Source organism: Mastacembelus armatus, unplaced genomic scaffold, assembly GCF_900324485.2.
Source record: "Mastacembelus armatus unplaced genomic scaffold, fMasArm1.2, whole genome shotgun sequence".
NCBI lineage: Eukaryota > Metazoa > Chordata > Actinopteri > Synbranchiformes > Mastacembelidae > Mastacembelus > Mastacembelus armatus.
The window spans coordinates 29011-91310 of record NW_022872888.1 but is presented as its reverse complement, the minus strand read 5'-3'; the positions used below and the strand labels follow the sequence as shown (position 1 = coordinate 91310).

At 38.3% G+C, this 62300-nt stretch overlaps 1 protein-coding gene across 3 annotated transcripts; it reads left to right on the top strand.

Moving 5' to 3' along the window:
* Window positions 1–2730: 2730 nt before the first annotated feature.
* On the top strand, window positions 2731–45637 carry LOC113124117 (cilia- and flagella-associated protein 46-like). Of its 3 annotated transcripts, none has more exons than XM_026296569.2 (52): window positions 2731–2799; window positions 2977–3076; window positions 3501–3599; window positions 3877–4067; window positions 4570–4795; window positions 5137–5254; window positions 6670–6799; window positions 7213–7337; window positions 7549–7667; window positions 8959–9071; window positions 9826–10038; window positions 10813–11014; window positions 12147–12296; window positions 13892–14002; window positions 14925–15106; window positions 15493–15624; window positions 15727–15892; window positions 20667–20733; window positions 20983–21115; window positions 21231–21414; window positions 22268–22421; window positions 23315–23538; window positions 23640–23762; window positions 23911–24072; window positions 24208–24356; window positions 24740–24847; window positions 24921–24969; window positions 25720–25857; window positions 26762–26962; window positions 27047–27153; window positions 28416–28598; window positions 28884–29022; window positions 30037–30234; window positions 30818–31006; window positions 31285–31407; window positions 32019–32201; window positions 32534–32707; window positions 33394–33491; window positions 33849–33925; window positions 34325–34461; window positions 34710–34816; window positions 35530–35591; window positions 35807–35968; window positions 39658–39737; window positions 40064–40124; window positions 40262–40294; window positions 40782–40884; window positions 41027–41139; window positions 43885–43966; window positions 44191–44327; window positions 44476–44574; window positions 44799–45637. In XM_026296569.2, the coding sequence occupies exons 1-52, from the start codon at window positions 2753–2755 to the stop codon at window positions 44903–44905; spliced, it is 6870 nt and encodes a 2289-aa protein (XP_026152354.1). In that variant the 5' UTR covers window positions 2731–2752; the 3' UTR covers window positions 44906–45637. The 3 variants fall into 3 exon arrangements, with proteins under 3 accessions (XP_026152354.1, XP_026152353.1, XP_026152355.1); XM_026296568.2 differs by having other exon boundaries at window positions 35807–35974; XM_026296570.2 differs by lacking the exons at window positions 2731–2799; window positions 2977–3076; window positions 3501–3599; ... (3 more) ...; window positions 6670–6799; window positions 7213–7337 and having other exon boundaries at window positions 9828–10038; window positions 35807–35974.
* Window positions 45638–62300: the final 16663 nt, after the last annotated feature.

Here is a 62300-nt window from a genome sequence, read left to right as displayed (position 1 = left end):
GCTATGAGAGGTTATAAAGGTTCAGTCTGCTGCACACAAATGTTCTGGGATGTGAAGGCTTGATTTTCAAAGAACAGCTAAAATTTAACATGATTCTTCATGCTTTGCTCTGACCTCTTATTCACAAGTGGTTTATATTCAGCATATATTCTTATGACTTTTAAAAGCTGACTGAAACTGTCTGTGAGTGGTGTAATAGGAGTCATAGGAATAGCTGTAATAATAAAAGTTGTAAATGATATATGTAAGTTTCCCTGTTCATTGCCCTGAAAGTTGTATTTAGAGATACTAATTTAGCCTTTGCCAGCAATCGGCACTGAATCTTTTTACCAGTGAACTCATACCTTGTCAATAAACACGCTGAATAAGCCATCCCAATTAATGACAAGGGGAATAAGTGCAATTATTAAGTGCAAAATTAAAGATTAATTAAAAATTAAGTGCGGACTAATGCACAACATTGGTGACTAAACTAGCAGAACATAAACAGTCTGTTCTCACTCTTTTATGTTAAAAAATTCCTTGAATTCCATATATTTCACATAGAAAGGCTTTTCTGTTGTAGCTCTTTGGGCGATAGTTAACACACATACATTTGCAATTCACAGGATTCTTCCATACCAAGTTGGCAATTGGTCTGAATTGAATTCTAGTAAGAGATGAAATTACTTGTATCTGAATCATACAAATAATTCAATGTTACATGTTTATTTTTCCTGCATGTCGTTCTGTGTCTTGCAGATACAACTTCATGGTGTTCAATGCCTCAGTACTATATTTCCAGACAGTGCGCCCTCTCTTGCAGCCAGGACGATGCCATCACCTGGTTCCTTCTCTGAGGCAGGTGGTCCAAAGTCTAGAGGATGTGGCAGACCAAGATCACAGCTGGAGGGCTGAGCTCATGTTGTAAGTAACCCCAAGTCCAGTCCTGATTCTGTCCATTTGGGACTTACAATTTGAAATTTATAGCTGATTATCATCTATATAAAATAGGATATCTACCATACATGGCTTCTTTTCACAACGCACTGTGACCCTATGACAGTTAATTACATGGTCTTTGAAATATTTTGTTCAGACTGCCCAATACAAATAAGGCAATATAAACAATATATTAGAAATACTGTTCAACTGAATGCAATGTGGTCTTATATCATCACAAATCTGAAAATAACTATAGAGACACAGCATCATTAAAAACATAAGCTTTATAAAGGTAGGACCAGTGTATATTCAAATGGGTATAAATTAGTTAGTTGAACTGTATGGGCAGTAATAAGTCAGCAATTTGGTGTATATCCCAGTGAGAATGCTATAGTGAAACCCACATCATGACAGATGCCTATACTCTGTATGTGGAAAGATCCCAGCTGTATCCCCTTGTAAAACCCCTTGTTTTCTTTGACACTGAAATGTTATTGTTGTGCTCTGCTTCTGTAAAGGCACCTGATCGAATGCCTTGTGGACTCTGGGAATATGGAAGATGCTGCAAGTTTTGCCAAAGTTACAGAAGAATTCATCAAATCACATAGCCCACATCTTTATCCAAGACTTTTTTGTTACTGGTAACAGCATTTCTTGACAGACATCTTTTGGCTGACCTTTGTTACTACAAGGCTTTTAACCAGACCTAAGTCTTTTTTAGCCCAACAATATAGCCTAAAATACAGGAAAATTCTCTGAATCCCAAAAGAGCAAATAATCTTTTAGTGCAACTAACTACTTATAAGTTATCAAACATGGAAATTCATCTTTAATAAAAATGTATCTTTTTACCCAGACTCTTGATTTAACCCACTCTTAAACTCTTTAATCCTCTCTTCTTAGGTACAAGAGAAGCTGTCAGAGGGTGAAGTCCTAAGTGAAAGTAGCAGTCAGTGTACCATCTTAACAGTCCATTTACAAAATACAGGATTTTAAAAAGTAAGAAGTTATATTAAATTATATTTAAGCACTTTGCTCTAGTAATTTTTTGCAGGAAACAATGTTTTTATGCCGTCATAATTAAAGCAGATATCTTATATCTGTAGCTAAGATACAGTAACAAGTTGTACTGTGACTGTAATTGTCCACGAAAAGAAGCCATTTTTAATGTTTGCTTTTTAGCTGTAGTGAAACTGTGTTTAGAAGAGCGCACTTTATTGACTGATTGCATGTCTACCATTCAAAGTGTATTAATTGTATATGGTACATTTTACAAAGGGATATAGATACATTTTTTTATCCTAAAGCTTTTATACCTTCAGCTAACTTGGAAGCTCTGCAAACATTAACTCAGGTCAGAAGTCTATGGGCGCTCAGCTTAGCCAATGGTAACCTGTGGGTAGATTTATATGGCATCCTACCTACATTAATAGTTCAGCATAGTGGCTGCTGCTGTGGCGTACTGACATACAAACCCAGTGCCCCACCCCTTTTTCTGAAGCCATGTACTCAAGCATGTCAGAGCTCCTCATGGCTTTTCAGATCATCTATGTCGACAGCATGACACAGTCTGATGCAGCCATCTTCAGCATCATTTAGGCTATTTTTCTTAAAGTTTATGCAATTTTTGGTTTGAGAGGGTAAAGAAAATACAGATGCATGCATATGTTTGGATCCATAATTGCATGTGCATTCATAGACAAGTTTTTTGGTTGTTTTTGTAGCAGGTTGGAAGAAATAAAACAGGATAAGCTGACAAAGAAGATTCTGCCAAGCTTGAGGAGATTTTCCATGCCTGGTTGATTGTAATAAAGCATCTGCTACCACAATGAACTCAAACCCTCTTCAGAGCCCAGTCCTCCAACCAGCTGACAGGTCTGTGACCCAGTGGTGTCCTGACCAAATCTTCTCCCAATAAGCGCACGTTTCCTTTCCTCCTAAACCTCACAACACCATAAACCCACATATGTATATCCCATGGGCCAGCACGTGATTCGGATTACTGTTCAGAAGTGTGTGAATTGTATGAAATGTTTTATCTTGGATTTGCAGAGTTTCCTTCCTCCTGGAGTTGGCTCTGGTGGCCTTGCAAGTGAAGCATCAGAAATTAGCTATCGACTGTCTGAAAGAGCTAAAGTCAGCAGGAGAGGCTGTGAGTGTCCGATATTCTTTTAAGACCTCAGGCCGTAGCATGGTACCATGCTGTAATGATGTATATTATAGGAATATATCAATTTATGTATGACATTTAATATCTCCCTTTAGTATATGCTGTTAAGACAATAGACTATAGATGAGATTAATTTTCTGAACTCATGCCCAGAAGTAGAGGTTGTTGTATTTTACTCAGCAATGCTGAATTTATTTTATAGAAAGTGAGCAGTTTTTGCAAGAAATATGTTTCCTTTTTGTTCTTACATACTTTTGAATTAATGGAATAATTATGTAATAGCAGCAATGAATATGCTAGATCATTTTACATAAAATAAAATAAATAGTTTGTAGATTTGTCATCTTCTCTTTAATGCACTGCTGAAGACTGGCATCTAATACCACATGTGTATTTGTCTTTTTAGAGTACTGGCCAGCGGATAATAATGGAATGCATCAACTGTGAAATCAGCCTTCTGAAGAAAGAGGCAAAGATGAATGAATATTCCAAAGCCAGCGTGGAGGTGCTCAATTATACAACTGTATAATAATAATTCTAATTAAGTGTGATAGAAGTATAATAATTTCATTATATATTAATATATTTTCAAGACCCTTTCCTTTCTGACTAAAAAAAATCATGTGGCATGTAGGATCATGTAACCTGATATTTTGTTGTGAAACTGTTTAACAATTGGCATATTGAATCTGACTCATGTCACGAATACTTGCCAAGTGAATGAAGTGTCATACTCTCATCACCACAGGAGAGATTCTAAATCTGTAATTGTTATCCCACAGGCCCGGTTAAAGGAGATCAGCAAGCTGGATCAGTGGCTGCAGACTGCAGTGAGAGAGAGGGACCCTCAGGCTGTGCAGGCAGTGTGTGCTACCCAGTGGAACATCTGCCTACCCCTCTTGCAACACAACCTCAGAAAGCACATCAAGACACCTCTGCTCAGGGTGGTTCAAGTCCTGGAAGACATGCAAAGGTTTCCGGCTCCTTCAAATCTATCATGATACAGTGTTATTTGTATGTAGATCAGGGCTTTTCACATGGTTTTTTATTGTTCTTTCTTGAAGCTTGGTGTTCCAAAAAACTGATATACAAAAAGGCTGTGATATACAAAAAGGCTGTGGCCTAATTCAAGTCTAAAGGAGTTTTAAATAGATTACACAACATGTTATCATGGGTGTGTTATATTAGAATTCAAAATTTCTTTTAATGTATGAATGTATAGTTTTATTAATGATTTCTTTCTTTTTGTGGTCGTAAATACTAACATTTTCTTTGTGTGCTTTACTTTGGCCACATTTAAACTTTTATGATACTGACTTTTAAGCATTGAGAAAGACACTTTCAAAAAGTGTATTTGCAGTATATTTCTGTTTTACAACTGAGATGTCATTAATATCTTGTAGTTTTTCAGACCTACAGATTTTTGTACTTATGTGTGTTAGCTTATGTTTTCACAGTACAGTTTATTTTTACAGTATGTTGCTGGTGATGCGCTGTCAGGTCCACTCAGAACTGGCAGTGATCGAAGAGGAAGAGGGCCACCTTGAGGCTTCTTTGACTCACCTTAAGAAAGCCATGCTCCTTGATAACGGGACACAGCGAGAACGCCTGTCATCAGCTTTCCGCCTCCTGCAGCTCAAAGGGACCCTCTATCAAACACCCTCTCGGGCCGAGGATAAGGCTGTCGTGCTTATGCAGCAGGTTTTCAGTCTGTCTGCATCAAATAACTACATCAAATAACTACATCTAACACTACTAACTACTAACTGTACTCAGTGTTCTTCAAAAGTGCACAAGGCAATCAAAGATTCAGTAACGAGAAGTTTTTGGGTGCTAGGAAGGTGTTAGAAGGTGTTAAAAATTTAAATATTTGAGAGCAGTGTGTAGATTTAGAATTAGTGTAATTAGTATGCCTAATTAGATAACTTTAAATGTATTCTCCTTGGCCTGGAGCCACAGATGAAAGAAAGGGTGCTTAGAGAGCTGTTAACTCTGTTGCTACAAGTTAATTTTGACATCCAACTTTCCTCTCTGTTTTTCAGGCCAGGGACATGCAGCACCAAGATAAGACGGACAGTCGTACCATTTTGGTCTCTGTGGGTCTTCTTTTGGCCCCTGATGATTTCCAGATGGTGCTGGATGCAGATGACACCTCTAAAAGTACAGAATTTTCTGCTACTTTCTCTTTCACAATGACACAGTGACATTTTCTCTTACAGAACACTTTGACTGTTATTGGCACCTGGAATCACTCCTTTGCAGTTTCAGAAATGGGCAGTTTATTAATAAAATAGAATGTAAGAATATACCCCAGATACCTGTTATCTAGAGTATCTTCTTCCAGGCAAGTAAAGATTAATTCTTTTCCTTTATACTAAATTTATGGAAGAGACTATATCTACATCGTTGGTATCTGGCTGTTTTATAACATCAAATACTCTGTGTCGACAGAGTTTCGTGGTTTTTGACTTTGTTATACATAAACTTTACATTCATTCTACTAGAAAATGACCTTAGGTCGGTCAATTTGTTCTTTTCATAAGGCATTCATCAGTGCACATTTTCTCCAACCTCTACCTGCTTGGTACTCTCTCTCTCTCTCTCTTCTCCCTACACTAGTGATGGCACTGGCACACTGTCTGCAGGTGCTTAGTGTAGCTCCTAGTGATCATGGAGCAGAAGGGTCTGAGCTTGGGGAAAACCTTTGATCGTAGACTCATTCCAGGCTCCTTGGTCCACATCACCGAACATTCAGTCCTAATGACCCAGCGAGGAACTTGCCTGTGACAGCTAGTCAAAGTGATTCTACTCCAGGCATTGGTTAAAAGCCTTTGTCCCTAGAGCCACTTGTGTTTTTGTCTACATTCTTCAAGTATCTCCTACATGATGACACTTAATTATTGTGTTCTTAGCTTCAAAGCCAGCACACCACAACCCTTATGATTAGAAGTAATTATTTGCAGCATAATATGATGACACCATTTTTATTGTTCTTCAGACATCCCTCAGTGAATGGTGTGAGCATAGGAGTGTGTGCATATTTTTACTCTGAGTGAGCAGACATGCACAAGAGAATTTTTCCTTCTTTAAAACACTCCAGTCAAAGTCAGAGACCTGCATTCATAATTCAGTCCATGAAACAAATGCTTGAATACCCCTGTTGCTCTAGATGCATCTGAAAACCTGGAATATGCTCCCTTGTTTTATTTTTAGTTCTACATGTCTAATCTGATGATTGTAATCAGTAACATCCCTGTTGTACTGCAGTATTAGGAATGGACCATTTACTCTTGCATCCCTGTAGCTGTGTTTCTTTTTGCTTGCATGGAAATGGTATAATAAGGATAATTATGTAACATCCTGAAAAAGATAACATGCCCACTATGCATATGAGTAACCTATATATTTATTTCATGTTTTGTGAATTAGAGACGTTAATTTACTGTAAGTATAAGAAGTTGTGTAAATGAACAACTAGACATTTGGTATGTATAATAGCCAGCTACTTGTATTGATTTATTACTCATGCAGAAGCTAATAAAGTTTACTTACTCACTATTTCAACAATCATCTAGTTCCCGTAGGCAGTCTTGGGTCTGGAACTGTGGCTCAGCTCTCTGCCAAGGCTCAGCATCACTCTGCCTCTGTACAGAAGGTGGATGGACACCTGGCAAGACAAAGCGATGACACTAACCACTCAGAGAGGTGTGTGTGTATACAGGTGGAGATTTGCATGGATTATTGTGGTTACATGTACGCCTATTCATTTTATTTCTTGCTTCAATCTGATCAGTTGACACTAATGAATGTTTGATATATTGATGTATTTATCTTTTATTAAAGTTGTGTGACTATAGGAGTCTGCAACCATCTCTCACATCTTATTTAGTGTACTCAAGTTCCCATTATCTGCTTACATTATTACAGGTAAACAAAATATGCATCAAAATGTGCATCAAAAATGGCAGGAGAGGGCTGAGCCATCGAGAGTTAAAGGATCCACCATGGAAAAGTTTATTCATGACATTGCAAACAAACAACCTTTGTGCTCTTGGCCTGACTTCCACCTTTGAAAAAGGAATTGGCTCTAAGCTTTTTTTTTTAATTGTCTATTCCAGGGTGAAACTATGGGCAACACTGGTGAAGACAGCCAGGAAACAGGAAGTTTGGGATGTGTGCCGAGCTTCCTGTCGATTTTGTTTGCTTTATGATGATGGGAGATGGAGTATTTCGAAGACTGACAGTAAGATGATAAATTAACCTAAAACTGATAGGAAAATAACAGAAATATTCTAAAACTAAGGAAGTGGGTATTACATTATTAGAATGATTTAAAGTTTGTAGAAAATCTAAAATAAAATTCATAATTCCTAATAATATAATGGATCTGAATTACTTGAGGTGCAATATGGTAATTAAAGAGTTCATATTACAAATTTGTCAATTCTCTCCAGAATGTAAATGCAAGGAGGAAGAGAGCTGTGCAGAATGTGTTCACAGCTGCAGTGAAAGCCAAACGTCTGTGAAGGAGTTGCTGCGCCTTTTAGCTGAAATCCACTTCATTAGTGCTGAGGTGTGTGCTTCTTAACTCACTTCCTAACACATACATGCACACCTTTATTATGCCCTTACAGTAGTAATCCACAAAACCAGATGTACTAGGCAGGGTACAGCAGAGTTTGTCACCTTGCTGAGGGAGGTGTGCAGCTCCTCACCTGTAGCTCTTCATTGAGTTGATATTAAAAGCAACTGAAAAAAGTACAAATGTCAGGTCATGTCAAAACTTGTCCAGGGCCCCGAAACATCCTCAGACGCCTCTAACTATACATTTCTATTTGCATTAACAGAAGCCTTATATAATCCTAATACATTTCAAAGACAGAGAGCAGTAAGCCAAGGCTGTTATCAATAATATAAAGAAATGCTGAGTAACATGCTTGTATTGTTTCTTGTGAAGTCAATCTGAAACCAGTCCAAGAATGGCATACTCCCCCACTAAATATACTACTTTGATTTTGAAGTTGAAAAACTATACAGATTATGGAATTGATAACTTTAATGGGGGAATGGCTGCCCATGGCTTGGTGGAATTTTTTTCTTTTTTTCTGGATATGATAATGGAAGAGAGTTACAGTTGTTGACATTACTGTCTTTACTTGTGAAATGTGAAACAACTGGATTCACTTTTTCTGCTCTACCAGTGTCTATTTCAGGCCTGTTTGCAATTAGATGTCTTGAGTGAGATGTTCAAGTACTTTAGACTTGAACTCTTTGTTATTATAAGAATATTTTTTATTTTTGCCTTACCTATGAAACAAAGACCGCTTGCAGTAGTAAACTTGCATTATAAGGATATTTTAACAAACCCATGAGGTAGATGTGTTGTAATTGGAGTCAGAGATTGTTATGCTCATTTTATTAACTTGTGTTTTGTGTAACCTCACTTTCCCCAAGTCTTTATTAAGTCCACGGAGACAGCACTTTAAACAAAATGAACATAGTACTCCACAGCAAATACCTGACCTTACTAAAATACTCCTCTCATGTATCTCTCTCTTTGTTTGCTGACATATGGGTATGATTTTTTAACAATTGGATTATAATTCATTAAATTAAAAACTTTCTACCTCTCAAACTGACAGTGGAAACAGGTCCTACTTAGTTTAACTGAATTATCCATCACTGGAGTATAACGTTTACCAGTTACCTTTTTTCTTTGACCTGCTACAGCTGAACGTTTAACAGCTGTCATTCACATAGTGGATGGTCTTCTCCGCTCTGTTTATTATTAAGTTTCAAAACAAGATGTCACCTATGATATTGTCTTTTGAAGCTAAGAAATGACTAAATTCTGTCTTGCTCAGGCCACCATACACAAGCTGCTAACAGAGGGAGTGCAGCTTAACAGCCCTGCTGTTCCCCCACAGGAGAGAGGGCTTTACGTACATGAAGAGGATCTACACTGGGTTATCTATAGGTGAAAAAACAACATGCACACACACGTTGACATCGTAAAGCTAGAATATTTTGTCTTTTTCTATGTGTTTCTTTCAATGTACCAAACATTTTTGCTTTATTTGTACATTACAGAATTCATACATCCGTATATTATTTATTTTATATACATTTTGTAATATTACATGCATGAATCCAAACTATGTTTTTACCAAACTACCACTATTACCACTACCACAAACTACCACTAAACTACCACTACTACCAAATGTTTTACTACCAAACTATGTTTTAATTTAGTATTATTATTCTATTATTATTGTTAATAGAGCATAATAAGACTTTGGGAAAATGGTGTGCTACAACATACTTAATGGATAGATTTGGGATTTTTCAAAAATTACTGTGCATGTAAGAATAGGTCTTTGTTGCTGTAACTTTTCCTATTCTCTGCATCAGCCCACTTCTCACCAGAAAATACATTTGTTCTGTGAAAAAATGTACTGCATAAGTTTGGAGCACAATGCTGGAGCCAAACACAGCAAGTGGCAGTGTACACCCTAAACACCCCTCTTCCTTGTTTATCATGTAGCAAAAACATGTGCCACCTTCATGTAAAAAATGGATGCACTGTAACTTTGAACACATTACTTTTTACACATCAATTGATTTTTCACCTGTATTTAATGCTGAAAACAAGACAATGTGGGCATCTTTTGGTCTCACACATCTATGACCTTATGTCCTTTCCACACCACTCTACCTCTCTCAACTAGAGACTGGATCCAGGCTTTGTCTGCCTATGCCACATCCAACTTCTTGCGGGCAGCAGAGCTTGGGGCAGAGATCGGGGAGTTGTGGGTGGTTGCAAATGCCACCATTTACCTGTGGAACTACAACAGCCACTTGTTGGCAGCTGGGGAATACCAGCGTCTGCTTCCTACCTTCCAAAGACTGGTGGAAATGCTTGAACAAACAGAGTTCACTGGGTAAGGTGTCTCTAAATGTACATTTCTTTTCCGGTATACAAACTAGTTTGGGCCCAGAGTCCTTGTAAAGTTAATTTTGTTCAAGTGTTAAATTGACTAGTGAAGTATTTTAGAGGTTGAGTCATGGCAACTGGACTTCTAGTTTTTAGAAGGAGCTTCATCAAGCTCCTTGGATGAGTTGCCAGTTGCCATAACTCAGCCTCTAGATAACTTCACCTGGATGGCTGAGAATCTTCACAGACATATTAAAGTATTATTGCAAACATGTCTGAAGTGGAATATTGCATGGCTTTGAAAAAATGTCTCAGTGGGATTTAAAAGAATTTCAGTGGTAATTTTTATAGCCCACACTGTTGTATATGTGTAGTCTTTCAATTTGAAAATTATTACTTTTTGAGCTGCATTAATATGTACATGTCTGTAGATAATCATTTTAATGTAGATACAATCAAGGTTGACTTTTGAAAAATGTTTGTTTACTGCATTGTAGTACATTCAGAATAAGCGCTGCTCTTATTTTTGGCTGTGAAAAGAAATGCTAATGAAAACAGACCAAACTGTCCCTTGAGCATTGAAATAATTATGTGAATTTTGGAATTCAGTGACATTCTCATGTAACAATGTATCTTAAGAAACACACTACCAGATTTATGGTAGGGGCACTTTCAGGAAGAATTAAAAGATACAGTAGAAATAAATAGGTTTGGCCTTCCAGCCCAACTTTCAGGCTTTGTTTTTTTCTCAGTAATGTCAGCATGGAGAATTTTTTTGCAGGAATCGGGCTCTGATTGTCCTGTTGTGTGATGCCGTGGCCAAGGGGTTAATTCAGCCCCTGTATGGAGCAGACAGTGTTGAACCAGTGCCACTGGGCGACAAAGGCAAAAACAGTGCTGAGAAAGGGATGAAGAAGGCTGCTAGTGTACAGGGGGCTTCCTCAGACCCTGCTGCCATGCAGGATCTCCGCAAGGCATTAGAGGTATGCCAGTATATGTGTGTGGTAGCAGGATGGGGAGAAGGGCACCTGTATACATGTCTGCATGCATACGTATTGTAATTATTATATTATATTATATATATATTATATCAGCATCATAGATGTATTTGTGAAAAATGGTGAAATTGAGTTTTATGTTTGGCAAGATAAGAAATAATCAAGCTCAGGATAAACTGATGAGGTCTGGAGAATGTTTATTAAAAAGGTTATATAACACATCAATGACTGGTTTTATAGAAACAATAGAAAGCTTGCTTCTTCTGGAAAGTAAGCTTCAAGTACCTCCATTCATAGAAATGTATTTCAGCACCTGGAAAAGTATCAATATGTAAAAAGGTAGCGGGGTTTCTCTAAACAAGCACAGAAAGAAAAAAATTACATTACAGACATTATTATGTCTATTATTAGACATTACATTTTATATTTTGAGGCTTACCACAGACAGACATTGTTTAATTTTCATGCCGTATGTGTTTGTATATATATATATATATATATATATATATATATATATATATATATATATATATAAGCAATATGAGCTCTCTCAAGAAAACTGTAACATGTTAAAACATCACAGCTGAAGCACTCTCTGTCATCCTTTGACACATAATCATTCATGCACACACGTGTACACGCTCATGTGTAGCTTTCATATCAGGATAACATTGTGACATTGGAGCCTGAGGTCTCTGTTCTCTTTGCTGCAGTTGCCAATTAAACCTTTTTCTCCTTTTATAGTCAAAGGCCCCGCCATGAATATTGGTGCTAACTACAGATGAAAGGCATTTCATCAGTAAATAATTAACAAAATTTCAGAATGCCTTTCCTTTTCTAAGAAGATATTTTAAAAAAAGATCCATTCCTATACATTTTTTATAATTACACAACAGTACAGCAGGCTCAGATAAAGTATCTGACTTCAAAAAAGTCTTCTATTCTCAGTCTCTTACAACTGCAACTGACGGGCTGACAAAGGCCCAGGGCCAATGTCTACTGAACCTTGCAGAATTTTACAGATAATGTATGGTATGGTATGATATGATAATGTATGTATGTATATAATGTATAATATAAACGAAAGCTCATTGCTGTTTTCTACACTTCCTTCTAGCTGTGTGAATATGCCTTTCGTATATCTAACTGCAACATACCAGGGGAGACTGTTCCCATCGCAGCAAGGAAACAGCTGTTGGCCACATGGGTGCAGACCAAGAAGCTGCTACAGCAGCAGATTGGCTCAAAGATTGTCAATAAAGATGAGGTATAATGCTGCTTAACACTGGCTGCTTGTTCTTATGTTGCTAATCAGTATTTAGGGTCAGTCAGTTAACATTTCAGAGCACTCTGAATTAAAGATATCTCTTTAATTGCAATATAGGCATATCATGCATTAGGATTACAATAAGAATAATGATAAGAATACAATATGAAAGAGTTTATTATTTTGAAGTTTTTTAATTGTATTCTTGGTACTTTCTTGTCCTGATTAATTAGGAGTTTTTTTGTTTTTAATGCTTGGATACTGACTTGGGTTATATTTTTTCTTATATTTTTTTCTCCACTGGTTTGATGCACAGGGGACAAAGACACTAAAACTGTTTAACAATTTGCAAAAGAGCAAAATTGAAGTGTCTGCAAATAGTTAAAGAAAATAGATAAAATAGTTATCTAAGAGAAAAAGAATATGGTGTGTCTCTTTACATGCATTTTTGAACATATTTCTAATTTCTTTTATTGGACACATAATTGAGAGTATTCTGATCTTAAGACTTATGTGAAATTAGTACTGACTGAACTTGTGTTCTGCAAGAATTTAATATAATTATGTGAAAAATAAAAAGAACATAGACTGTGAAAAGAGCCAGATATCCTGTAAAGTGAGGCTAATGCATTTGAAGTTGTGGGTCACTGCATCACTGCAGTTGCTATTGTAGAACACAGCTGGCAGAAGTGCAGTGGTGGGAAACAGTGGTGAAAACTGTGTACTCCAAAAAACCACAAAAACCTTCCAGTATAGCATTTTTTTGATACAACAAGGATATGCATTTACTTTCTTTTTCACTTGAAGGGGTTGACATCCTTGTTGTGTACTTTATCTAAGATTAAAATGGCTCCTTAGAAATATTTTTATTGAACTACGGAATATTTGAAATGTGAAGGCTAATTCCTTGCAGAGACAGCTGACAGTGTCACAAAATAATCATGACACATCCACAACATTTTCTGTATTATAGTCTTCTCAGAGTTTTCTAATATACTTATAATATTATAGGCTTATGATGCCTGACATTCTTATTTTTGATGTAGTAGGTGTTATTACAGTATTATACTCACTGGGCTGTGATCATCTCCAACTGTCATATATCCAGTTTTATAGTGGGACAAAAATGTGGTAGAAATCATTTATACAATTTGTCAGTTAAATGGACTGTTTGATTAGTCACTGTAATTCTATGGCAATTTGTCAACCAAGAATTTCTTACCCTACTTTAGTCCCTTCAGCCTGATGTGCTTTGAGCCACAGTTAAATGAGGTTGTTTCTTGCCATGCAAATTAGGAAGTGCAGTGTTAATATAAATGGGGTTTATTTCTAAATGCAATCAATTAATCATTCATCGACTAATTTTCTACACAGTGGAAAGTTATCTATCACTGGGACCTACAGAATATGATAATCACACTAGTCTATGTATAATTTATAAGCATATCACAATACAGTGATATGCTTATATGCAGCTTATATGCACACATATACTCCAGTGTATAGTATGTGTCTTTTCTGTAGGTAAATTTTAGGTTTTGGTGTAGTTTTGTGCTGAACTACTCACTTTGCATTGTACTTTTTCCCATTTGCAGTGTGAAAATGAGGAAGTTTCTGCAATGATGCAGGTGCTGGTTGGGGTGGAGATGCTCCTGTGCAATAGGAACCCGGGGCATATGGAGTTCTCTGTTCCCAGTCTCCCTACAGTATGTAGTGCTCATTGTTGTCCTACAATAGCTGTTTCCCAGGTGGTAAAAACAGATGCCAAGATGACACTTGAGCCTTCAAAGCCTGTCTGCATCTCATCAAGTGTCAGTATCTTCAAAATACTGTAGCTTCCTGGATTGTCATGCTTTGGTCAGATTATGGTTACCAGAGATTTCTGTGACATTTTTTCCGTGAAGAATTGCTCTCCAACACTCGCGGCTCCTTTTCCACACCTTTCTTCTTTCACTCTGTGTTTCATCTATCTGTTTCTTCTAGGCTCTCTTTTCTCTTCTTTCCCTACTTCTCATTTTAATCTACTCATTCCTCTCTTCCTTTTTTCTTTCTATATCTATCCACCATTCCCGTTATCCCTCACTCCCTACTGCCCTTTCAATTTTTCACACTTCCCCCATTCCTTCTTCTGCTCCTTCCACCTTTCCTTTTCCTTACCTTCCTGTCATTACTGCATACCTCCTGTCATTTTCTTCATTCTTCTTCCTCATTATACCTCCTACAACCTTACTCCCCTGCATGTTTCCTTCACCTCCTGCTTACTTTCACTTTTTTACTCATTTTTCTTTGCTTCCTCCTCCTGGCTTCTCTCTTTCCAATCCTTTGTTCATTTCTCAACCTTCCTTTTCTTTTTGTGTCTGTTCCATGACACTCTTTGTTTTCTCCCTTTCACTTACTTCTATTTTTTCACGTAATTTATTTAATTTCCTTGATGCTTTCCCTTTCTTGATTTCTTTCCCTACCTTCATTCCTCCCCTCTTTTCCCATTTTCTCTTCACACATATTTTCTTCCACTCTTCCCTCCTCTCTGTTCCTATACCCCCTCTTTTCATGTTTTTACACTCCTTCTACTCCTCCTTCCCTTCCCCTCATCACCTCCATATACCTCCTATCACCTCTCTTTTTAAGATGGTGAGCATGGCGTCAGAATGTAGCTGGACTGATCCTGTGGTGGAGTTGCAGGTGTGGTGCCAGCTGGCTGCCTTCTGCCACAATGTCAAGGACCACAGCTTGGTGTTGTGCTGCACAGGGAGAGCTCTGCAGCTGGAAGAAGCAGCGGTGTTGACCCTCAAAACCATGCCCTGCGTTTTGTAAGTGTAGTTGCCTAATTAGAATTTTTAAAGAGAATTTTATATGATCCAGCACAGAGCCGTCTTTTTTGTCAGATTTTTAATAAATGGGCAAGAGACACTGCATTTGATTTGAGTAGAATGAAAAGCATTATAGGCAGATTTTAGGAGTTGAGATTTTTGCTTCCAAAACCCTCTGAGCATTAGGTGGCAACTTTTATCTTTTATCTATAAATTTTATTTATAAAGATTTTTTTTATATGTTTAAGAGTGCTGTAGTTGCAAGTGTTGCAAAGTTTCAAATATTTCTAAGGTTTGTCAGTTTTGTAGTCAGTTATATCAATTTTGTTTGAGCGATTGAATGATTCTCTTTTAGTGATAGCTAATACATTTTCTCATGTTCCTAGGTATGGACTGACTGCAGTCAATGAGATGCTGAGCACTGCAGCCTGTTTAAAGGGATTGAGCTTAGCCCATGAGTCCAGTGGAAATCTATACACTTACAGAGAGGCCATGAAGGTCCTTCTGACCAGTGTCAGGTTGTGTTCATAGTTAATGTATTGAAATTTCTTTTTTAAAAGGATTTTATCTCTTTATCTATGGTTACTGACATTTTTATTTCTTTCCTTCTATGTCCACAGCTATGCAGAAAAGGCAGACAGTCCATCATTGTGTGTCACAGCTGCCAGCCATTACTGGAACACATGTCTTCCTCTTATACAGACCCCTAAGGGAAGATGGCAGCTCAAAGAGCCTCTAGAGAAGATCCTGACTGCCCTGGTCCAAATCAACACCAAACATGCACAGGTATGAATCTTCGTTTAGGCACAGTTGTACATTTATAGATTCATTTTTCATATTGGCCTCATGCGCAAGAGAAGATTTTTATGAGTCCCACTCAATTCCTTGTGAGACATGATATTTCCTCTACGTTTACATGTGAAATAGCACAATTTGTTAAAAGTCTTTCTGTGATATTTTGTATCTTGCAGATCAGTCAAAAAATCTTTACCCACACAGCCTACCGGGTACATCATCAAAATCACAAATAGTCTCACAAAGGTTATAGAAATTGTGAAGTGCATATCTCATATTGAAATATATATACAGTACAGTATAGATTTTTGAGATATACAGTGTTTTGCAGCTATTTTCCATTTTTTAAATTTAAATCTGTTACTGGGCTTTAAATACAAGATAGCACACAATTACTGGGTTGGATCTTTGCGATGTTGAATACCTACCATTAGGCAGTTTAAATCCCAAATAGGAGCAATATAAAAGCACATCAACAATGTAAACCACTGAAACAGTCTGCCAGTCTTTCAAGGGAAATGTTCCAGCCCCAGCATTATACAAGTTTTTCCTAAAACTGTCATTTTTTAGTCAATGTCTGGCAGGACAAATATTCATCCAACAGCAATTGAGGAAGGACAGACAGGTCAACTTTTCATGGCTTGTTATTCTTTCATTTCCATTTTTTAAATTGAGTTTGTTTGCTATTAAACATAGTGAAACAGGTGGCAAGGTTTTCAAACTGCTTTTTGTTATTTGATGATAAAATTGATGCTTTTTTCTTGAGAAGTTATGAAAAAACATTTCCCAGTGCTATGCTTGGACAGCCACAGGGATAAACAAAAATAATATAAAATTCCTAATTAAAGTCAGCTTATGTTAGAATTCAGAATAGTGTTCAGTTTCCAAGTTTTCATTGTGAATTTGAATTTCAATTTATTTTTAAAGCACATTCAAAAACCACAACTGCTGACCAAAGTGCTGGACACTCACATATAAAACAACACAAAACATGCATTACAATAATAAGATCACAACTGTTATACTTGATTAAAAGGCAGGCAATGAAGGGACCAGCCTAACATGCAGTGGCAGCACATTCCAGAGTTTAGGGGTGACCACAGAAAAGACACAATCAGCCCTATTCTTCAGCCTTGATTTAGGGTTGACCAAAAGCAGCGGATCAGCAGACCTGTGGAATTTAGCTGGTGAATAACGTTGTAAGAAGGCAGAAAGGTAGGGTGGAACCAGCCCATTTATTGCTTAAGTCAGCAATAAAATTTTAAACAAAATCCTAAATTCCAAGGGAAGCCAATGGAGGGAGGCCAAAACAGGTGAAATATGCTGTCACTTCATGTTAAAAGCCATGCTCTGGCATTCTTAACCAACTGAAGGCATGTAAAGGGAGGACTGACGAACACTATGCATATATATATATATGTAATATATACTTTTTTTCAATCAAAAGACTTCAGTCAATAACCTTAGTTGAAAACACTGATAAAACAACTGAACACAACGTTTACTTTATTAACACACACACTTTATTCCCCGCGCACAACCGCCTTCCAACTAGCGCCCACACCAAAAAACCCAGAAGGACCTTCTTCCATCTGAACATAGTAGGGAGTAAATAACATATTAACAAACACAATATATTTGACTAATTTAAATTCATTCTCCATTATGACACCCACATTTTTCATAGCTAGTTTTCAAATAGATCAAGCAGCAGATGGTGCCCAGGTGGAGAATACCAGAACTTCAGTTTTAGTTTCGTTGAAACTGAGAAAAGGCCAACCATGCCTTAGCATGTTTGACACAATCCAACAATGGTTAAAACAATGTCATATCACACATTATAATGGCATATATGTCTGAGTCTGAATGTCATCTGCACAACTTCTTCTTTTCCTTTCGGCTGCTCCTCGCCACAGCGAATCATCTGCCTCCATTTAACCCTATCCTCTGTATCCTCCTCACCCACACCAACTATCCTCATGTCCTCCTTCACTACATCCAAGAACCTCCTCTTTGGTCTTCCTCTAGGCCTCCTTCCTGGCAGCTCTAACCTCAGCATCCTTTTACCAATGTATTCATTGTCCCTCCTCTGAACATGTCCAAACCATCTCAATCTGGCTTCCCTGGCTTTTTCTCCAAAACATCTAACATGAGCTGTCCCTCTGATGTCCTCATTCCTGATCCTATCCATCCTCGTCACTCCCAGAGAGAACCTCAACATCTTCAGCTCTGCTACCTCCAGCTCTGCCTCCTGTCTTTTTCTCAGTGCCACTGTCTCTAAACCAGACAACATTGCTGGTCTCACCACTGTCTTGTCCACCTTTCCTTTCATTCTTGCTGACACTCTTTTGTCACACATCACACCTGACACTTTCCTCCACCTGTTCCAACCTGCTTGCACACGTCTCTTCACTTCTTTTCCACACTCTCCGTTGCTCTGGACTGTTGACCCTAGGTCCTTAAAATCCTCCACCTTCTTCCCCTCTACTCCCTGTAACCTCACCATTCTACTTGAGTCTCTCTCATTTACACACATGTACTCTGTTTTACTGCGGCTAACCTTCATTCCTCTCCTTTCCACAGCAAAGCTCCACCTCTCTAGATTTTCCTATGCTGTCTGGCTACACTCTCCCCAGCCACTACTTTGCAGTCACTGATCTCATTCAGGTTGAAACGTCTGCACAAAATGTAATCAACTTGTGTGCTCCTGCCTCCATTCTTATATGTCACCCTATGCTCCTCCCTTTTCTGGAAAAATTTGTTCACTACAGCTATTTCCATCCTTTTTGCGAAGTCTACCACTATCTGTCCTTCTGCATTCCTGCCCTGCATACCAAACTTACCCATCACTTCCTCGTCACCTCTGTTTCCCTCACCAACATGTCCGTTGAAGTCTGCCCCAATCACCACTCTCTCCCCACTAGGGATATCCTGAATCACCTCATCCATCTCCCTCCAGAATTTCTTCTTCTCTTCTAACTCACATCCTACCTGTGGGGCATAACCACTGACAACATTCAACATCACACCTTCAACTTCCAGCTTCAGACTCATCCCCCTATCTGACACTCTCTTCACCTCCAGAACATTCCTAGTAAAATGCTCCTTCAGGATAACTCCTATTCCATTCCTCTTTCCATCCACACCATGATAAAACAGCTTGAACCCTGCTCCTAATCTATAGGCCTTGCTACCTTTCCACCTGGTCTCCTGAACACACAAGATGTCCACCTTTCTTCTCTCCATCATATCAGCCAACTCTCTAGTTTTCCCTGACAAAGTCCCTACATTCAAAGTCCCTACTCTAAGTCCTACACTCCTGCCCTTCCTCTTCTCTCTTTGCCTATGAACGCATCTTCCTCCTCTCCTTCTTCGACCAGCAGTAGTCCAATTTCCACTGGCACCCTGTAAGTCAACAGCACCAGTGGCGGTCGTTGTTAACCCAGGCTGCGACCGATCCGGTATGGAAGTCATATTTGTGATTCGCATGTTTGATTTGGCTTAGATTTTACGTCAGATGCCCTTCCTGACACAACCCTCTGCATTTACCTGGACTTGGGACCGGTACATGAAGACACTGGATTGTGCCCCCCTGTAGTGTCATCTGCACAACAGTAAATTGAAATTGCAACTTTTGTAATAGTAGATTAATGGCAACATATCTAAAGAGAACAGTCATTACAGAGGACATGTATATCCAACAAGGCTGACAGAAAAACCTGTGACAGTCAAATAAATCAATCCAGGGCAGTACCTTTGATACCAGCACAGTGTTATGAACACTGAATGAGAATACTGTATCCTGTCGTGGAAAAAATACTTGAAGGCAAATCTCAGGTCAAAGGATGGCAAATTTAATAGGCAAGGCAACGGGCAAAGCAACGGAGTCACAACAGAACATACAGCCTGCAGAACGGGTCAATAGCAATTGACCACGAATACAGAAAATAATCAGCTTTTATATCAGTTGAACAGCATTAATTTACACATCAGTCACTCACATGTAAATCATGCCAGTAGTATGGTATACATAATATAATTAGTGTCTCCATGACTTTCCGTCTGCTTCCTTGTGACTACAAAGCCGTGTTAAAAGTCTTTGTTGAATTAACATAGGACACAGAGGGAGGTAGCAGACATTTGTCTGTCAAGGTATAAATTTCCCTCACATATCCAATTCAGCTGTCTGGTGTAAAAAAAGGCAACAAGGACAGATTCAGTACTATGAAGTGCTTTGGATACAGACTGGAACAAAATTTTTGAAAAAAAATAGAAGTTCAGAAATTGGTCTGAAGTGAGAAGGAACTAAGGTATCCAGGTTAGGTTTTTTAAATCAATGATTGCACACTCGTGTGCTTAAAAATATTTGGTACAACACCAAAGTCAACACCAGAAGTCAAATTGCGATGTATAATTATCTGAATAACAAAAATAATATTGTTAAAAGCAGCATCAGCAAGGCAAGCTTAAGGTTTTAGATGACTGAGAATCACCTTTAAAAAAGGTTGGGGAGTAAACCCTATCCTAACAAATTAGATTGTTTTTTCTGTATGAGAGGCAACTACCTTACCAGGATAATTGAAACAGGTATGGTGCAGGCTATGGTATGGAAGAGGATTTACAGATAAGGATGCACGGTCATACGCAGGGCAAGGTCAGATAGCAATTTATCTTTTACATCAGTGGGCTTTGAGTACAACCAACAACCAGCAGTCTTCTAGTACTCTTGCAACCTAAGAATTAATCTTTTCCTCTTCTATTTCAGAAACAGGGGAAAGTAAAAGGCCTACTGACCTTAACAACACAGCCTCTAGGGAGTTATAAAGCAAAGGGTGAGTGGTGAAAGTACAGGAAAGAACTTTTCTTTTAATTATAGTAGGATATAACCACTGTAAATGGTTTCATGTTTTGCAGTACTTCTTGAATGAATATGAATCTGAATTGCCCTTTGTTCCTCTGTACTCTAAATAATGGATGGAATGAATATTTACATTATAATGATACACTTCCTTACATAGGATTACAGATCTAAATTCCAAATCCATATTTTTGTATATCTACATATGTGTTTCTATGAGCAGATGAAGACCTAACCCTGAGAGCAAACATTTACAGTTTGTTGCTCCAAATAAACATTGATAAAACAAACTGGAAAAGTGCCCTGCAGCTGCTGGACAAAGCAATTAGAGACATGTCAAATACCAGACACAAACTGTGAGTAAAAAATAAATAAATGAATAACAGTGAGAACTGTGAAAATGAGATGAAAGAGACTGGAAAAGCAGAATGACAAAAAAAAATCATATTATTGTCATTTGTGTTTTGCCAGACCTCTGCTGAAACGTCGTATACTGATGAAAGCACTAGTGGGGGAAAGCATACTGTTGGACACGCAGAGATTACAAGATGAAGGAGAGCAGTGCTGTTCATCTGTGTGGCATCAGGTGGCACTGTGTGCTAGCAATGTAGCTCAACAGCTGACCTGCTATCAGAAATCCATCACCTCTCTCTTGGTAATACTTCCACATAATTTTAACTATTACACTATTTTACACTATTACCAAAAAGCTTACCAAAATTAAATAAGATGGATGTTGAAATCTGTCATATAAACAGTATGTCATATGTTATAAATCCAAATGGTATGGCATTTTAGTATTTTCACTCAAAGGCAAGAATAAGCATGTTGCTCTGTGACCATCTTGTGGAACCACAATGTCATTACAGCTTATTTCAAAATACCCTTTTGTGGTACAATTGAATAGTGGAGAGTGCACTTACTAATCAGTTATTAATGCCACCAAACAACAGCAAAAACAACTCCAAAATGTTCTTCACAATTAAATAAATAAATAGGACATTAAAATTATTAAATATTTTAAAAATAGAAATAAAATACACACAACTTTCTAATATGACCATGAAGTTAAAATAATAGTAAAATAATGACTCAATCAAAGCCAGGAGGGCAGAACAGTTATATGACTGGCTGCTGGATATTCACTGTTTCCACCCAAGTGCTGACTTCAAAAAAGCAAAATTACCTTAGACCTTCTTCCACAGTTCTGCTCCAAATAGTGCTGGATGATTTAAGTTTTGGCTTTTTAAATAAAGTGTGGCATTGAAAAAAGAAGCATTGGCATTGAAACACCTTTTTGCAAATGGGCATTAAAAATATTTTAGTTTTGTATCTTTTTGCATTATGGTGAGTTTTTCAGTGATAATCGTTTGATACTATTAGAATCAAAACTTGTCATGTCAATGCACAGCAAGAAAGAGTTGACTGTTTATGTGCAAACAACACACTTTATAAAGAAAATAAAAAAGATGTTTTAACTGATTTCTGTGTTTGTGATCTGTGAACAGGGTACAGAGACTCAGTGGCAGAAGGTTAGCCTTATGCTCGAATTTGGTGGGTGGCTGTACTGTCATAATTTTCCCAAAGCTGATGCCCAACAACAGGTTCAGTGGGCCATTGACGTCCTTCTACACACTGAACCTGAACCGGCAGAAGAGGCAGGTAGGACTCACCGGATCATCTTGTTCATTGCATTATGATAGTGCATGTTTATGTGAATGACTAAGCTGTGTTACAGTAATTACATTGCTATGCATTCTACAGTCTAGAGTGAAAGATAACAGATTGTGAGCATTTCCTCAAGGTACATGAGGGCATTAAATGCAAATATCTCAGGGGTCCTTTACCATATGGGTTCAGTTTGTGTGTGTGGTTGCATGCTTGAATGTAGCCTGTATATTTCTATTTTAAGAAATCTCTGATGTTTTATGCTGTGTTGTCTGAGGGGAATAACATCTGGGCCCATATTTACAAAGCTTCTTAGAATCCTCTCAGAGAGCTCATATCTTAGCCTGAAAAGTCCTAGCTGGGAGTCCTAGCCTGAAAGTGATTTGGGAAACGTCTCAGAGCAACTCTGAGTACAACCATCTGCAAAGGTCTTAAAATGCACTCTTAGTGAAAATATCTTGAAGTTAATTAAAACGATTTCAAATGTTGAAAATGTGTCTACCTATTTTCACACAGTAGTTACTATATGTAAGTGCTTACATTACCCTGTAAACATTAAACCGAGCAAATATCGTTCAGAGGAAAAGGAATGGACCAGACAGACACACATCAGTCTCTTGATTTAGGCCCATTAAGTATTTCCTGACATCCAATAAAAAGAAAAAGTGGAAACCAATTACAGAAATGTCCCTCTGTATAATTGACTTTACACTACCAGTCTAAAGTTTGGACACATATATTTATTTAATTCAGTGGAAAAGTGTGCCCAACCATTTGACTGGTAGTGTATTTGTGGTTGTTAAAAGTATTATTAATGATGCTGTTGCACAGATCTGTCTTGTTTCTTTGTGACAGTAAGTTCTTACTAATGTTTATCTTTCCTCTAGAGAATGATTCCAGAAAGAAGGATCTGAGCCCAGTGAAATGTGAGTCCATGGTAGGAGTTCAGGATTTGCTATTCACAAAAGATTTGTCTGATCTGAAGGAAGTGTGGCGCCTTGACTGCTTGATACAAGCACATACTCTACTTGCTGTAATGGCAGACAAGACCTCCCCTGAGCACCAGCTTAACCTGCTCAGAGCCTACTCATTTGTACTCCAATTATGGCAGGTAATGTATCTTCACTGTAACATTGTCTCATCACTCAACTGTGACAGTGTGGATGGGGCTGTTCTTCAAATGCAAATTATGTGCATTGTATTTTATTACAGGTGTCCATGGCGGTGGCTTGTGAGATTTTCAATGCTATGGCAAAGAGTCAGCCACCTCAGCCTCCTCCCTCTGCTGGATCCAAAAAAGGAAAAGACATGGGCAAGAACAAAAAAATGAAAGATGTAAGCTTAAATTTGAATTTGGTTATTTACAGAATTTTAGTAATATATAGTACTACCTCATTAAGAATAATGCAGTCACATCATCTGACCTTCTACTGAACTAACTGCATACTAGAATGTCAAATATGTGTTTCATCTTTTTGACCAGCTTACCCCTGTTGAAGACAATCCTAAACCCGTTATCTTGGATCAGGCACTTCCTTCCACCCCAACAGACTGGGCTCGCTACAGCTGTCCTGACCAGGCCAGGCAGATATTCAGAACCAACAGTAGCCCCTACAGTATCAATACACACAGCATTATAAATCAGGCAAGAATACATACATCTCTCTAATATTTCTGTGTCATGATGACCATCTATCTGCTGAGCTTGATATTAATATGTATATATTTGGGTATAAGCATAAGTAGATTTTTATTTCTTTGTCTCTGTGTTTGACTGTAGACTCAAAGCTTGTTTTATCTCAGTTTGCTGGAAAAAGAACTTCACTCACTTTCACTTGACCACCTGATCCTGCCTATAATGCATCTAGCAGAGACCATTGCTCATGACCTTTTGGACAGAAGGAGCCTTTCTGACCTCTACCGACTTAGGTAAAAACACTCTGTTTTCAGTTCATGTAGAGTGGCAGGGCTGTGCAAAATCTAAAATATTGACTTAGTTATGTCACCTACTTCAGCTGATACTAGTAAAACACCCCCAAATTATTAGCCGTTAGCAGTTGATTTTGATCATTTTTTTCAAAATTGTACTTGGCAAGTATGAAAATGTCATATAGGCAATGCTCTCTATTTTGTAGGGATAGGGACAAATGAGTGGTTTATTTAACCAGTCAACAGCTGCATAATAACAGAAAACTGGAGGACTCATAAGCATCAACTTGTGGCACTATTATTAGGTAGTTTCAGAAATTGTGTTAATGATTCAGTTTTATGTAGTGACTTTGTACATTTGTCGTTGCTCATTTTTTAATTAGAATTGTACAGACCTGTTGTCAGCTGGGTTTGGAAACATACTCCCCATATCAGGAAAAGCTCCTGCTATCTGAGAACCTGAGTACAATCCAAGAACAGGAACAGATGGGGTATGTCAACTCATTTCTAAACACTTAATGTTTGTTATGGTTTAATGACTTATGATATGATATTTGATTTTAGGTGCCACAAAGTGATTGCTCTTTCACAGGAGAGGAGAGCTAACAATCAGGTCAGGCTGTTTTAAATACTACACATTTATAAGGATTTACACTGTTCAACAAAACACCGTTAAAGTTAACAAATTGTAATTTTACTACATTTATTTATTAATTGCATTATTTACTGTAGAATGAAGAGACAAACTATATATTGGTGAAGGAAATTTACTGTGAGCTCCAATTACTATTGTTCTAAAGTTACACTAAGTAATATGAGGGTTTTAATCATTAAATTGCTTGTCTGACAAACCTGGAATGAGCGTTAACTCTTTCTATGAGTCACGTAATATCAAATGATGATATACAAGGTCTATGATTTAGCTTTTGGCTCTATGGCCTAAGAACATAGCATAGGTTTCACTTTTTATTGTAACAATGTCCCTGTTAGATAAACACATATAATTCTTTTATGATAGTTAATAATGGTTAGAAACTTTCTCATGCTTCTATGTGCTACATGTGTATAACCTGTTAACGTGTTAAGGGTGGGCATTTCATTTTGAAATCTATAGACCTCCTCCCATAAACTTCAACACCAAGATCCAAGAACACACTCTGAGCAAGATTTTTTTCTTCTTTTGCTCCCTTTTTTTCACATGGTGGTGTGTATGCATTTTTCTGTTAGATGCCGTGTGTGCATACATGTATGTCTTCTGTGTATCCAGCCTTTTAGGTTGACAGTGTTAAAAGCACTTTCTGTTTACAGTTGGAGTCTGTTTAAAAATAGTGAATTATCCTAGATCTTGGTGATTTTTTTTCAGAATGGAGATATGGATCAAAATGTGGGGTTTGTGCAACAAATTATACATGTGTGGCTGGACAAAGCTGAGGTTTGCCTCAGTATGGGGCTTTATCAACCAGCCAGGCAGCTCCTGGCAGAGGCCCATTTAGTGGCTGTGGTGAGTTAAAGACAAGACTCATTTATGCTCTTGGCATGCAAGACTGAATCATTTTATACAACTCAAATTCTGACGGATATTTTGGTAACACTTCATTTTACAGGTGTTGTATTTTCCCTCGAAACTCTCATTGTAATTTCCTAAAAAATACTTTGTACTTTGTTGTTAGTTACAAGAACATTTTCAAGAAAGTCAGACACAATTTAGGACAAATTATAAATGTAGAAAATTGCTACCAAGTTGTTATACTCATGGTGTAAAAAAATGGTCAATTATGTTGAATGTGAATATCCATCAACATTTCCTAGAAATAATAACAAAAATTCTTGTGAATTTTAGGTTGTAATATAAGTTTAACTACTGTACTGAGTCTATAAAATGTTATAGCATGTGTGAGCATCAATATGCATTGTGATTATTATAGTTTCAAACAAAAAACGACAGGTAAGGATTTGCCATCCACCCAATATGCAGCATAAACTTCAGTTAAATTATTACATATCAATTACCAATCCAATCTATAATTTATGGAAAAAGAATTTAAAGGACAGTGTTGGACTGGTGACCTGTCCAGGGTGTATCCCTGTCTTTCACCCAGAGAGCTGGGATAGGCTCCAGCAGATCCCTGTGACCCTGGTTAGGAATAAGGAGGTATACATAATGAATGGATGAATGAATTAACTGAAAGAAAGAAAGAATTATTTTTTGTCTTCCTGTTTTTGTCAGGAATATCAACATCTGTTTATGAACGATATGTAACAAGCAAGCAACACTCCCGTTTTACCTTTAATGTTGGTACCCTTACTGCTGGGCAATACTATGCTCACTAAAATATTAGATGTCTTTATTGCAAAAGATTTGCTAATATATTCTTATTTGTATTTTTTTGGTTCTGTCTTTTAAGGAAATTGGAGATCAGAAAGCTGTGGCAAGAAGTCTGCTCAATCTGGCCACTCTGGCTTGTGAAGAGCAGAATCATGCCCAGGCTCTGATCCTACTGGACAAAGCACAAACCCTGGGAGGGGACGAGGAGTTCTGGTACCAGCTCACCCTCACCAAGGTCAGCGCTGTAGTAGGTCAAGGAGACCACGATGCTCAAACCAAGGTATAGAATGACCAGCTTCTACAGACCAGTTACCTGATTAGTGTAGTGAACACTTTTCCCAACATGTTTTTTTTTCTTTCACAGGTTGATCAAGTTATAAAGCAAGGTTGTTGGGCTCTTAAGGTGGTTCTGGAGCAGCAGACAAACCGAGTCCCAGAGCTCACATTCTTGATAACGTCATTAGAGATGAGGTAACCTCAAACTTCTTTAGTCAAAGTATTGAGATTTCAGCCTGTAAATTGTCGTTGGAAACAAAGTGACTGAACAGTAAACTTTGAAGGATGGATTTAGAGTTATTAAAATGTGTATTTTTTATGACTCAAGCAAAAAGATCTAACTGTGGTAAAGTGGCAGGAAGACAGACAGACAATAGAGACACATGTAACTAGAACACAAAGAAAAGCTGACCTAAGACTATACAGTAACTTAGGAACTCAATCAATTACATAGCACTAACGGATACTAGATTGGTAATTCAAAAAGAAACAAAACATACAGTAAATATCATTAACTGCTGAACTGAACACAGTATTACACAAGTAAACTGAAGTGAAACTAAGGCCACTATAATCAAACCTTAAACACCAAAGAAGCAAACAACATGCAACTAATAAAGAGGGATCAACAAACATGAAGAAACTAACACGCAAACAGCTAACACTTAAAACCAACTAACAGGGAAACAAGTGTCCAGCAGAACAGGGTGGTGAATGGTGCTGGCTGCTGTTTGAGATATTGAGTGTCAAACAACAAATGGGGTAGGTGTAAATACAAATGCTAAGTAACGGGTGAAAATAATCAAGCAGGAAGTGACAGGTAAGTTAAGCTACGAAATGGAAACAAGGCTTGAACAGGAATTGTGTCAAAATAAAGGTCCCAAAACAGGAAGTTGGAGGTACCACTGGCATAAAGATATTTTATAATCCATGAACCAAAGAATCAGTGCATCCCTAAAGTATGAGTTTAGACTGTTTCACTCTAGGCTTTCTTATAGACTTTTATATACATGTTTAAATGACTTCAATGTCTTGCATGCATCCGTCAACTTCCTTTGACCCCCACTACTTTCAGGATATGTAAGAGTTTTCAGCCTTTTTTAGACACTAAAGAGTCTAGATGCATTTGTACTTTTTTACTAAACAACTGGATTGAAGTTTTGCACCATAAACCAGGCAGTACTGGTGTATAGGTCATATGTTGAGGGTAAGGAGGCTCCAACACACTTACCAAACGCGTGAATCCATTGTTCTCAACAACTGAAAAAACATCTAGAGCCATGAAAACACCCATTGCCCTGGTAATTGTTTGAGCACGGTCGGCGGGGGCGTGAGAGTATCGCGGTATGCCACCAGAGTTCCCGCGATACGTACCGTGAGTGGTGTATCTCGGTTTATGATATTGCTACACCCCTAGCACTCATGTAATCCTCACATAATGTTTTTCTGTGTTCCAGAGGTGTCATGGAATGTATACATGCCATCTGCGGTGGTGAAACTGGAGCAACACTTTACACTGAGGCTGTGCAGATGCTAACAGCTGCTTGTGATGCACTCAGAGAGTGTGCCAACAGTTTTACTAAACTCGGCTACAGAGAACAAGCTGCAGAAGCACATTCAGCTTCTGCAAATGGTCTAAGGTTAGTTTGTCAGGAGTTAATTCAAATTGAATATCAAAAAATGAATATATGCTGCACTTGAAATCATACTGTATTCTATGTATTAATCTACATTTATGCTTATTGATTGGATTTGAAAGTGAAATCTTGGAAGTCCACACATAGTAGTTTAACTTAAGAATGATTTCATAATATAACTCATACACATAACCTGTTTTGACATAGGCTCTGTTGCTGCCTCACTCACACAACCATACTCTGTGTTTTCTGTATCGGTCAACCTTATTCCACATTGTCCCTGTACAGAATTTTAGCCAACCATACAGCTGATACAGACAAGAAGCAGCGCTTCCTGTTAAATGGCCTCTCCCAGATGCAGCTCGCTGTCACATCACAGGAGCATGTGGTTCTGAATGCTCAAACCCTGCTACCTCCACAGGAGGAGGTAAATCAAGTGCACACATGTTCCTTGACAGTCTTTCACTGTGATGATGCCAAAAGCCTTAGGAGGAAATGTCATCTCCCAGAAGAAGTACAGTTTGATGGTTACACTCTAACTCAGACGCTGATTTCTGGCTAAAATTGTTGGCCCACCATGTCCAGATGGCAAAATGTTTAGTCCTATTTAAAGCTGTATCTGAGCATGTTTTTCGGTAGTTAGATTTCTACTGTCTAATTGGCCAAATCACATTTAGTCTGCTGCATGAGGTTTTTAATGTATTTTTTGTCACTGCCATATTCTTGCGGTTGTGAGTGTGTGACATCTCAACTAAATATTTCTGTGTGTAGCTGTTCATAACTTATACATGTTTAACAATGTTTTGACTGTGACGGGGTTATTGTTGTAGGAAGTTAATGGCGGAAACCGCAGCACTGACATAAATGACATGTTTGACTCAGCCATTGTGGGCTGGATGGTAGTAGTGTGCTTCCAGTATATGGTGCTGTTGCTCTAGAAATGACTGACCTCCACAAGAGGTAACAGCTGTAATCACTGAAGTCATGATGAAATATTCATACCTATTTTGTTCCATATGAAATTCTTTCTTGTTTAAATTAGTGTTTTTCAGTTTGAATCAGACCATTCCTACAGTTTCTCATTTGCAATGTATCTCATCACATCTACCTAAGTTGCTAGTTGGGAATTTACAAAAACCTAGTCCTGCAACCTAACCTATAATTTTAGAATAATTGTTTAAAATTACCATTTTAATACTTGCCAGACTTTTGCTTCTTATTTGAGGTTGGTAGCCAATTTAAATAGGAAAGCAAGTTGACTTTTGTGGAATTTTTCATTGAAACATGAGTTCTTTGAGTTTTTTGTACTGTTTTTTTTTTGTACTTGTATATATATTTAAAAGTGTATGTTATTTGTTTCTCCACGAGCTCCTTCATATTTTTAAAGAATAATGAATGCTCTTTCTCTGTTTTGTAAGCTGGTGCTTTCTGTCCTTTCCAGAGCCATGGCCTGTCACTGGCAGCCCAGCGTAGGTTGCTGCGCCTGCGACTGGGCCTTGCAGATTTTTGTCTGGTCATACTGGAGGAAAACCTTGCAGAGGAGAAATGCCAAGCCCTCGCCTGCCAAAGTAAGACTTCTGCTGAGATAGCACTGGAGGAGTTTACACGCTGCACACCTGAGCCCAACTCCACAGAACAGGTTAGACATGTACAAGCTTAACCAAACCACGGTCAAAATGGGATTTAACCTGGTGCCATTCATTCAGAATATTTATGAAGGATTTTTCACTATAGTGTTTGGTTTGCTGCTGCTATTCAAGAAAACAAAGATTAATGGCTTTGCTGTGTATCACCTTATCCATACAACATGCATTGCTCTTAAAGATGCAACTTGAAACAAAAATAAATAATTTGTGTAAGAATTTCCTCAATTCTAAATGTGCTTTTTACCTGTCAACACGTTTGAAAATCCAAATAGGATATTAGCAACTACGTCTTTCAGAACTCTGAAGAAGACATTGCTCATTTAATAAGTTTAGTTTGAAAGGCTGAGCATGGATTGCAGAGCTATATGACATGTACAGTTCTAAGTTCTTCTATTATTTTTTATGACTGGTATAATCATCCAGGGAAGATATCATTTTTTTATTTTTCCTTTTAGTATATAATTTAATTTTATCCACATTTCTCGAATCTTTCTCTATATGTCTCATTTTTCCTAGTAAGCATGTTTCTTGTGATCTGTCTCCTCATTTGAGCTTAACATTCTTTGTCCTGTCCAGGAATGGGCGAGTGTGGGCAGTACCTTGGGGCAGATGGCTCTGGAACAGTTGGCTGCAGTCGACTCTGACTCTCTGGAAAACATGGAGACCAGAGCTCGCTGCCTTAGTCTGAAGGGAAAGTATTTCAGATTGATGGCTGTGCATGAAGACCCCATTTATCTGTGTGCTCTCTGGGACAGACAAAAGCAGGTAGACAACACAAATGTCCATATACAGTATGAATGTGCACATAATACTCTGTTATGACACAGAAAATTATGAGAAGACTTAGACGTGTCAGGGAATTTTGCACGCAGGATTTTTGTGGAATTCTGATGTAGACCCATAAATACACATGAAAGGGCAAATACATAGAGTGAGAAGCTTATAGCAATTAGAGAGCTGGCTGTCCAATTACATAATTTGAGACATAAGGTGATTTTATACTAAAGATTATTATTCTTTGATCTTGAAATATCTTTACGCAGAAAGAATCCTGGTTTCACCCTAAAGCTGTTTCTGTGGAGGAGGAGAATTTAGAAAAAGACAAAGACAGAGAATCAAGCAGAAAAGAGTCGAGTATGACCTCTGCCAGAAGTGCTGATCTGCAGGTACATATTGCCCAACACATCTCTGACTCATCTCTAATCTGACGTTTATATATCAAGGTTCACCTCACATCTCAAATCTCCATGGGGTAAATCTCTGGATGTTCTGCATAGCTCTTGCATTGAAAGTCAGTGTGTCCACATCAAATTTGGAACAGAATGAAATGGGGACAGTGTATATTTAAGTGGCAGCATTTTGGAGTATTTAAGTAAGATTGGTAAGATTGAGGTTTCACTAGGGTGTCTATGAGATTGAGATCTGATGAAATTTTTGTAGCCAAAGGGAAAAAAGGAAATTGAGCATTTCCAAGATATGTGGGACCTGAGATTTTATGCAAAAAAAACAGTAATGTAAATGCTGATTTCAGAGAAACAGTTTCTTCTGGAGTTTGATCTAAGGCCTAGGTTCACATTTTCCAAGTCTGTTTTTGTGCCTGTTGTCCATATTGGTTGTGAGGAGAGTCCCATCCTAACGTAATACTAATGGAAAGACAATTCAATTGAAATTAATATGATACTACACAGGGTAACACACTTGGAAACAAATGTGTGCAGGGTTGACAAGACTGTGTGTATGTGTGTGTGTGTGTGTGTGATGTCTCTTTATTGTGCAGTGGAGGAGGCATAAAGCCCAGCAGATGTTGGTACAGGCCAGTAAAGTACTTGCTGAAGCCGTCAACCTGTGTCTCCAACACACAGTGCCTGTTTACATCCTGGCTGATGCTTCTCTCAACATGTTGGAGTGTCATGGCCAGTGTGACCCTGCAGTGGCAGGTCAATATCTTGCCCTGTTTCAGGTACTGTGCATTGGACCCTGTGTGCATTTTATACTTAACTACTTGAGCATGCATTCATTGTTTTGGTTATCAGTACCAGGTTTCACTTTCAGCCGTATTGGAGCTACACCCATGTGCACTGTAGAAAGTTCCACATATGGTACATTGTATGAATTAGGGCCCTATATGCTTCTTCCGATCCACTACATGTAGGAATTTGGTTGCACAACGCAATCTCTGGCATCTGGACCCACGTATTATCTTAACTTAACGGTATATTTTAGGATATCATCACCTACTCTAGATCCCACTATTACCAACAGCTTCTTCATCCATCTTTGTTTTATTCCCAGAGCTGCTGCACTGTTGCTATGATAGCTGACATCCTAAATTCTGCCTGTGCTGACACCTGTATGTCCCAGCTCTCAGCTCAGCTCAACCTCCACAGGAAACTGCTCCTCTCTCAGGAGGAGCAGCCCAGGACCATGCTCAGGGGATTGGAGGACTCCCTCAGCAGCATTTCCAAGGTACTAGGTCACCAAACCACAAAACACTTGATTTATGTAACACTTGATTTTTATAATTCTGTCATACTGAACTCGAAGTCTCTTGAAGTCTCGTGACACAGTGATGTTGCTCTTATGGCTTTTGCTCTGGCAGCACTATAGAATTCCACAATCACATAGTAGTAGAACTGCAAGAATATTGTATTTGTGCTTGAGATGTTTATGTATGTGCTTGTATGTGGAGCATTGTTGAACATCGAAAAACTAAGAACCTGTTTGAAGAGATTAAAAAAAAACATCTAACATCTAGATACATTTTTGCTGTCTTAAAAAAGCATGTGATCTATATCTATCTATTATGATATGACAATGTTTATATTCTCAAATTAACTCAAGGCAAGTTAAATGTCTTGTTTAAATATTTCATAACAGAAATAATTAAATCCTCAGTAGCAATTACAGATGAAAGCATGTTCTACATTCTTAACATGATAAAATAAAGAGAATTTAAATGATGACATGGCCATACCTAAAACAGGGTAATAAATTGTTTGACCTCCTCTAATAGGGTCCAGTAATTAAAATAATAACTAGTGGATTGTTGTTAAATTAATACAATACAATTGCTGACACTTTGTTCAGAATTCAGGTTACCTTATCTTTTTATGTCTTCTAAAATTGTGTGATCTTGAAATTGTGATTTGCAGGCCTTCAGCCACCTGACCATCAGTCCCAATCATCTAAACATACTTACAGAGCTTCCATCTAACTTGAAGATCTTACTTCTTCAGCATTCTGAGGATGGGTAAATGTTATTTTGTCTGTTTTTATCTGTTTTCTCTGACTATGCCCCTCATTTTGCCATGCTGTAAATATTATCCCTGTCTTCCACTATATAAGCACTGTGGTAAATAAGTAAATGACTGCAGGTCACAAGAGTCACTTTAGGTTTAGGCAACAGTCATATCTGGAGCAGAAGGAGCTTACTGTGTGTTAGACCTGCAACTAGAGGGCTGATGAATGAAATGACTCATTTCTGTTTGTGGATGCAGATAAAATGTATCTATGTCATTACAAATTAAAGGAGTTTAAAATAAACTTGCAAATATCACATATATTATGCAGTTTAAGTGTAAAAGTCCTTGTTAATGTGTAATTTTAGGTCAGAACTTTATGGGGCCTTCTATGAGACAACCAGTGCATCAGAGGATCAAAAAGGAAACACAACACAATTTACAGGTTTGGTTATTGTGCATTTTTTAAATCAGTCTCCATCAAAGTGAGCAGTCAGACTTTCTACTTGTATGAGAGCTGTGGGCCATTTTAAAAATAATATATACTCCATTTATGTATTTTTATACTCCATCTCATCTGCTTTCAAATGTCATCGCAGGGTATTGGCATACTGTCCTACCTGCTCACATATATTTTTCTGGGAGCAGTCTGGTTGTTATTTAGACTCATCTGAGAATGAAGACAGATTTCTGAAACAGAAAAGACAATGTGGAGAAAACAAAATGAGACAGATGAAGAAAGAGGAAAAACTCACAAAAGGAGGAGAGAGTGGAGGTGCTCGTGTGGACCAATTACAAGGCCTGTGAGTGTATGTCTCATTGTATGTGTATTCTTTTGTTGCAGGTACCCTGACATGCTCTAGGGTGGCCAAGGTTTCAGTCTGCCCAAGGGCTCTGCTGGCATTGAGAGAGCAAGCTCGAGCGCTTGGCCAGGAGATTAGACATGCCCTCCTCAAGGAAACCTGTTGGTACAATGGCAAGGTAGACACCCGTGAGGAGCATCAGCTTTTCCCCTCTGTCTGTCTCATTATACGTACAGTAAGCTCACTCCACTGCAATTAATATCATATGATGTCTCTTCTCACTTACTCGCCTGGGACAGCTGACTTCTACATCCAAGCACTGTGTAGCTAAAAGAATATTGTACATGAAAATAAGCTGTGGCCTGAAACAATATATTGTACACTACAATACATCTATTGATACTCCCTTCTTTTCCTTCCATACAGAAAACTACTACAGAAGAAAAGTTAGCACCTCACTTCAGAGAAATTGTGCAAGATATGGAAGATTATCTGAATCCACTTCTCACACAGTTTGACTTCTCTTGCTTAAGGTGAAGTGCTGTATATGTCATCAGATTCCCCAGTTTGTCCAGTACAAAGGCTTGACAAATTTAATTTAATTTTCTTAACCTAAGGAAGACTTTGAAGTGAAGAATTTTAATGTTTAGAAGCCCAGAGTTACTTGTCAGTGACTCAACTTTGTATAACCTTGATTGTTGTGTATAGTGCTTTACAATAGGTCATTTCTAACAGCAGATGTTTTTGACCTGTCAGACACAGATGTTCTGGTGTTAGGGCCCTGGTCAGTTAGTTAGACCTTGACTGCTGTTGCAGGTATGAATGTCCACTGTGAGTAAAGCCCTTTCAAGTGTATGTTTGAAACAAGATGAGGCTGATCTGTCTCTTTAGCCTGGTTGATCAGATTAGTGCATCTGTCTGCATTCAGAAATGCATGCAGAAAGCTTACACCCAGCAAGTGCTCAATAAGTGCTCCCAATTCCCTTATGAGACGTCAGTCGACCCAGAAGTCGTTCTGGTCCACCATGATGAAGAACATCCCAAATTTCTTATTTCTGCTCTGACTAAGGTGCAGGGAAAATATGCAAGTGAGGAAAACATGGGTGCAGTTAGTGAAATTGGGAAACCCCATGAGTACCTGCAGTTGTTGCAAATGTCACATTCTACACTGTCTGGTTCAGTACAGTATGCACTTGTCTTAAGGTAGTGTAGCCACACTGATTAACACGTGTTCCTTTTTATTTAGACTCCCAGCTGAAACAGTACCAGTCCCTGAGATGACCAAAGCCAAAGAAGAAGAAGAGAAAGGTTTTTTGTCCAGTATATCACCTGAACTACTATTTCTTATCAAAAAAATGTCCAAATTATTGGAATAATCAATATCTCTTTAAAGGTTGATCTTATGATTTTAAGGCAAATACCCGTAATAGTTACACTATCATAAAGTGTATGTAAAAATCAGCATACTTTGGTGTGTGTGTGTGTGTGTGTGTGTGTGTGTGTGTGTGCATATAAATTACCAGTGAATCCAGGGAGCTATGTGGTGTTGCTGGCAGACAGGAAGTTGCTGGAGTTGCCCCTGGAATCCTTGTCCATCCTACAGGGGGAAGGCCTGAGTTCTATGTCACGCGACTTCTCCCTGCAGTTTCTTCACAGTCGCCTGAACAGAGAAGGACCAGATAAAGGTACAGGTACATAAAACGATATATGAACACTACACATGGATTTCGAACATTACTTATGATAGTGCATGATTAACATATACACTATTAGTCCAGTACATTCAAAGTTTGATAATCTTGGTGTATTTCTATATTATTCTTATTCTTCTATTTTCTTTTATCCTATGAAGTGAACAGTTTCAGTCTATACTAAATAACATACAGTATTTGTGCTCCAGAAAGGTGCATGTCAGCTAGCTACAGGAAACACAGACATTTGACATGAACATTTTTCCACTAGAACTAGCCATATTGGTCATACTTTGCAAGCAAGAGCTGTGACTATTACATTGCAAATGAGGCATTTTCTAGCCCCGAGTGGGTGCATGAATATTATTAAAAATGTTTCTGTTTAACATGGATTTGGCAGTTCATAGTGAACACAGAAGTGTTTTCCAACATACATGATTTCCCATGGGCATGCAAATTAACATATAGAACATATAATTTAGTTAGAAGTATGGATAAACTGCATAAATACTTTGCTGTGTAGAAGTAGCACAGATATTATAGCACAGCAAATGCCAGGCTGACACACACATTACTTCAAGCAGGTCTAAAACCATTAAGATATAACCATTAAGAGATCATAAATTCCTGCTCAACAATCGTTCAACATGTTATTCTTGCTCTAATTAAATAGGCCCCCTGTTTATTTGCTAAGGAGCTATGATTACTCAAATTCTGTCATCTATTCTTAATACAGAGACTTTGAAGTTTGTTGTATTTGTTTGTCTTATATTTGACTTGCTCAAACTTTTTTCAACATTTATTTATTAAGGGTAATGTAATTGAGATGCAATGCTCTGATTCACCCTGTACACATATGTACACCTGGAAGTGGCCCAATATAGTGGCCCACAGTCTGACCTGACCACTGAACAGCTCCAATGGGCCTGTTGGGGTTTGTTCAAGAGCACCACAGTGGTGTTGATGTGGGAGTGGTCAGTGCTGTAAATACAATTCACACCACTGCTTTTTAACTGTCCCACCAAGATTTTAATCTTGTGGGACTGAGGTTTGATCTTCTGGTCACAAGCTCACTTCTCTAACCTTTAGGCTACCACTGCCCCAAGCAAGAAACCCTTTGTTGTCTTTTTCAGGTTTATATCTAATTTACTCATTATTTTGTTGGTATCACTCCAGTGCATTTGAACAATGCAGTTTACCTGCCTTATCCATCAGCTATTAATGTTAGAGCAGGGTTTGTGTACAGTATGGCTAGATGCTTACCCCATATACTGTAATTCCTCATCATATATTAGTAAATAATGGCTTACATTTGCAAAAGCATCTTAATGCCAGGATTTAGACTGCAGGCAGCCATCCATAGAAATTAAATCTGTTCAGGAGAGAAAGGTCATTTCACATCCCGCTGGCATGTAGAACTTGCTAAAGTAGATGTCCATTGCCTGAACAATTTATGATTGCCCAGGGGTAATGTACTGTACGTAGGTGGTGGTCATCGGTCACTGTTGACTGAGCAAATCATCCTACTCATATGTGTTTGAAAGGCTGCATAATTTGAAGCTGTCAGCCCAAAACACACTAAGTGAAAAACTGAAAGATGACACTTTTAGAACGTTATAGTGAGTGCTCTACAGTCTGTGTTCCCAGGTTGATGAGAAGATTGCAGGGTTGACAAGCAGCCCAAAGAACGCAAACACCAATGGACACACCACACAGTCTGTATACAATAACTAATTAGGCACTGCCAAACTGGGAACACATCATCAGTGTTTGTTAATTTGAAATTACTTCAGTCTGGCACAGATCAGAATAGTTGCAATGACCACCAATGTATTGTTTAGAAGAATACCTTTGCTACAAACTCAATGTCTAGTAAGATGAACTGTCTTTTTGTATCATTTTAGCCTTAATGTCTCACTGAGCAAATAGTATTATGAGAGAACTGATTATGTAAACTATTTTTCACCAAAAATAAAAAATGAACTCAGTTTAAATTCAGCATGTAAAATAAAATAGCTATTTTTGGTGGAACATAAATTGGCCATTGCAGATGCAAAGCTGTACTATAAGCCGGTGTCACTTTTCAACAGCCTCTTGCATTTTGTGTGAGTGTGTGTGTGTATTTATTTCACTTTTATATTGTAAGAAGAATAATAATTTACTAGAAGAATAATTTACTAGAAATTATAGTGAACATAGTGTTTTCTTGAAGTGAACCTGAACAGTGAACCTGTAAATGCATCAGGACATAATCTGGTTTAAAAATATGTTTAAAATTACCTGCTAAAAACATATATAAAAACAGTTTAAACTGAGAAAGATGAGCCTCATGTTCCATTAATATTAATCATTACATTGTGTCCTATCCAGTATCTCTGGGCTTTATTTTGGAGGTCTACTATGAAAGTAAAATCCCAAGAAAAAAATCTAGTTTTGTGGCAATGGTGCTTCAACCCTCTGGGGAGTTGTTTACATTAATATTTTAGTCAGAAAAGAAAAGGGTTTAGAAAGAGCACAGAACCTGACTCTGCAGAGATCTTTACATTTCTAAAGGTTAAATCATTGGCATAACTGAAAATAACTGAATGCTCAAAGGTTACTGTTAAGCTACTGTGTATGTGTGTGTCAGGCGAACATGCATTTCCCAATACTTCTTTCAAAACCTGAATCACCCAAATACATGGGTGACTATGAGACAAAAAAGTGATTATCATAATTTTGACATAATTTTGATCTCCCGTTTTCCTTAGTGTCAAGAAGATCTAGTGCCTGAAACCAAATTTGAAAAAGCTATGTCTTATACTGTGCAGTGTTTTGTCTGAAGTACAGGGCAGATTAGCACAAACAATAAAAAGACAGGTGGGAAAGGTTTGCTTTTGCCTGTTCCTATTGCCTCAAATTTTACTGTCCCAGTTGCAAATTTTTTTGCTGTCCTCATGCAAAAATTCAAATTACACAAACTGGTTTTACATTTGCTGTCCTGTTGGTTGTACTAAAGTAGAGTGATGCACAGTTTTACATATTAAGAGAAAGAGTAAATGAATGAACCATGCTGGCCTGTTCAGGTGTAGTGGAAACATAAGCTTAGTATGGTGCTGGAGGTGGATGGAGATCAGAGAGTGAGGGAAATGATTTATCCTTAGTGTATAGTGAATTTCAACACCAAATTTGAAGTAATTTGAGCATATGGATTTTGATGGTGGTAGTAAATAAAAACGTTACGTTTAAACACTTTTTGTCCAAAGCAAGAATAAGTGCATTCAAACATAATAGAAATAAGAGGTGGGAGTTATCAAAATCCAGTACTGAATACATCTGACTTTAATAATACAAAGGTGAAAATATCTGATAGAACCAGACAGAACTGGCTAGTTGCTCACAATGAAACATGTTGGACTGACTGACCAACTGATGGACTCTTCTGCATCTACATTTACAACAAAATCCCAATGATGAACTTGATGGTCTGAATGAAATAAGGAATTAAGCTGGTAATAAATGTGTGAGCTGTCATTTACAGAAGGTGCGGCCATGAGGAAAGTTTTTCAGTTCTTCAGTCACTAATAAATGTCATTGACACTGCAGATTCTAAAAAAGTTTTCTTCCTTTTTTTCAGTCTCACTGCTGTGTAATCTATCCTGCAGACAAGTGTATGTATTAATTTTGCCTCCTGTTTGTTGCAGTTGAAAGAGACAACAAAAAGGAGACCAAAGGTGGCAAAGGAACTAAGGGGAAGGGAGATCAAAGCCAAGCCATCAAAGCAGTGAGTTTGAGAAATTAATCTGGGTCTGCCAGATCCAGACAGCATTATTGCTTTTACCTGCTGTCAGCACTGCAGATTATTTACATTTGAGGATGTAAATGTGCTTTTGCATCAGATACATAATATGTTTACATAAAATCCTATTTCTAGCTTCTGAACATGTATTCTTTGTAATTTTGGCTTCTATTTTTCTACCGGCCCTAGAGACACTATTTGCATGTGTAATGTTATATTATTGTATATATCATTTATTTTGCTTTTAAATTTTATTGTATATACTTCGTTTGTGACTGTGCTTGGTTTAAGCATATTTATTGTTCACACAGATACCTGCCAATCATGTCTTTCCTTCAAACACGATCCCAGTGGACATGCGTAACTTCAAATGTACCTTTTTTTTGGATGTGGTTTGTTAAATATTGTGTAATGCTATAGGTTAGACTAGCTACAGTATTATCTGTATCCCACTGCAGCAAAGAGTTGCACAATTTTTATAGGTCATTATTCTTAACATTCCTCTTAAGATATCGTCGACCCTTACAATGAAGGCAACTTTGGTAAGTAGCTGTAAATTAATTCAGTCAAATCTCTGGCAGAGAGTACATTAGAGTTCATAACACATATATTAACACATTTTAATATACTACTTAATTGGTGTTATCATTTTTATAAAGGTGGAAATGTACTGCATGATGGTTGAAAAAACACTTGCTTATACTCAATTATAATGTGGGTCCAGCTGCAAATATAGTACAAGTGGGGTGAAGTTGGTGCATCTTACATGAATTCTAAGAATTTTAAAGCCAAGTTCTGGGGAGATTAATGTTCTCCTTAGTCCATATTGCAGCTTGTCACATTTGGCTCTGCATGTGCTCCTCTTTGCACCAAACCTCAAGATTCTTTAGTTTTACAATATGAACTATTTATAAAGCATCTACTTCTGTGACCTTATGTGAGTGACATTGCAATTTCAATGTAGTGATATACCGCATGCAAATGGAAGGTTGTATAATATTCGTATGCTGTTGTCTGTATGTGACACAGATGGGACCAGTCTGAGTATGAAGATGAACGAGATTTTGGAATCTCACAGCCAGCATTTTAGCCATCTGTGGGAGGGCTTCATGGGCAGCAAACAAACACTAAGGTTAGACACTTTCAGTAGACCAAATTAATGCAATGCAGAATGTCTCTTCTTGGTTTTGTTTACTCTTGATTACTCTATTTACATTGCATTTCAATACACCTAATCTCTTCTTCTCTGCCATCACTTCCTTGTATCTGTCAAGTCTGTCTGAGTTGGAGCAGCTGTTGTGCAGCTGCAGTGCCTTTATTTACCTGGGGATGGAGCACTTCATGGAAAACATCCCACCTGGCAAACTAGCAGCTCTCAATCTTTCTGGTAATGTATACTCATATGCTATCTTCAGTTTTTTAATGCTAAATTCAGACCAGAAATAGCAGTTGTAAATTGATTCATCATAAAATAAAATTAGCAAGTGTTAGTTGCTGACAGTCTGAACACAGTTTGGTCTCTTGCTTGTAGCAGATATCATGCAGATGTAATGCCTTGTGATGCTAAGTATCAAGGTTTTTTTTCTTGATGAGTATTGAGGTCATGTCTTTAGGTTGTTTTTTTTGTGAAAATCTGCATTCATATATTTATTGATGAGTTCTATTTGGATTGTAGTCATACTGGATAAGGTAACTGGTGCCATATTATTGCATTATTATATATTCCCTCAATCATTTCAACTTAAAGTCAGCATCGTCTCAGTTTGCCAATGACTTTAGTATATTTTTAGTGTAATAACCTTTGTGATAAAACTTTAACTGGTCCTTTGATGTTTTTTTTATCCTGCAGTACTCTTAGAACGTTTGAACACTGTAATTTATTTACACTCAGGGGACAAAAAGACTCCAAATCCATCTACCCCTTCTCAATTATTAGTGGTGGCCTTTTCTGTGCTTCAGAACTCTTTAAATAATAATAATGTTAGTCTTTTTAAAAATTGCCTCTTAGTTTTTCAAACCTGCAAAGATATTTTATAGATAGTACAGCTTGATCTTTATGGCTTGTTTGCTCTCCTTCGTCAGTCATCAAAAGAGGTCTGAATGGCTAAACTTTTTCCATATGATTGACAGAGTGTCATGTTGGCCTTACACATCACCCCGGGCCAGAGATATGTGCCACCTGCTAGGCCAGCGTTATTACTGCTAACTATAGTGTGCCTGACACCATGGTCTGAATTCCAGCTGTTACTTCACAACACACTGGACCATTTCTGTTTAATTGGCCATCAGGATATGATTAGGCGATGGCAGATTTGTGTATCTTAGAAAAAAAGGTGCCATACAGTACATGCTGCACCACCTGCACTCATACCTCATCTGGTAATTGTGTTGCTTTATCACTTCATCTTTGTCTTGTTTAAATCACAATATCTATTTGGAAGACAAAGCTTGGTGACGGTACTGACGCAGCTTTAACAGCGACACTGATCAGTATATCTGCACTGCAAAGGTTACGGGGACAGCAGTGGGCATATATGCAGACATGACTGAACATGTACAGGAAGTCAGCCAGAATAGCTGCAAAGCAGTGCCCATCCTTGCTGCAACAAAGAAGATGGTGGCTGCTCTCACTGACACACACGTGGCGTGAGGCACAGACACCAGCTTTTCACACCAATAGGTCTTGCTCAGGTGTTTGTAGAATAAAAGCCTGTTTGTGTGCACATCTATAGATTTATTTTTTTTGGAGTTTGTTTCTGTGCCAAAGTCCAGCAGACATTTCTGCATTACTCGTTGCTACAATATTCAGGAAAAAGGTCCAAATGATTAAAATCAAGAGTAGCAGAAAGCCCAAAAGTTCCACTCTGTAAATCATGGTTTAACTGTTCAACCATGACAGTAGTAGGGCAACATACATTTGGTTACCTTGCTGAAAAGTTGAAGGTGTGTAGTCTGTCCTCTACAACTCTTAATCTGGCAGCTTCCTGTGGCTGCTTCTTCTGATTCAGTTATTCCATGAAATATTTAATAGTTGATATATCAAATGTGCCAGCCACGTCCTTTTTGATACCATCAGCAGTAACCTTGGTGAAAAGATTCACAAATAAAAGCCACCCTGTGTTTTGTAAGCTGAATACTTTAAATATTATCTTTATTGAAGGGCATTTTCAATTTGCATCAGTAGTATCTCGCAACCCTGATACACCTGTCAGCAAAGTGAACAGTTCAAAGCAAAGACTGCTGAAAACACCTTTTTATGGCAATACACAATAGGCATTCTCAAGGCTGTATTCAAGCCTGCATTTATTTAATTCATCTTAAAATGTGGTGAAATCTTTATTCCAGATGAGAATAAGGTTTAAATGCAATCTGTTTTAACTAATAACACAAATCATTATATTTCTATTGTCCATATTGAACACATCATTCAAACATTCACAGTGTAGGTTGAAAAAAGTATGTGAAAAGCTAATTAGAGTCAGGAGTTAGCAAACCTGAGCTCAGGTCAATGCAACAAAATTGGACTTGTTTGATTGATTGATCATTTATTGACTTTGAACTTTGACGCCTTGAACTTACTGTTCACAAGAAGAATCTGCTGATGTGAAGAAGATCTCAGAAGAGTTTAGAAATGCAGTCCACAGGATAATGTCAGAGTGGCAGTACACCAATGAAGCAGTGAGGCATCAGGACAATGACCCTAAATTAATTGAATGAATTAATTGTATTGTAAATCTACTGTGGACTTCAAACCAAATCAAAATCCACCTGTTGAAGTGGTACTGAGCCAAACCAGTTCTGTAAGAAAAACTGTACAGAATTCCTCCTCAAACTCTGCACGTCTGATTCACAGTTTCAGGAAATGCTTTTTAAGATTAATGTTGCCAACCAGTTATTAAATCCAAGGGTTCACTTCATTTTTCCACCAGAACTATGAATATTTAATGGCTCCCTTCAATAGCGACTGTATTTGTTGTGTTTGTCCTTGTCTGTACTTGTGACACGTCCATCCTAAGGTTTGCTACTCTGTATATTACTTGATAAGAAGTTTTACATATTTTGTACAGCTCTTAGTGAATAGTTGTGTTTTTTTCTGTTGCCAGATAATGATGATGATGTTTTGTCTTTTCAGAGTGTCGCATGGCTCTGCTCTTTGACCGGGTTCAGAACAATGCCAGCATTCTGCGGCAAGCGAAATTTGACATGCACAGGCGGTAACAAAACACTGTCAATGAATGAAGTTCTAGCTCAGTTTTTCAAATAAATCTGCTCTTATTTCTTGTCCCTCAAATATCTCTTCTTCTTGAATCTTCCTAGGAGTCAATTTACTGTAGTGACAATTGAGGTTTTTTCTTCATTCGTTTTTTGCTTGGTGGACGTTTAGAGAATCAGGGTTTCCCTTTGTTCTGTATCTAAAAATCTCCCTATATATCTCCAGTGCAGGACAGTTTGCGCTGAAGGAACCCCTGGAGACTGCTCTGCTGTTGAGTTTGGGTGGTGTCGGCTGTGTTGTCCTCAATCAGTGGCACAGCAGCCTTCAGCAGAACACACACAACATGGCCACCGTTGTAGACAGTAGGTTTTGGATATTCCTCTATGGAAACAGTGATATGTTTTATTTATTTATCGTCATTTGTGTCACCATAATATATTGTACTTTATTGTACATCTTCAAACGTTCACTTAATGCCAGTGGACTCCATTAGTAGTCTGTGTGTTGCAGATCTACTGAGGTTCACACATACCTCTGGCCAGACCATCCATGCCTTAAGGAAAGGGGACAGCTCAGAGATATCACAAAACATGGTTGCAGGATCATATGGTACTGCACATCCTACTTGTTAACTAATTTAGCCTCTTATTTGTATTTCTTTTTACTGTAATTACATTGGAGTCCAAGTGTTTTTTATACGGGTACATCACACACCCACTTTTGCATTTCTTTACAAAGAGAAAATAAATGTCAAACATAATCATTCAAACTATGAATCAGACTAAGCTGGATTTCAGTATATAATTATTGCTTTCTCTGGCTTTCTTCTGCAGATCAAGTGCTTCCCACTGACTCAAAGGAAGACAATGTTCACTGCAAAATGACTCATTCAGCCTACAATTGCATTCTTTATGGGCTCCCTAACTTAATTGTCTCATAATGTTCTGTACAATATTTCTCACTTCTAATTTTACAGTTCAATATCATTACAGGTATACATGCCAGTTAGCTTTGCAAATATTATTGTATGCAAAAAACTAAAGCTACTGTAGAAGGAGATTAAACATTACGTTAAAGATGATCCTTGATTGATACCTGACTTACATTCTCAACTATGTTATTTTCTCAGGAGACTGATTTTAAACCTGATGTTTTTAATATTGTTTTAACTATACACGGCAGATGGGAGACACTGTAACCTGCCTGACTCCATAAAGTAAAGCTATGGCTTTACTTGATTACTTTATTTATTTACTTTTTAGCTTACTGCTCTCTGAGTAGGGTGTTACTGCTGAGTATTGTGTGGATGAGTTTAGGATCTTTTCAACACTCACAATATCAGGTGTTTGGAATTTGTTTTTAACACCAGTCGCCATCATTACCAGTTTTTCATTGATGTGCTTTTGTATCAGATTTTACATAATAGAATGTGAAATGATTACAGCCCAGTGAAATCCACTGACAGGCCCAGCAGTTCTGCTGTATCAGGACATAAATGGGTGAAGTTGCACAGTAAGAGGGTTAAGCTAGAAAATAGTAGTTCATAGTCAGGTGTGTTTTGGTTGTGATGATGCAGCTGTAACTAAGTTCAGCTGCTGCTATCTTATGTCTTGTATGTGTTTACTGTGTCATTTAGTACTTTCCATTAAAGTTCATGCTGATGCAGTTTTTATTTGACACTACTGTTCTCTTACCTTTACATATCATCCATCCATCTTCTATACCCGCTTTTTCCTGAAAGCAGGGTCACAGGGATCTGCTGGAGCCTATCCCAGCTCTCTTTGGGTGAAAGGCAGGGGTCCACCCTGGACAGGTCACCAGTCCATCACAGGGCCACATAGAGACCAACAACCTCACACACTCACACTCACTCCTATGGGCAATTTAGAGTCACCAATCAACCTGACATACATGTTTTTGGACTGTGGGAGGAAACCAGAGTACCTGGAGAAAACCCACACAAGCACAGGGAGAACATGCAAGCCCACAACCTTCTTGCTGTGAGGCAGCAGTGCTAACCACTCATCCACCGTGCTGCGCCCTTACATTATTCACACATACTGTGCTGAACATCACTATGAAAGGCAATACACCTCTTTTTAGGTGGGCCTCAGCTGAAAGAGGCAGGGTTGGTTCAGCCTGCATGAAAATGAGCCTGTCACAGTGTACTAATTTCAATTTAGAAAATGCCTTTATCAGAAATTGCAGTGCCGTCTTAATCCTTATGGTTCTTGTTGCATTGTAACAACTGTAATTTAGTAATTTCCTAAAACGTAAATATATCAAAATGACATAACATGAGAGTTTAAATGCTGTCCTATTTATTGGAAATCATTATTGCCATTTGATGCTTCTTCCTCATTAGATTTGGCTGTATTTAGTTTATACACATCACTTTTTAACTTAATATATTTAAGAAGAATATTCTGTGGCACACAAAGCTAGTACTGTAGAGGTCACTGTAAAAAATAAATCAATTGACATTTGGCAAATACATTTATTCACTTTGTTGTGCTGAGCTAACGAAGAAGAATCAATACCACTTTTAAGTGTGTAGAGTAAATATGAAGCTTCTGGTTAGATTAATATAAATACAGGAAACAGGAAAACAGCAAACCTGAAACATAACATTTGAAGCTAACACAATCTGCCGACCAGCACCTCCAGGCAACCAGTGGAGTTACAGCGTCCGGCCAAGAAATAATTCTCTGTAAAACCACAAGTTGTTTTTATGCTTTTTGTGATAATTAAATAAAGATAAAACAAGTTAATTATTGAGGTTTAGAGGTGCTGGAGACTGTTTTCCCTTGTCTCCAGGCTTTATGCTGAGCTAAGACCACTGGAGGCTGCTATTAATTTTGTAGTTACTCTACATAGATGAGTGTGGTATCAGGTTACTCATTTAACGAAATTAAACTGCTACAGTAGAATGATTTTGTGCTCATAAATATTGTTGAGGACCTCCTTTAGTATCTTTTCACTCTCTCTCTCTCTCTCTCTCTCTCTCACTTTGTGAATATGTGTTTCCTCAGAACTGTATGGCAGCTATGGATGTGGGTCTTCAGTGGATGATACTGTCAAAGATAAGGTGTAAAATACCACAATACTCTCCTGGACCCCCATTTATTGTTTGATTAAGACACTCATGAAGTTTTTCAGTTCTGTAGGAGCTTGGTTTAGGAAGATGGTTTATTTAGGTCATTACATTAGTACATTAGACATTAATGATTAGACGACGGAGCTTCTCCCTTCACTTGATTGTTGATTATTGAATAACATTTAAGAAATTATTGTTTTATATCATGTCTGTATTTCTAATGTCTGGACAGTCTGTTCTTTAGTTGATGACATTCAGAGCAAAGATCAGAGAAAGCTAAGGCCATTAAATAATCAAAATAATGAGATATATCTCAAAGAGTGGAATTCAGAGCACATAGGGACCTCACCACGCACTATTTTTGAACACATTCTTGCTGATTTGTCATTTTCCAAAAAGCTGAATTTCACTTTTTAATTTTGACCAAACTAAAGGAGGCAGAGGACGTTCTTCTCCAGCCTGTTTGACTTCTGCATTCACTGTGTGTGTAAGTAGGTCAGAGAGAGCTTACTATGCAGCAGACTTCTCACACACTGAAGACAGCTGGGACAGGAGAAAAGAAGGCATACGGCCAGGCCATTAATCACACACACAGGTACCACTACTTCTCCAGGAATAAACCCTACTGTAAGTAAGCATCATCACCACTGTGGATGGAGTCCTGCTTGGGTAAATGTTGGCGGAGTGAACCACAGGTGCAGCTCTAGTAATTGGGTTACTGAATAAGGAAGTTTTGATTATAGAAGGGAATGGTAGTTTTACATGAGATTTGATTGGATGTCCAATGGTGGTCAGAAAAACTGGAATTATCATTAGGCGAAAGATTAAAAACTGCTTCTTTTTCTCATTATTATTGTTTATTTTTTGGATTTTCTAAAGTCTCATCATCCAATGATTGTCACTTGTCACATTATGGATTGATTTAATTTTAATAAATAAGATAAGAAAGAGGGCAGCATGGTGGCTGAGTGGTTAGCACTGTTGCCTCACAGCAAGAAGGTTGTGGGTTCGCATCCCGGCCTTTCTGTGTGGAGTTTGCATGTCCTCCCTGTGCTTGTGTGGGTTTTCTCCAAGTACTCCGGTTTCCTCCCACAGTCCAAAAACATGCATGTCAGGTTGATTGGTGACTCTAAAATTGCCCATAGGAGTGAGTGTGAGTGTGAGTGTGAGTGTGTGAGGTTGTCTGTCTTTGTGTGTCTATATGTGGCCCTGCGACAGACTGGTGACCTGTCCAGGGTGTACCCCTGCCGTCCACCCGAGAGAGAGCTGGGATAGGCTCCAGCAGATCCCCGTGTCCCTGAACCAGGAAAAGTGGGTATAGAAGATGGATAGAAGATGGATGGATGGAAGATAAGAAAGAAATGCAGTGCCTGTGTATGAGCCACTAATGTCTGATTAGATGCATAACTTTCATCAGGTGAGATCCCTTGTAGTCCATGTAAGGTATGTGGACTATGTAACTATGATGTAACCAGTTAAGGTGTATTTAAAAGTTTCATTTGTTTGCCTTCTCAATGGAAATGTATCTGCTTCTGAAACTTTTAATTGCACTGGCATTTTGTTCCACCGATTTCAAAAATGACATAGCAGAAACAGAGCCACTACTCAAACACCAAATTATTACCCACAGTTTTGTAAGGTTTCATATTTGGTCTGTAATAATATAATCATATTATTCAAGCTAAAATGCAATTAGACATTTAAGGATTGTGTCTTTCTGGCTGAGCGGACAAGGTTTTTATTGATTGTGTAATTGAATGTGCTGTGCACAGTAAGTCTGTTATGATGTGACTGAAGTAGCTCTACTACTTTATGTCTAACATCACATGAGGAGGTCATTGCAGTACATACGGTCATATTAGGATTTGTGCATATTAGGAAGAGAAGAGGAAACAAGATTGTCTCATTATTTCAGGCTTCAGAAATTTAGCAGCAGCTTTAGATGTGCAGGAATATGATAGAGATAAGACTTTCCACACACAAAGAACACAGATGTGATATCAGTTATGTTAATCTACTGCAACACAATAACACTAAAGTTTGCAGACAGGAAAAGCCAGTCCCACTGACAGCACTGTCAGTTATTTTAGTATATGACATTTTCTGGGATGATCTTATCCTCACAGGCTTCAGTAGAATTTCCAGATAAGCCAAAAAATGTCACGCTTCCATCCAGCATAACATTATTTTCATATATTTGGTTTACACAGGTTTTTGGAAACGAGTAGGGGGAAATAACTGCAATGTTTTGACATGAGCACAGCTTGTAATAAGAATATTCACAGAAAGAAATGTCTAATATATATGCTGAACTAATTGTGATGCCTTACATCAGCTACATGCTCATCCACCGCTTTTGCCTACTGTCATGGAGTAAACTGATCTAAGCAGTCTATTATGGATCCATCCATCCATCCATCCATCCATCTTCTATACCCACTTTTTCCTGAAAGCCAGGGTCACGGGGATCTGCTGGAGCCTATCCCAGCTCTCTCTGGGTGAAAGGCAGGGGTACACCCTGGACAGGTCACCAGTCCATCACAGGGCCACATAGAGACAAACAACCTCACACACTCACACTCACTCCTACGGGCAATTTTAGAGTCACCAATCAACCTGACATACATGTTTTTGGACTGTGGGAGGAAACCGGAGTACCTGGAGAAAACCCACGCAAGCACAGGGAGAACATGCAAACTCCACACAGAAAGGCCAGAATGCGAACCCACGACCTTCTTGCTGTGAGGCACTCAGCCACCATGCTGCCCCTCTATTATGGATATAATATGAAAATCATTGCAAGAACTTATGAATGCATCACTTATGAATATGAAGTTGAACAGTGCTGAAAAGGAGTTTCATACTTAAAATACATGTGGCCATAGTAGTTACGCAAACAAAAAGGAAGGTCTAAACAAAACATTGTGAAAAACGCAACTCAGTCTATGAAACAACATGCAGTAAAGAACCCAAACATCATAAACTGCATTATGTAGAGTTCATGTGGTATATCAGTACTCTGTGAGTGAGTGGAGCACAGCTGACTCTGTTTGACTGCAGTCCTGAGATATTTCAGAGGGACGATCTGTTCTGAGCACAGATTGACAAGAGGCAGTAAAGGTCAGGTTCTAAAGAGCAGAATGCAGTTTATATTCTCTCAACATTTGCCCCCTTCTCTTCTTTGACGTATCTCGAGACATTAGTTCTTTCTTTGTTACATCATTCCTCTGTTTGATTGGTCTTTAAATGTTCTCTTTTATCATCTTTGTCTTTATTCTTTTGACCTATCTTAACAATAGTATATAACAAAATGAATCAGTTTTGCATCTGATTTACACTCCTCAAAGCCTCCACACTCAACTGTGAAGGCTTTGTGGTGTAGTTCTGGGTTTGCAGATCTGGGTATACTTCAAGGATCCACTCACCTCTGAGATGTTAAGTCATGCCTCTATTTTTAGACTGGCACAATCAGTGGGCAACATCTCAGCAATATGTTTTCACTCCTATTATCAGGGAATATCTTCTTAACACTCTTCCAAACCTCCACCTGAAGAGTGAAATTCTTGATGTGGCTGTGTTATGAATATAACTTACATAGAAGTTAAGTTCAGAGCTGGAATGATTAGTCAGTTCATTGATTGTTTTGGTTTTTTTTTTTTTCAAATGGAGCCACAGTGGTAGGACACAGTCCATAGGAGAGTAATTTAAATCATTCATTTTTATACTAAACATGCTGACTCCTCATTTTTTTAACATGCTATAGTTTTTTTCAAATTAGCTATTTTATTTAATTACAAGTCACTTCATTTAATTTGTTTAGTTTGTTTATTGCTACCTCAACCTTTGTTCATTAGCAATATTTAGAAATTTAGTGAAAGCAAATTATCTTACACCAGCCAACTAATTATTTGCTCTACCCATTCAAAAGCACTTTCACCACTGTGGTGCTCCAGAGGGCTTCCAAACCTGGCAACATCACAGTGACACAAGGTTAGAGATCATGGGTATTGGCTGCATTGTTATCCAGTTATTGCTGCCATGCAAACTGGTGAATAAAGCTTGGGGAGCTGCACGAGGATTATCACAGGATTAATCTCTTTAGGACCAAAGTGACTGACTATGATACATGTCACTAGTCTCACTAAAAATATTAGTTCATGCCATATTGATACCTAACAACAACTTCTGAACTCTAAAGTTCTTCTCTTCTGTATCTAGACATGCTGCAAAGCTCCATACAGTATGTATTCCTACTGCATTGCACTCTGTAAGCCTTCAGGCAGAAAGTCACGGGGAAATTTATTCTCACGCAGGGAAAAAGAGGGAACAGGAACTGAGTGAAACAGTTACAGGGGTTTTGTGGCTCTGAGGCTGTTTGGCTTCTCAAAGGCCACACTTGCCTTATGAATTCAGCTCTGAAATTGAACAGTGTGTTCAGACAGAGCAGTGTAATGATCCACAGTGGACTCATAAATAATACAAAAGTTGCTTCAGTGCAATTTGCTGCTATATGCCACTATAGAAGTATTAGATGTCTGTTTCTGTGTTTAAGGTGTTTTATCATGCCTTTGTTTTATTACATTGCAGTGTGGCAAGAAAGAATACTATATTTGAATTACCTACTCTATGCAGTGACTGTATTATCCTGCTCAGTATACTGTGTTCACCATAAAAACGTAGCATGGATTGTTTGTTCAACAACAGAAGCAATAACATGTTTAAAGTAAAACCTGACAAAATGAGTGGAGGGTCACTGAGCAGACACAACTATGGTAGACAGTTGTATCATACACAAAATCATAAAGTATCTATTCATTTCAAATGTATTGGGACAATTAGGCATTTTTAGTCTCCTGGTTTTGTGGTTCAGCACATTGAATTAGAAATAAAGCAATGGATTCCAGACTAATGTGCCAAGTCTCAGCTTTAATATGAGTTTGTTTACTTGGGTAAAATGGGGAGATATAACCTTTTTAACCACACTGTGCCAAAATTTTAGGGTTCAAAACGAATTGGACACTTGGCTCCTAAATTTTTCAATTCATTTTTGAGCCAGAATTATCTGCAGTTATTAGCAAACTAGTGGTGTGTGTGTGGACCGTCACTGTAACTGAAACTGTCTGTCTGTGCAGCAGCAGAAGATGAGTGTATTGGAGCACAGTGACTGTGGTTAAACCGACATGTTCCACCTTTCTGTCCTTTCCTTACTTACATGTTTCAGGGTCTAATCTTTAATACATTTATAGTTAGCTCAGTCCAGATGAGGTTTGACTGAGGTCTTACTAGACTTCGTTGCCACCTTTGTATGCTATGTGGGTGTCGTGGAGGTATATCAGTGGCAGCTAACAATGCCCACACATACACACACACACACACACACACACACACACACACACCTCGGTCCAGGGCGTTAGTGTCATGAGTGCTCATACATAAGAAGGTAAACTGACATCCTTCCAACACATTAGAGAAAATCATCCCTCCCCTGATTGCTTTCATCCATAACCCTTAGATTACCCTCCTTATGTTTTTTATCATTTCACTGTCTTATCACTGGGGATGTGTCTAAGAAGTTATGATTCTGATTAAGGGCTAAATAGAATCGCCTGGCCTCTCATTAGTATAGTAAAATAGCTACTTAGTCAAGAGGATGAATTTCATTTACTGTGCGTGTTGACTATGTGTCTGTGGCCACTGTTCTGATTGCTTTGTTTTTCTCTCCATTTGGTCAATTTGAGCTCCTGATTTCTGGTTCACACTGCTGAATACTGATGGTTGCATATCTATAGTTAAACACCATATGTGCTACATGTGTCTACTGCTTTGCTAAGTTTCCTATTCATTTAAACATGTCAGAGTAGTGGTAAGTTCGACTGGTGTTAGTATATAATGTGTGTTGACTCATAAGGTACACATAGGTATACCTGCGCTGTAGTGAGATTAACAATTAGTAATTAACACTGATTCATAGCCATACAAGCTATTCAGCTGCTCCAAGTAGAGAAGCTCGACCACTGCGAAGTCGCCATAGGAAGGAAAGTGTCAAACACTTACAAGCATGAGACCTCAGAATGTGGTCCCACTTCAAAAGAAATGCTGCAACTGCCACTAGATATGTATTTATAACACAATCTTCATGATAGGCTTAGCTCTTGTTGCATTTGACTCCTGAACACAGGTTGACTGGTTGTAAACATGCTCAGACTCTATCACAAGAAATACCCACTGCCTTTCTCTACGAGCGTTCAAGAGATTCACCTGCAGCTGCATTCATACTTCTTCCATCACATCAGCTTCATAGGAAAAGACTTGTGCACATAGCGAATATCTGCTTTTGTATGGAACAGAAGAAACTATCCAGACAGTAAGGATCCCATGGCATGTTGGTGGTGGTGAGAACCCCCAGGCATTGCTGACTGATGGCCCAGTCAGTCTCACTAATTAACCAGCTGGCAGCGTGTCAGTCAAGGCTTGAAGAATGTGAATGGAGGAGGAGCCCTCAGACCCTGAGCTGCACTTATGGCCCCACTCTGAGGGTTTGGACTCCAGGGACTCACAACCAGGTTGTGCTACAGTGCGTTATGATGATTGTTGTTTTTGTGCTGTGGTCATCTTCATGATTGTTACATTTTGATAACACTGGCACAACAAAGTACATTCACACCTGTAGTAGCCAAAATGTTAATGCCTGTCGATATTCATAACATACATTATGCTGATGTTTAGCGGGTATGAGGTGCACATTTCACATGAACTCATTCACTACTTAACAGAAAATGACTGGAATGCTACAGTGATGACGATGATGATGATGATGATGATGATGATGATGAGAGAGGGGACTCAGAGAGCCAACGTGGCTGTATCCATGGCCAGTCTACCAGTGTGGCTTAAAGCGATTCACAACTAAAGCCTTGGCGGTTGTTGCTGGAAACAAGTGAACAATGTAAAACAGCTTTTAAGAACGACATTCTGCAAGAATTCTGCATGGCCAATGACAGTCGACCGTAAAACATCATTTCTGTAGCTCCTCTTGTAGCTTTGCTCTGTGCTTCAGAGGCTTTATTCGCCCGGCCCCCCGCTCTGTCACAGATGTATCATCAGGATTGCTGTGTTTGTGTTTATTCAGTCATACCAAAATGTAGCACATGTTTGCGCAGCATGTAGTTTGAATAGATATTCACTGTATCACATGACGTGATAAAAAGAGCTTTCATGTGCAGTGTTTGATAAGTAAACTGTTGAACTGGTAATCACCATAAAATCAGTTGCCACATATGCCACCTTACAGCCATATTTTGTATGTTGTTGGTTTTCACTTTCAAATGATAAAGCCACAAAGCCTGTTGAAGTCTGCAGATCTATCTATATACTGTATATCCACATAGATAGATATATAGAAAAACAGGAGGTTAAAGTTATGGGAAAATGCAATATTGGTTCACTGTTAGCCTGAAGTTTGCTTCAACCTTAACAGTTTAAGTAAATGTTATGTAAATACTGAGTTTTTATTTAGTTATTTAGTTTTTACCTTACCTTACCTTTAGTATTTAATCTTAATTATATCCATCTTATCTTGGACCAGACCCCCTCATCAGCACTACAGCAGTAAAATGGGATTACTAATTACCAGTATTAACTGACATTATCATGTCCTTTGTTTTTTCTCTCACATTCTGGTCAGAATTTGAATTTAATAAAACCTTTAAAGACCTTTAAAGTGTTCTGCCTTCAGGAAACCGTGGCCCAAATCCCGGCTTCTCCTAATGAAATCGTTAAAAGCAGTGATCAGCTTGGAAGGCGGTGTCTTAGGGATGACCCAAAGGCAATATTCCTCCTTTATCTGACCTAGTTTTGGAACTGCATGTGGAGCCCCTAAAGAGCATCAGCAGTATTATAACTTTATTCAACAGATGATGCAGGACCTGGTTAGAGGTGAGCTGATGCCCAGCATTATAAAGCAAAAAAATGGGCTTCCAGGGTTGGTCCGCTAATCGCATTCAGGACATGGCATGTGAATGCCGGTCTGAAGACCTGTGTTTTCTACAAAAAACTGAGCTGTACCTTTTCTAAAATAATAAAAGAAAACCCACCTGCAAATTTAATCCAGGCATCAATTATGTTTTCAGCATAAATTCGCCTTGTTCTTAAGAGATAGGCTCAAACCTTTGTGCCGATTGCCTGTAACACTATTATGTAACTTAAGTGTGCAGATGTCAGTAATGCACTGATGTCAAGGATAAAGTATGGGTCTTTGTGTCACCAGATAATCCTGATTCCCTCTTGTCACAGCATCACTGGCTCTAGTGCAAATGGACTATCGAATGCCACTGGAGAACAGCCTCAGCTGAGGGATGATGGTACAACAATCAGGTCAAAGAGATGGATTGTGTGCTGACGTCTTTAGAAAATTCTAGGCAGCTGTGGTGAATCACGCAGGAGACAATACTTGACATTATCAAGACAACACATCAGACTGGGTTCAGAGAATTTTAAGGATTTGCGTCTAGGGCAGGTGCAGGGGATGATGCGTGGTCCCAGGTGTTAGAAAATTTATGTTTCTCATCATGTTTTTGTCCAACTGATGGCCTTTTTATATTATCTATGGTGTTGGTCTTTAAAAAGCATCTCTTATGGGGAAAATACTTCAGCATGCAGACTTACTGCTTATTGTCAGTGAAGGCATTGAAACTTTATGTCTCTATGAAGGATTGATATATGTGAGGGTCACAAATCACACCTGACACTTAATTAAATCACTTTTAGCTGACAACAGGAAGTTATGGGCATGTTTGTCTCTAGTCTGCATCCAGATACCTGACTTTGTTTTATAGCTGTCGCCCAGTTTCTCCCATGACTCAAAGTAAACCTTGTTCAAGGGCACTTTGACAGTTGACAACAGAACATTTTTCATTCACTCCGCCCACGCAGACTTACCCAGTTCAAATCACTGACCCTCCAGTTATTAAGTCATTTACCCAATTCCTTCAGGCTGCAACTAAGTCCCCACAGTGCAGGGGTCACCAACCCTGGTCCTCAAGGGCCACTGTCCTGCTGGTTTTCCAACTAACCCTGCCCTTCCACTTTCTAAATGGCTGAACACACCTGATCCAGGTAATCAGCAATGGGTAGGGCAGGGATAGTTGGAAAACAAGCAGGACTGTGGCCCTGAGGTTGGTGACCCCTGTCATAGTGTACATACAATAAGTGTTAGTTTACAGTACCTCTGTCATTTGTATGTGCCCTCAGTTTAATCTAGACACTTTGCAACATGCTCGTTCCATCTGAGACCTAGCCACTGTGTTACCTGTTTAGATTTACCATTTACTGATATATTTATGGGGTCTTGGCAGGGAAAAGTAGGTCATTTGGGATGTAGTCACTTTCAAAATGGCACCCACTATAACGAGGTCATAATTTCTTCTCAAAAGGATGTCTCATGCTCAATGGCTACAGAGATGTACGATGTCAAATCAAATTAGCTCTGAAGTCAATGAAACAACTGCCAAATATCAAGAACCAGACACAGTACATCATGTTTTATTTCATTGTCATAAATATACAGAGTGTGATTGCAAGATGTAGAGAAAAGGAAATAAATCATCCAAACATTAGAGAGTTACTTTGAACAGCAAGCGGAAGGAGAGTTGCACTAGATTTTAATGTGGACAAGGTTAATGGATAAGATTTAGATTGCATGGGAAATTGCTTGATCCATAGCTCTATTATTGTACTGTAGTTCAGGGATAGGGCAACCCTAATTTGTTGATATAAGTAGTGAAGCATAATTGTGAGCATAATTCAAGATGGCGCCGCGGATGGCTGCCTCGGTCTGGAGCTCTCCAGTTGTTTTGTTATTTTTGTTAGTTTGTCCTGCACTTTGTTTTTCTGTAGCATTTATGTTTCTGTAGCATTTATGTTTATTTCTGTAGCATTTATGTTTACTGTTTGACCCTTTGTAGCATTTGTATTTATGTCTGTTTGCACTGGAGTACCCCCCCCCCCCCCCCCCCTGTACCAAAACAAATTCCTTGTGTGTGTGTGTGTGCACACTCACTTGGCAATAAAGCTCATTCTGATTCTGATTCTGATTCTGAATACTAGTGCTGCTAAATAACTTGGGATGATGGATTAATGAGGTGATTATGTCATTCAGGTGAAACTGTTCATGAAGCTCGTAGGGCTGACTATGGCCACAGCCTAAGCAGATATGGTATGAGGCCAGGACAAGTCACCAGGTATTTGCTGGGTGGCAAGGACTAGAGAATGGTGTTGCCTGTCATGGGGCCCACCAGATTTATGAGGACATGGCCTGATACTCACTGCAAGGCTCAGTGATTGGGCAAAACATCATTTAATATGAATGCTGGGCTGCCACAGGAATGCTTTAATTGTGTATCAACAACTGTTTACCATCTGAAAACATCATTTCAGCCTTGTTGAATATTATACCTAGCATTTGGCAGAGCTGAACGCTGAGGCCACAGAGTTTGCCTAAGGTGCTGGCACAGAAAACGATCCAAAACTCTATCTTGCTTGTGTGTTGACCATTGTTTTTTTCTATGTGTGATGGCCAAACAGAGAGTGTAATCAGTCAAGTTTAACTAGAATTGTTAAAAGGAGTGCACAAGACTCAAACCAGACAGTCTAACAAAGTAAACAGACTGAAGTGAGAATCCCTCAGATGTATGTCTATCTCCGCTTCACATTTGCTTCATTCTCTACCAATGTTCTTTCTATAATAAGATTACCTTTCAAAGGATCCCATGATCAATCAATTACATTAGCTAAAGAATTCAGTCATTCCACCAGGTCAAACTACATTACTGATTAAATACAGCATAGAGGAGAATCAGCCATGTGGAGACTGCATGCTATACTATTCCTGCTCATTACATGCATCGCTTTTAGTGGTGAAACATGAACAGTGTGTGGTAGAAACATTCTGATTCACTGGCTAATAACTTGGTTTATCTAATGCCATCTTCCCCACAGATGCCATCTGTCCTACCTTGGATGTAGCTCTCTCTCAATGATGCACCTCACTAATGGCTCCATGTCCCTCCCCAGCAGTGTCAGTCAGGGAGCCAAGCAACCATGTCATAGATAATGACCTGCGGGACTCACTGGGTTCCTGATTGATCTTTTATTCTGTGTAGTTCTATGATTTTTTTTAAAAATAAATTACATGATAAATGAATACTGGTTTCTCCTTTGCAATTTTACAGAGGAAGTGCAGAAATCAATAACCAGGCATCAGCAGGAAAGCAAGAAAATCTACTGGTGGTACTAAATATAATCGGTGTCTGTGGGCCTATGATTTAGTACATCTTCATTTCTTACAACCTGGATGGGAGAGACTTCAAAAATACAGAAATAAAAAATACAGATGGTGGAAAGTCTCTCATCAATGCCCTCCTGTCAATAAATAATAATGGACAGTCTTTAAACACATTTCAATGTTCAATATATGTAAAATAATATTTAAAGTTTCACTAATCAATATTTTTATATTAACAATTCATCAAATTAATGTGTGTAATGTAAAAGAGCTTGTTAGTAATGACAAACCCATCAAACATGAATGTAAAAGAGAGTGAATATTGAATGTACATTTATCAGGTAGGCAGGACATATCTCCAGATGAATGCTAATGCTGTTCCATTCCTTTCCTGTAAATTTAAATATGCAGCTGTCAGCAACATCATCGTTGTCTTTACAGCTATTTCCGCTAAGCCCCAGTGAAGAAAAAAAAAAGTCCATCCACAGTATGGATTGGGGAGCTTTGCATTTATACTTAGACTCAGTGTAAGTTATATTATACCTTTTTCTAAATGGATGACAAATGCACAAATCCAGCTCAAGCCATATAGTCCAATATACTCCCAATGTTGGTATTAGTTTATGAAATTCAAGTTGACACAGTTGGATATCTTGACACAGACATCACTGAGCTTACCAGTATCAGCACCATGACTGCAGGCCTATCCTGGTCTTAAATTCAATATTAAAAGCTTATCATGAGAAAAAACACATGTGGACCTTAGTCTGAGACAAAGGACGTGGTAGGGAGGCATTTATACAACACGTTAACGGTGATATTGTAGTGGAATTCCAGAGGCTTATGTAAGCAGGAATTTAAGGGCTATGTTCAGACCAAATCTGGATTTTGTTATTAAGGGATATTCAAGTATTCAGAAAGATAGAGATAAGAGTAGCAGAGGAGGGTGTGCAACACTTATCAAAGAAGGAATAAGATACTGTATAGGCAAACTGAGGTGACACAAGAACTGGAGGTTTTAGTTTTTGAGATAAGGGGAAAGTAAGAAAAAGAAAGTGTGAATGTTAAAATTTTATAATCCATTTAGAAGTTTAGAGAAAGAAAAGTTAGAAGGTTTTGGTAAATGGGAGGGGAATGAAGTTTGTGTCTTGTACAACCATGAATAAAAAATATTACAATGGAAATGAGTAGCCTGCTGTGTGATTCCCAAAACATCACAGCCTTGATAATGAAAGGGAGAGGAAATAAGTTTTAAGTCTTTTGTCAGACTTCTGTCACCTCTTGGGTCTCAGGACATTTGTATTCAGATGTTAGATCTTTAGAGGCAAATGCCTGAGGGAACTGCTCACAATACGACATCTGAAACATTAACATGTCAGATTTATCTTGGTTGGCAAACACTGCACTAAACTACCTAAGAATATCCAGAGTAATTACAACAGTAAAATACTGCTTACTCACTATTGCATTGTATTAGCAATCTAGGAATGTCATAACTATAGGTTAGTAGTAGTTAGTATAGGCACTATTTTATTGCAGAACAGGTACTTGTTCAGTCTGGAGTTGGCCAGGGCTTATATCTTAGCTGATAAAATGTGTCCTTGGTGTATTTCCACCACTGATCATGTGCTTCCTATAGCAGCTGTTACACTTATGCTGCACCATGCATCTGAGAGGATGGATCTCAGCGCAGAGTTTTACCACGCTGTAGAAGAGATAGACTGGGGAGACGTGCTTTGCACTCTCCAAGTGCTTATATGTGAAATATTAGCAGACACACCACCTTCCATCTCTGCCCTGTCTCCTTGCTGGGGTGGAAAATGATGCTTCATTTCAGCCAGTGGACTGTTTGAGCAAAGGCACCCCCTCACCCCAGGAGCAACTCAACACAGCTTTGAGCAGCCAGTGATCACTGTTCCTGGATTTAAAGGCGTATAAGCTGCTTCCATTATCTACCAAGAACCCCTCTATGATCCAAGTGTCGCACAGTTAGATCACCTGGACTATCAGGCAGTTTTTCACAGCAAGGGACAGGTAAGATAGTAAAGACAGGTTAGAGATAGTTATTGTAAGAATTTTAAACTCATATCAGTGATGGATGCTTTAGCCCAATAAAAGGCCCTTTTTTAATCTTGGCCCAATAATCTCTTTCTGATTTTATTTATGGAAGAATGGAGAGGTGGTGTACAACGTTCCAGCAGATATATTCGCTCCTCCTAATACTGCACCTTCAGGTTGAAGAGAATGAGTTTTTGCTAGTTTGGGTCAAAAATGCATTTTGCAATGATACACTTTAAAGGGGTTTACATGTGCAGCACAGCAGTCACCAATCAATTATTCTGGAAATTGCTTCTTTCATACATCTTTTCTCAGTGTTTTAAACAGTGGTGCTCTTACCTTATTTTGTCTGTATTTCTGTAGAGAGAGAAGAGGTAAGAACCAGCAGTGCAGCAGCAGCAGCAGCAAATAGAGTCCTGGGACAAAGGGTAAGTGTGTGTATCTGTAGATAGGAGACACTCACACAACCTTTATCAGTTTTCTGCAGCCAGGTTTGTTCTTTATTGAGAGGTGTACAAGAAACATTTGCAAAAACAACCTTGTCATACCTTGACAGTAAATTCTGTCATTTCCTTGAAAACAAATAATTTATTGTCACATGACTGGAGAACGCATGTGCATTTCCAGCATTTGATGAAGCAGAAGCACTGCAGAGCCTGCTCACATTAATGTGGATCCATGGCAGTCTTGTAATATGTTTTTATGCTTATGCTTGCGCATGTAGTTGTAAGTAGCAGACAGCTGCAATACCAGTGCAGACAGCAGTGATGTCGTACATAATGCTGAAAAGATGATTAATAGATTAACACAGTAAAACAATAAAAACAATCCATTGTTGCCTAATGCACAGTTGATAGTCTGAGCATCTTGCTTCATTTGATGCCATACAAACTTGGGAAAGTAAATATCATTAGGTGCCAACTTAGGATTCTTGAAATCCAGCAGCCACAGACTGGGCACACACGGAAATGGCAGCAAAAAAAAAGCAGATGGTATTCCAACTTGCCTGCCTGCAAGATTGCTGTCTTACAGGAAGCCTGAGCAGATAACGGAATCCATTCAGCAGGCGATAATAACCGTGTGTCAGAGACATGGTGTGCATAAGAAGAGTGATGAGGTCCAAAAGAGTTTCTTTAAGGTCAATCTCATGTGACGTTTATAATCACATTTTTATCAAACTAATTATTGGAGAGAATTTATTTAGTAACCTGTAATCTCTATAAAATGCTTCAAAAATACATCCAAAAAACAATGGAATTAACACAGTAGAGCACTGTGCCAAAGTGATTCCCCTTTCCAATTAGAGGGAAGAGAAGGTCCATATAATCTCTGAAGACGAAATCTGTCACTGACATTTGGATTTATTTTTAGTCTCCATCTGAATCACCCCAAAGTGCCAACCATGCAGGCTTTTCATTCATACCTGTTTCATCACAATTCTGAATTTTCTGCCTTTACCTTTGTTCCTGGGCTGAAATATTAATGCTGAAGCCTTGACAAAATGATGACACCTTATCAGTTAATGAGGGATTTTTTAAGTGCGGAGGAAATAGAAAGCCTTAATGTCCTTTTTCGACTGGTGGAAAAATGATTGATGTTCTGGAATATTTATACACCAGCAATTAGACCTGGTCTTTTAAATAGTACGGCCTATGACAAATCACTCAACATGTGAGAGTGACATTCATAGTGTTGTTTTGCACATCTTGGCTGGATCTGTTTCTTATGTGCATGAATGAATGATGAACTGGCATACATGGAATCATATGTCTGGCTTTTTGTTTCACTTCTTTTGATTTTGAATTGACTGCCAGAGGTCATGCGTGGTTAGCACTGTTGCCTCACAGCAAGAAGGTCGTGGGTTCACAACCCGGCCTTTCTGTGTTGAGTCTGCATGTT

Coding starts and splice junctions, on each gene's coding strand:
- LOC113124117 (XM_026296568.2), top strand. CDS start 2,753: ATGAACTCAAACCCTCTTCAGAGCCCAGTCCTCCAACCAGCTGACAG. Junction 12,297..13,891: donor AGATTGTCAATAAAGATGAG/GTATAATGCTGC, acceptor TCCCATTTGCAG/TGTGAAAATGAGGAAGTTTC. Junction 34,817..35,529: donor TTTGACTTCTCTTGCTTAAG/GTGAAGTGCTGT, acceptor CTTTTTATTTAG/ACTCCCAGCTGAAACAGTAC.